At 33.5% G+C, this 72,089-nt stretch overlaps 1 long non-coding RNA gene across 1 annotated transcript; it reads left to right on the forward strand.

Annotated features, from left to right (window-relative positions):
* The first annotated feature begins 32,801 nt into the window (after window positions 1-32,801).
* On the forward strand, window positions 32,802-39,724 carry LOC144557277 (uncharacterized). Its single transcript, XR_013512587.1, has 3 exons — window positions 32,802-32,917; window positions 33,307-33,428; window positions 39,376-39,724. It is a non-coding gene; the product is annotated as an uncharacterized LOC144557277 (long non-coding RNA).
* The last annotated feature ends 32,365 nt before the right edge of the window (window positions 39,725-72,089 follow it).

A 72,089-nucleotide genomic window follows, 5' to 3' on the forward strand; every position in this document is an offset into this window, starting at 1 on the left:
AAAACAAAATAAGAGGGAAATGTTTACCTAAAAACAAAACAAGCGAGAAAGGGCGGATTATGCTAACTCAAGTGGAAATGTTTTCCAGTTGTACATGTTCCACCATCTCCTATAGGCACGAGCTTAAATCTGGGGTAATCCCCAAATTTCATTAACATAAACCCTAATCCCCAAATTTAATTCAACGAAACTTGAAATTACGAAAAGAGAACGAGAATTTGAAATTCTCCAAAGTCACCGTTGATTTGACATCCCAGAAGTAGGGTTAGGGAACCCGGCCGTCGACGAAGAGGTCACCGGTGCCGCATGATGATGCGGCGGTGCTGACAATCCCATGGCAGCTTACATCGGCAGAGTCCTCAAGCACTGAGGGGTGGCAGAGAGAGGTCACCGGTGCCGCGTGATGAAGCAGCGGTGCTGACAATCCCATGGCAGCTTGCATCAACGAAGTGCTGAGGTTGAGAGTCAAAGGGTGAGTAACTGGGTGCGTCTGTGAGAGGAAGACTAGTTAAACCCTAGACAAAAATTCTAATGGACTTGGATAAAACGAGGAGAGCGGCGGGATAATGAAATTTTGGGAGGGAAGTGAAAATGGAATAGCGGGATTAGACATTTGCTAACGGGTAACCCGTGACCCTTTTCGGGTTACCCGTTACGGGTAACGGGTAGGACGGGTAAAGGGGTAGGTCGGGTACGGGTAAAACCCGTAACGGGTAGACGGGTAATTGGGCCAAAACCTATATCCGGTCCGTTTATTACCCGTACCCGTTGCGGGTTGACGGGTACGGGTACCGCGGGTACGGGTCCGGATATCCGGGTACGGATCCGGTCAGCCCGTTTTTTTTTTTTTTTTTTTTTTTTTTCTGTTTTTGCCCTTTTTTCTGTTTTTTTCAAAAAAATTCAAATTTTTTTGAAGTGAAACGGGTCGGGTATGGGTAACGGTTACGGGTATGCGGGTAGATGGGTACGGGTAACGGGTACGGGTATGCGGGTAGATGGGTACGGGTAGGCGGGTACGGGTTGGCGGGTAGACGGGTACGGGTACAACGGGTTATTTTTTAAATCATGTTATCCGGTCCGTTTATTACCCGTACCCGTCTATCCGTCTACCCGTTTGTACCCGGGCAACGGGTAACGGGTACGGGCCGGGCAAAACGGGTTCTACCCGTTCCGGGTTTAGCAAATGCCTAAGCGGGATAGTGAAATTTCGGGGAGGGAAGTGAAAAAAAGAGAGGACAAATCCTCAGATGGATTTAAGAAAAGAAGCGAATTCATATGCTCTGAGGTAACATAATATTTGCGTTTAGATCGGAACCGTCTGATCATTATTATGCACAAATATTAATGAAGCATGTGCATCATCTAAGGTTGGATTTAAACAGAAATATTATATTACTTTATAGAATAGTGACTTCTTACCCACATGCCACAGCTATTCAGTGAAATGTATCTGACGCTAGGGAAGGAAAAAATTTCGGATCCGGATAGATCAGTTTTATCTTCGTGCAGCACAGTAAACATAAAAGCAGTTTTCAATTGATATATTTGGTGTGTTGTTTATATTCTAAACTGCTCTGTTCCTATGAAAGAAAGAATCTCCTCTAACTTTTTGGAAACATTAGACAGCCAATACAAATTTGAGTACATTTTGTATTTTAATTTTAGTTTAATTGATTTGTGAATTGAAATTGCTTCAAAATAAAAAATTTGCAAGATATTAAATAATTATTTTTATAATTCTAATTTTGAAAATTATATGTAATTAGTATGTTACTGTTGTGATTAATATAATATATATTATGGGCTCTTATACATGGTGTAATGTTCAATTATTATTTTTTTTGTTAAATGGTAGTATATGAAATTGATATTAATAAAATTTATGTGACAATATAATTAATGCTTGAATATTGACAATGCATCAGTAAATGATTTTTAATATTGAAATTTTATAACATCATGCATGATGCATCAATGACTTGTGCCATATAAGAATGTACATAGGACTTGAACCCTTGCTGTGTGGGTTAGTGAAGGAACAGAGACGAATGTCGTCCGTTAATCGATCGGAACCGTTCAAATGAAAGAGTGCTACATTTATTTCACTGTAGTAAAGTTTGATATAATTCAAGAATCATTTACCTATCCATCCAAGCGACATAATATAAGAACATCGTACGACTATAAATAGTTTACTTTGGATCGAAGCTTACAATTATTGGGGCTTCAAAAATTTTATGTTCCTAAGGTTCCATGTTTTTTCTTGATCATTTTAAAAATTATTAGGCATTATTTCATTGCAGATCGACCGTTGACTGCTCATGAAAAAATGAACGGTCCGCATTTTTTTAACAATTTGAAAAGGTTAATAATTATAAAATTGTACAAAATTGTCAATTATAGATTTAATTTGGCCATACAAGCAATAAAAAAAATAGTTTTTAATTTTTTTAAATTTTTGTTCATTATAATTTATGTACATGCATTATCAAACAGAAAGGGCTATAAATGTTAGCCGTTCGATCGGTGATGTAGCATCCTGATCTTCACTGGAGTCATCCGTTTCACCAGTTGTGGGTAAGGAGTCGTATTCTCTGAGGTAATATGATATTTCTGATTAATTATGGGGTAAGATGATGCACTGGATTGATGTCTCAAGATGTGTCTTTACAATCGAACTGCCGTAAATGAGATAGACTGATCATGTTACCTCAGATTATTATTTCAATTGAGTTTATAAGTCAGTAAATGCGATACAGAGAGGAATTCACAATGTATAAGGTATCTCAAGCGGTGCCTTCTTTTAATATTGCACAAATCTTTACAATGACTGGATCTAAACCGTTATTTGAGGGATTGTACCAATCAATAAGCCCAAATAATACCGACCCCCGAAGCTAGAACGAATCTCAAAGCAGCTGAGAGCACATATCAAATCGTAGAGTAGAGAGAATGTATTGCACACATTGGAGAGGATACGATTCATACATAGATCCAGAGTTATGACTTATGAAGGATGCCAGGACTTAGCATTTTCTCCACTCTCCCAAATATCCGATCAGTTCTCCCTTCCAAATCATCTAACCAAATCTGTGCGTTTCTCACAAAACCTCAATACTTTGTCGATCGGGTTTATTCTAGCGTCGCCCCTCACTCTTTTCTCTACCAAAACCAAAATGATAAACCCTAACGCCAATGGCTTTTCACAGGAGCGGAATAAAGTCTCGGGCTTGGTCGTCTCTCCATCGATCGACAGTAAACTAGTAAGTTACGTTGCACTGAATGTATTTCTGTTTATCTTTGTTAATTTTGAGAGGAACTTGTTCAATGGTGTGTTTAGTCTGTAGCAAAGGGTTGCAAATTGGGGAAAACTTGTTCACTTTTTATTATGATGCCTAATTTGGTAGTAGAATTCTCTTTTCTAGGTTCTGTTATTGTAGCAAATCTCTCCAAATGCCTAATTTGCCTATGGCTGTAGCAAATGTCACTAGACTCACTCTAGAATGAACTTAATTTGCCTAATATAGCCTATTTTGCCTAATTTGCCTAATTTGGCAGTAGCAAGAGCATCCGTTTCAATGAAAAGGCATGATAGCCCAACTGTGCTTCTTTTTTTTTGCCTAATCTGAACAAAATGGTTATTAATCCAAGCTTGATCAAAACCTTGTTATATGCTAATTGCATATCTGGTTCAGTAATCAGAAACTTCTATTTTACGGATCTATTGGAAATTGCTCCTCTTTGGGCTGATTGTACTTAATTAAAATATAGCTATTTTTTATTTTTTGTTAACTGAATTATTCGTTAAGCATTATCTTTTTAATCTACAGACACATGCACTCAACTTTTGAAAGGCATCAATTCATACCGAGCATCTCTCAACCTCACAACCCTAACCGGAAATTCAAATGCTTGTTGCTTGGCTGAGCAATTAGTAAAGCAATTCAAGGGTCAGCCTTGTACCAACTCAACTGGTGATGAAACTGTACCGGGTACTGAACAAGAATTCCCAAATTATCCTTCCTACCTTTCTCACTGTCACCTCAATGTCATTGTGATATGCACAGGTCATGCCGGCCTGTGTTCAAGGCTGGTATCTGATGTTGTGCTTACCAATTATACCAAGTCACAGTACAATCAGTACTTGAATGATACCCAATTTGTTGGGGCCGGTATTGCCGATGAAATCCTTCTTGTTTCTTAAAAAAAAAAAAAGGTGACTCAATTTTTATATCATGAGGATTATGTCTGGCACATGACCTGGAGATATTATTTTGTTATTTGGATCTCTCTAGTTGGACATGGTTATCTTTTTTCTCAATCAGACATATAGTTGCATGTACTTGATTTAGTGATTTCATCATGTGTTTGTGTTTATCTCTATGACCAGAGTATAATTGTTGTATAATGGTGGTAAGTTGAAATTGCATCTTAGTTGAAATATTTAAAAGTTTACTATTACTTCTTAAGGACCTAAAAAACATGAGTATTATTAATATAATTTCACTTCTTGTTCATTGATGAAGTAACATGATCTCCATTTCTGGCATCTTCTTAGGTTCCTTTTTTATGCGCACATAAAGGAAAGGAGCGCAATTCCAGTTGTTATGTTGAGAATTTGATTGGGATGGGTCATTACGGCGGCATCTGTAAGTGATTCACGGTGCATTCTTGAGACAGATGAAGGTTCAATGTACCATCTAAAAGAAAAGAGCCTGATGTGAATTAAAATTTGATAATCTAAATAGCATCTTTATACTCTTTTTTCGGACCAAGGGAATTTGAAATGGAATAGTTTAGTTATGCCTCAGCATTGCTTATTATGTACTTCAAAAAAAACCTTTATAGTGCAGTTCAAATACATTATATACACTAATTAAAGCATTTGTAAGATGTAATAAGAAAAATGAACATTTTATTGTTCATGCCTATTGATCTGTCATGTGTGTATATCTTAATTGAAACTTGATCAATATATGTATGCAGGTAAAAAAATCCTTCCATAAAAATTTAGGATCCTAATTTCACTTAAAATTTTCAAGAATTAGTGTTTCTTCAAGTTACTTTCCGAATCTGTCTTATAGAAGGTCTGATAGAGTGTCTTATATGGTGTTTATTGAATAATTTGTGGTATGATTCTCCTACATAAGTTCTTTTGTATTCATTAATAAAAAAAATTCAGTTTTAATAAATTCTTAATTTCAATTTTTCAGCTGGTAGACAAGGATCAAACTGAGCAATAGTGCTATTTTGGGCGGCAATAAATGAAAGAGATCGGGTCGACATTGCATTAAAAGATATGGCCATAGTGATGAAGCAACAGAATCGAGCTGAAGAAGTAATCGATGCCATCAAGTCTCTCAGAAATCGCTGCTCTCATCAGGCCCAAGATTCCCTTGACAACATCGTCTTGGATCTCTACAAGGTAATTCCTTCCCTGACATTTTTCTGAATTCTTACTGATCTCTACCGATTATTAGACAAAATTCCCTTGGATTATTATAATGTGCTTTTATTGATGGCAAGATTTCACAAAAAATAATGAATTAGAACTGGTATGATCTGGTTACAATCTGGAATTTGTGGTTTGTATTTCGATATAACAGCAACACATAATAGCAAATACTTTTGACTAAAAGTTTGGTATGTACCAGTTCGTACTTGTACACATAATTATTATTTACTACATAAATTTAATGTATGCATTTGTATGATTGATCTTGTGTATTTTTTTTTTGTTTTTATTCGATTATGAAGATGTCCATATTATCATCTAAGATAACATGCCTCACTTGATTTCAACATACGATCAAAAACTCGCAATTAATAGTTGAGGTTTGGGGCTTCAGTGGGACATGGTTGTGCGATCGCATTTCCTGAAGTATGATATGGGCAGCCGGGACATGGGGTTATGGTGCTAAAAGAATAAGTGGACGTTATTGGGGGATACTACCACTGGGAGGGGGCTCATACATGAAATGGTTACGACAATGTACTTAGACCTTATGAAAGGAGCAACAGAGGGCACTTGCTTCAGTGGATATTGTCATTCTGTATTTTTATCAGTGTTGTTCTCTTTGTAAATAATTTCAGTTTGTTTTTGTTGTACTAGTATTAGTTTTAAGTTTAGGTTAAGATAAAATGTATAAGCTTGTAAATAATTCCATGACCTCATTTTATTCAAAAAAGAGAGCTGACATTTTTTTTTTTTATTGCCTCTTGGTCTAGTAATTGGAGATGGAAGCGTACAAGGAAATTGACAAATTGTCAGATTACGAAGAAAAATTGTAGGTAGATTTTTTTACACTTTTTTTGTTTTGAGAAAAATTGTAGGTGGATTTTTTACACTGATTAAATTTTTACTGATCATAGATTTATGAAATTGTGTGTTGAATAATGAGATACTTTGATTTTGTAAATATGACACTTGGATAATATGATATTATTATTGTGTTATTTAGTAATATTTTTATATATTTTAGTATGATTAATTGGAATTGTGGGTGTTTATTGTACTATTCTTATTGTTGTGATTTATTATTTTCATCATTCAAAGGGGCATCTCAAATAAACAAAAATGTTTCTATCTTCAGGAACTAAACTTTTCCAATAGTAGACTCATGAAAATATTATGTCTAACTATAAAATAATATAAACTGAATCAATAAAACATTTTCAAGGGTGTGCTCCAGCATTTCCATGGACCTCAGCATAAACTAATATAAACTGAATCAACGAAATATTTTCAAGCGTATTGTGCTCCAGCATTTCCATGAGCCTCACTATAAAATAATATAAACAGACTTACCAAAACATTTTCAAGGGTAGTCTCTTGGAAATAATATGGGCTCTCAATAAAATATAGTATTCGTTCTGTTTAGTGGGTCATGGGTCGTGCAAAAGTATTTCCAAGGGTGGATAACAAGCATTTTCAAGGGTTGGCATCAGGAATTTCCATGCGCTACTATTTCCAAGGGTCTACCCTTGAAAATAGTTAAATGTGTCAGCAAACTCGATTTTATTTCCAAGAGCCCTTCTTACCCTTGAAAATACAGATGCTACCCTTGAAAAAAGCGGAAATTATAGTAGTGAAAGATAGTTACCATTAGGTTAGCCGAGTTATGATAAGGAGAATAAAAATATTAAATTAGTGGTGGAGATCTTAATTAACCGTAGACATCATTAGTTGGACATCCAATACAGAAATAATAAAATTAATTAGAAGAATTTATTTTTTTAAAGTATCTGGATCGGTTCTGTCTAAACAACTGATCCAGATAACTATCTGTATCGGTTCTCTGTTAAAATCCGATCCAAATAGTTATCTGGATCGGTTATTATATAAAGAACTGATCCAGATGATATTATCTAAATTAACTTATAATTTATTTTTTTAAGTATATGGATCGGTTCTCTGTTAAAAACCGATTCAGATATTATTTTTCAAATTTTCTTTTCATGTTATAAAAGTAAATTACATATAAAAACAGAAAGCAAAATGTAACCTTGATTTATTTAGAATTGTTGCATGTCATGGTAGTTATTATAGTGGTTGCTATGGCCAATCATACACAGATACATGTCAGTGTTGCTATTAGTGTCAATAGTTATTAATTGTTGATGACTGTTAATTGGTTGATACTAGTTGCACTTAATTACATGTCCGCCAATTCTGGTACATGTTGAGAAATTAAGAAATATAATTCTGAGGAAAATGAATTTTATTGAATGTTATTTTTTAAATTTATTCTGTATATTTATACAAACTAATTAAGGCTCAAGGAGCCGTTATTGTAACGTTGGTTTTGTTTCTGAAATACATACAAGGACATATTCTCTTCTCCTTCTTTTTTTAATTATAGTCCTTAATCTATGACGATGATTAATCTCAGATTGTAAATTAATATCCAGCAAATATTCTTCTATTTCCGTATATTTTATTTTATTAATTTCTATGAATAAAAAAATCTCCTTGTTTATATCCATTTTCATTCTTGGTAAAAATTTATTTTGTAAAAATTTCTTGTTTATATCCATATTCTTTCTCGTAAAAATTTATTTTCTTTCTTGTTTATATCCATATTCTTGTTTATATCCATTTATTTTGTAAAAATTTTCTTTCTTGGTAAAAATTCTCCTTGTTTATATCAATAAGGTGTGTTACCATAAAATGGTGCAATTGTATCCCTCCTCATTTATTATTATTATTATAATTAATCATGTTAATACAAATATAAACCTGTGGGAAAAATTAAGACACTTAGATTATGACTGGAAACACAAGATGCATGTGAAATAGAAAATATAATTTGTAACGTGAAAAAAAAATAATGATAAGTAGACGGTTTTAATTATTGGGTTCGCTTTCACTTCGAGAGAAGTTAAAGCTGATCGGTGGTTAGTAGGTCCAAATAGAATAAGGAATTCAAGCCTTAATTATTTTATCAAATGCGGATTATAATCATGTCAGTTTAACTTTAAAATTAGGCCTCTAAATGTAAACCACCTAATATTGTTACTTAAGAGTAATTAGTCCTCTAATGATCCCACTGTCAGTGACTACATTTTTTTTCAGATCCTAATTCTAAAAAAAAAAAACTTTTAGGATCGGTTATTAATAAATAACCGACCCTAAAAGGTTTTTTTGTTTTTAGAATTAGGATCGGTTATTAAAAAATAATCGATCCTAAAAGTTTTTTTTTTCATAACCTAATTCTAAAAAAAAATATACTTTTAGGATCGGTTATTAATAAATAACCGACCCTAAAAGTTTTTTTTTTTTTTAGAAATAGGATATGAAAAAAAAAACTTTTAGGATCGGTTATTTATTAATAACCGATCCTAAATTTTTTTTTTTTTGAGAATTAGGATCGATTGTTTAGAGAGAACCGATCCTAATACTATTAGGATTGGTTCTAAGCTAATAACCGATCCTAATATATGATAATTAGGATTGGTTCTTAGCTTAGAACCGATCCTGATACTATCAGGATCGGTTTTTAGAGAGAACCGATCCTAATACTTATGTAGCGTTAGAGATACTGATCCAAAATATTTGAGTCTATTTGAGTCTCAACTCATCCCTCTCTCTCTCTCTCCCTCCCTCTCCTCCATGTCTCTCTCTTTCTCTATCTCCGTCTCTCCCTCTCCTCCATGTTTCTCTCTCTCTGTCTTCGTCTCTCCCTCTCAAAGCTGCTCGCCCTCTCGCCTCACCCTCTCCGCTTAGTATGCTTTACTATTAATTTTAGGTTTATTAACAAAGTAGATTTGCATGTGATTTAAGAGCTTTGATGTTAATTTTGTTTTCCATTTGCAAATTTTATTTTGAACGTTACCTTGTTGGTATTTTTTCAGGCTTGCAAATTGAAGTTAGGGGTCAATGGTGCTCTATTAGATACTATTTTGCAATTCGTGAGAGGGAGGGTCATGCTAAGGCTTATTTTCGGCAATGACAGATTCTGAAATTTATTTTTTATTTGTGTTTTTGGTGCCAAAATTCTGAAATTTATTTGATATTAGTGTTTTTGGTGCCAAAATTTATTTATTTTTATCTAAAGCTTTAGTTTAGGTAAACTTTGCATGAACATGAATTTTTTTGTAATAAATTAAGATGTGTATGATATTTTATTTAGGATGTGTATATGATATTTGATTATTGCTTCTTACTGTGCAAAAAAAAAAATTTAGGATGCTGGCCAGAAAAATATATATGGAAGCTGGTCAAATAAATAAAAATATTTTTTTAGCTTCAATTAAATATCAGGATCGGTTATTTTAAACAAGCGATCCAGATTATTACTATTAGGACCGGTTGTTTAAAATAATTGATCCTAATTCTAAAAAAAAAAAAATGAAAAAGAAACTAAAATAACCGATCCTAATTTTTTTTTTGAATTAGGATCGGATATTAAACAACTGATCCTAATAATTGCTATCTGGATCGGTTGTTATGTATAACCGATCTTGATAGTGTAACATCTGGATCGGATTTGGTTTTTTTAATTAAAACCGATACTAATAAAGTAGAATCTGGATCGGGTTTAATTAAAAATGATCCTACTTGTTTTTTTAATGGGTATTAAAAAATGGGGGAAAAAACTATTAGGATCGGTTCTCAGATATAACCGATCCAGATAAGTGCTTATTAAGATCGGTTGGTTAAAAAATAAAAAACCGATCCTGATAGTATCAGTATCGCCTTCATCAGGATTGATTATATTCCGATACTAATATGCGTATATAACCGATCCTGATTCTATATTTTCCACTAGTGTTGGTCATTTTGATATTGCTTATTAAGGAGCTGCATGTTTATCTGTGTGCTTTTTGGTAGTGCTGCTTTAATTGATTATATAGTTCATGCTAGCTATATTTCCGTTTCTCCAATTTTAGTTATTTCGAACTGTTTTGAATTATATCACGTCCTTTTCGTATTTGTTACAAGAGATGGGCTACGGTGAGTTGCGAAGTAAGGCATTTTACTTCACACTCATATTTTGTGATTTAAAAGTTCAAAACGTTGATCCGAACCGTTCATCTTGTTCTCCATAGTGAAATGTGCTTGGAGACCAAATTTTACATTTTTTAGAATTTTTTTACTATTTATTAAGCAATTTTGAAAGTCGCTGATCTGATGGTCCAGAAAATTTTACTGTTTTTTATTGTTCACAGCAAAACAACAATTTTCAAAAATGCTTAATAAATACGGCGTGAAGTAGAAACGTGTTTTACTTCGCAATTCACCGTAGCCCATCTCTTGTTATAAATAGTATTATCACAATTTTTCTTTTCATTTGATTCACTACAGCAGAAAGTTCTTGCGCCGGTCGTAGACTACAACACCGATCGCTGATAGCTGATTACGGTCGCTGATCGCCCGGTCGCAGAAAGCACTGTCGCAGATGCTGTTCTGCTGACGTAAACGGTCGCTGAATGACGTCAGCCGGTCGCTGATACTTTTTCTGTGACCATATTTTGTTGGTCACTGTTTGTTTTTGCTGACGTCAAGAAATAGTTTCAGCGACCAACGTAACGGTCGCAGAAACTCAAAAACTGGTTGCACAAAGTGTTCTGTCAATTTTTTAGGATTGTTTTGTTATTTAAATTTGCATCATTTAATAATTTGTACGACACGTACCAGCATACAACATAAATATACCAACAAATTTAAACATAAACATCGATATATACAATACATAAATACAAAACATCAATACATACACATAATACAAGACATCGATACATAAAAAATAGATATAAACATAAATATCGAAAAACTGATAATATATCGATCAAACATAAACATCGAAATGTCAAGTAATATATCGATCTAAATATCGCATAACATAAACAGATAATCTAATCAAGTACCATAAACAAATAATCTAAATGTCAAGACAACATCTGAACAAGATATAAATAACTAAACTAAACGGTACCATCGTCACCGTCATCCTCGTCATCCTGAGGAGCGGGAATCGAGGCCAACTGCGAGCCTGAACCTCCCTATGAAGTTGTAAAAGGGTATTTTAGATAATTATGATTTAGGGTTTACATTTCACAATTAAAACATACTGAAATATTGAATTTCGTATCGGAGCTCTGAACCGAGCCTCCAACCAAGCCTCCACTTGAGCCTCAATGCCAGCCTCCATCTTATCAAGTATCCGGGAAGATATCCTCTCAATATCTTCTTCTGTGAGATGCGTCAATGGCGGCATATAAGAATATGACTGTGACGAGTGCGACCAAGCACTGCCAGACCCACCAGAGTGAAACATACCTCTCATCTTGCCTGAAACATTAAAAGTAAGACAATTAGTATTATCTGACAAAACTAAAAATAAATTTCAAATTTCAAGCGCTATTTTGTCAGAGCACCGAGACCGTAGTTATCACCGTGGGCATTCCGATCATGAACGCCTGTAGTGAACCAGAGATCGACGTCGTATCTGGGCCATGTCTCTTTATCCTCTCCATACTTGTCATTCATAGCTTTCTCATATTTTAGCTGCAAATTTTGTAAAATATAACAATAATGTTACGTACAACATGAACCATAATATTTTATACAACGATTCGAAAGTACTATTACCTGTGCATTTTTAGCCTTAGTACTAACGTATTCCCCAGTCTTCTTGTTTGTATGGGTAGGCTGAAACTGCTCATCGCTCCATCTGGGTTCGCGCCCTTGTGTTTGCTCCTGTTAAGAATTTGAAAGACAATTTCATTTTAAAAAATATTATCAAGGTTAGTTCAATTATATTCAATAAGAATGAAAATATATTAATTTAATGAAAAACAACTTACGAAGCGTTGTTTGTGAACAAGCATGTTCACAGAGCCCGTTGAAGCCCCTGCACCTTCGGCATTAGCCCTATTTTCTGCATTTCGTTTGCTCCGACTGGTAAAATCATCGCTGCACCAATGATCGACGAGTTCGGGCCAGTACGCTGGCTTGATCCATTCGCAGTAGGGGCGAGGAGCAGCCCCACGCTCCTTCCACTCAAGCATTGAATCTCCGTACTGCTTGTTTGCTGCCCCCTTGCATATATTAAGCATATATTTCAGCAGTACATCAGCTATTTTTCTAAATGTAGTCCATGCCTCACACTCCACTACATCCGATGCAAACTGATAGTGCTTCTGCAATGCATAGTGGACAATTAATATCGTACTTCCTATATAATATCCTTATTATTAGAGCTTTTGTTTCAGAAAATTTTACTTACCAAAAACTCTGTCTAGATAATATCTTTATTATCCTGGGGGAAATCCGTGTATCTGTAGTATGGGCCAGGATAATTATTTCGTACTTCCTGCGAAATAATTTTGGCGACATCCTTCATCTTCTCCGGGTGCCCTGCATCAAAAGTCCTGCAAATAGAAATAATTATTACAATCACTACAATTAAAGCATAATTACAACATACAAAAAAATTGAATATTACTTGAAACCTGCCAACCGAAGCACTGGTCGCAAACTCGGATCTGAAGACGGCGCTTTGTATGCATTTCGACCACGAACATTTCTATACTATGTTACTTTCACAGATTTAATTCATGACAAACAATCATCTATTTCTATACTCTAAGAATTTGAAAAGTCAGCAGATGTCAAGATATTTATGATCACTGCAATACAATCTCACCAAGAATTTATGCTCACTTTAATTGAAAACTGTAATTAATACAAAGCCAGATCTGTAGTTTTTTTATAAATGCCAATGCCAATAAATTTGTGAAGTAGCAGATCATGTAACTAAAACTCAAAATAGTTAATTCAGTTCAGTTATAATAAAATAATAATCTAACAAACTGAAAACTCAGTTTGAACTATTCCACCTTCTAGACTTAACGGTATAATTAGTTCAGTTATAATAAACCCTTGAATCTAAGAAACTGAAAACTCAATTTGAGCAATTCGACCATCTAAACCCTTGAACATGTCCGATTTTAATCTTCCTGCCAAACAAAAGGAATAAACTGCCAAACATGTCAGATTTTAATCTTCCTGCCAAACCTCCTAAATAGTTACAGGCAAGTCATCCTTGGCTACCAAAGATCAGACTCTTATTACATATCTAATAATGTAAGTTGGTTTGCTTCTATCATGTACTGGCATGCACCTATATATAACCAGAGAGAGTGCAGATAGGAGAAATCTAATTTGCTTGTAAAGTAGAAATGAACGAATTCAAATCTGCATCATGGCAACCTTTTCAAAAAGTTAATTGCTTCTTTCCATTTTTCATTTTTGGCTGTCCAATAGGAATATATTCTGATATGTAACCCTAGGTTAGGTTCTGGTCGAATTGAACACCTAATACTGCCAAATCTGATATTAAGAAGCAACAAGTCAGAGGCATGGAATGGTACCACTTCAATGCTATCAATTTTTTTGAAGTTGATTAAGACTTTAGTAATCCTAATTTATGCCCCCAAATGCAATTTGAGCAATTCGACCATCTAAATCATGCCGTGATAATGAAGTAAACATAAAATTTTGAGCAATCAATTTACCTAATCAGAGCCTTCGATCCTTCCCTATGCTGGTTCACCGGCCGCCTCGTTTGTCTTTGCACAGCCTTCAATTCTTCCCTCTAACAACAAATTGAAAAAAACACAAATTGAAAAGACAACTTAACCACGAGAAAAGCGGAGAGTAGAGAATAGCTAGCTCGATTGAGAGAAAATCTAACCTGAACAGCGAGAGGATATCGCGAGAGGAAGCGACTGAGTTCGGATGAGGGAGAGTCGTCGGAGGAGACAGAACCGATCAGCACCGGAGGCAGAATTGATTTTCGAGAAGAGAGGTTTGGAGTTTTGGCGATCGATTTCAAAGGAGTTTTGGTGCTCGATTGAGAGAAAAGCGGAGAGCAGAGAAGGTTTTGGCGGAGAAGAAGGGTTTGGGCGGAGCTTGGTTTTGGCGATTTGGCGGAGAAGATCGCGCTGGCGCCTTTTTTTTCAGCGAAAAAATACTTTCAGCGACCGGCGTCATAACCGGTCGCTGATACCGGTCGCAGAAAATCCTGGTCGCTTTAAGTTTTCTGTTTTTCTTTTTTTTGGGGGAAAAATCAATTATCTGCGACCGGTGTTATCACCGGTCGCTGATACCGGTCGCAGAAAATCCTGGTCGCTTTAAGTTTTTTGTTTTTCTTTTTTTTGGGGGAAAAATCAATTATCTGCGACCGGTGTTATCACCGGTCGCTGATACCGGTCGCAGAAAAACCGTTATGCTGTAGTGATTGAAAAGTTGTGACAGGTTTCAATTAAAAATCAGATGCAATATTTAGAATATCACTAATTGGTTGAGTTGGTACCAGTGCAGGTATCAATTTAGATTCAAATTGCATTCGAAACTTTTCAAGTACTTTGAATCGCTTAACCAATTGAGTCATGATTACGGTTGACTTGTTAATTGTAAGTTAACGACACTTAGTTAACTGGATGCATGCTCGGTGCCTTGTTCAAACTTTGTTAACACAATTTACTCTAATGAAATATATTTAATTAAAATTGTAATACAATTAGATTCATCAAATATATTATAATTATGTTATATGACAACAATAATATGAGGGTAATATAGTCTTTCTCTTATTACATATATATTTTATTCAAATACATGCTACTTTCTTAATCTTTTCTATTTGCCGAACATGAACTCCTTAGCGCTCCTTAACCTCTTAATCCACCATGCCGAAGGGGGCCTTACAGTAAGAAAGAAAAATATATAGGAGAGTTAGACAATATTATGCATCAACTGTGAGAGTATACTTAATTTTGATTAAATTTACAACACTAAGATTCCCGAGGTCAATAAAAGCAGGCATAATATTATAACTAAGAAAGTGGAGCATATCATTTGTAGTATGTACATATATATAACGTACGTACCTTGACAACCATTAAGGAGATAGGGGTTTCCGTGGTACCCTGGTGCGCAATTGCATATATAACCTTGACCAGTGGCGCGGTCAACACATTGGCTGTTAGTGCTAACACATGCATAATGGGTTCTATTTTGTTTTGCTATTTTGCAGGTTTCGTTCCCTGCAACCCAATCAAGAACAACCGAAAATTTCTTGGCATCCTTAGCCGAAAATGTATGGGCATCCTTGTTGAAGGAGTCAGGTTTGGTGAGATATGTGGTGCTAAATTTGAAGTCTTTTTCTATTAGCATCGCATACCCACAAGGGCTAAAGCTTGCGGTATTAGAACTGTTGAAGCTAAAATCAAATGTAATATCATAAGACTTCATTCCAAACGGAATGGCAGTCTGGCAGCAACCGGTACCAGAGCATGAGCCATTCACCAGTCCCTCCTCTCTCAAGCTCACAGATGTACAGCCTGTTGTGTACGAGATAGATTGACTCCCTGTTGTGTTCCAGATAGATTGACTCGAAAGTTTGACATATGCAGATGTCTCACTACCTAATACCATGAACATGTTTTCGGTATTTGATAACATAACAAATGGCGTATTGGTCAAATCGACAGTCAACGTAGCCCCACGAATAAAGCTTGAGTTAACATAGCACAGCCAAGAAACAACGACCTCAATCCGAGCTTGGCCTTGGGACACAGATATGCTGTTTAATACTAATAACTCGGAATCCACATCTGCGTTTGCAGTAGATATTGCCTTGTAGCTACCATCTTTCGTCTTATTACACAGGAGGTTGAACTCTTCAGATCTAGAACAATTTTTACCAATCCCAAATGGATAGGTAACCTGTTATATGAAAAATTTTCATGTTAAATAATTAAGATGTTGTATGTAATTAAATAACAGTTAGCTTTTTTAATTCTATGTATGATTGCAATTTTAACCCCATTTTTTTTTTTTTGTAATTTACAAGTTATGAATCAGGAGTATAACCATTTCTTTAGTAATATATATGGAATGTACCTCGGTGTCTCCACAATGTGTCGGACATCCGGCAGGGGGTTGAAATATTGGTTGCGCCACAGAGAATGACAGTAGTAGCATGAAGAAGAAAATGATAGCCATATATATATATATATATATTAATGTATCTTAAAACAACTAAAAGTCTTTAAAAAATTCAACTGGTTGTTTTGAAGTTTAAAGAACAGAAACAAATTAATGGAGTCTAGTAGAAGAAGAGTGAGTGATTAACTTAATTTATAGGCATAGAATAAAATAACTAAATTTGTAATTGCTTAATTTGCTCTATTAATTCAAAATTTGTTGTGAGTTTGAACAAATATTTATAGTGTTATCATGTTGTTCTCTTTTTTTTTTTCTAAATTCAGTTTTCCTGCTTTGTCACCTTTAATCTTTATATGCGCTCCTCCATTGATATTAATGAATTGCCAGACCAATATATAATTATAAAAAAACAAGTTAATTTAAATTTGACCATATAATTATCTATTAAAAATAAAATTACTTAAATAACCCTGCAAATTCGAGTCCATTAATAAATTAAAAAATGGCCGTTTCAAGATATTATTCAAATTCTTATGTCCAAAAAAAAAAGCAGTTTGGTCTGAAATTTTTATTTCATATAAAAAATATAAAATTTTCAAATCTACATAAGATTTCAATAAAATTTCAAATCTGCCAATTTCAGTAAATAATTTACCGGAAATAAGCCCTATGTACGGTAAATTATTCAATAAATTTAAAATTCTATTTCTGGTAGAAATAGAATTTTCTGATTTTTTGTTTTAATTAAATAGAAGATGTTATAATTTTATTTTTATATTAAAATATTAGAAATATTTTCATATTTCTTTAATAATAGATAAAATACTATATAATTGATTTATTTGGAAGAACACGACAAATAACCCATATCAACATTTTTTTCAGGCCGCAAAAGAAAATTAAAATATTTCTTTGGAAAAATTTCTAGTGTACCCATGTAAATTTTAAAAATAGCCAAGTTCCCGTGAAAACATCTTAATATCCAATATCCCCCTAAAAACTTAATATCCTTTCTTTAATCCCCTTTAATTCACTAAATTTGTAATTTAGACAAATATACCCCTTCATTTTAAATGAAGATCTCCTTGTGAATGAGCAAAATTGAATTAAAATATTTTGGATTTCAGTTATTGATCTCAATTCAAAAGTCACTTCCGAATAAATAAGAGAATTATTGTGATCCTTCTAATACATTCAAATTCTAAAATAAAATTTATTTGACATTTCGACTCTGCCTTCCCCTCATGAGTATTATTAACATGAGTACGGATTTCTGTCTTTTGAAGCTAAATTGGTAAATTTTTATTTAGTTTATTATTATATCCGGTAAATCAACAACACATGATTAAAATTTTCTGAACATAATTGACAGTACATATCGTATCTATTAGTGTTCTAAAATATTTTTGTTTCATTGTCTGACTGTCTGATCAAAGCGTCAAAAGAAAAGAGTCTATATGATATTAACAACAATACATATAATTTATGAGGGTTCAAATATCTCAATTTTTGTGCCTTCACCATGTCTTTATTTTTAAAACGCTAATAACTCAAAATTTAAATTATAAACGTCAAAATAAAACTATTAGATGTGATCTATGTTATTTTCTTTATGTACTTACAAAAAAATATTACATTCTGGTTTTGTTTATATGTGAATCAATAAAATGAAAATTCAATGTCCAAAAATTGTCCACATTAGTACATTTATACAAGCTGTTGATGACACCCAAAATAAAGTTGATCATATCCAACAGTTTATTTTGACTTTTAAATTTTAAATTTTGAGTTATTAAAGTTTTAAAAAAAATAGAGACATGATGAGGGCATAAAAAATGAAGGCGTTTGAATCCTCCTCATAATTTATATATATTTAGTTGGATACATTTGTAACATTATGAAAATATGGAATCTTGAAAATAATAATAAAAAAAATGTCTAACAGAATTTACAAATTCAAGATTTTAAACTATCAAACATCTCATTTTCATATAATTTGTGAACAAATATGTCTCTTGTCTCCGTTGGTTGGATATGGATTGTGCGGATCCGTGAGAATAAGTTTGAAGGGTTTTGAAATAAAATACAACTATCCAATTCATAACGAATGTCGGGATGTTAGAATCAATTTAGTCCCACAAATTTTGCGGTAAGAATAATAGAGAGTATATAAGGCGTTAGCAGTGTTCTAAATAGCGTACTATAGCGCGTGTTTGGTCGACTCTAAATGCGCTATTTGAGCTATAGACGCTATAGCGGTAATAGGGGTCCACTATAGCGCATAGCGTGTAGCGCAAATAGCGTGCGCTATGCAACATTTGTTGTTTTTTTTTTCTTTTCAATTTATATGGACTTTAAATAAAGGATCAAATTGAATTTTAACCGTGATTTTTTTTTTTTGCAATTAACGTACTAAGCTTTGTATTAAACTATTAATTATTAAACGAGAGATCCATCAAACGAAATCAAATAAGGAAGCTACAAGGAGCTACAAATAGGAAAGTTTTCAAGAAACAACCATCCCAACAAGCAACCTAGTTAATTTTAAGTTTTAACATTTAATTGAAATTTTATATCACTTTGATTTCGACTTCTGTTCCTATTTCTTAATCAATTATGGTACGAAGAACAGTCTGTCAGAGAGAGATGAAAAGTTATAAGAGACTCCCCTAATTTATTTTCTGTTCTACGAACTGGGAGGAGGTAGGTAAAATTAGAACCTTTATTTTTTTAATTTGTGTAGTTTGTCTTTACTTTCAAATATGAGGTTAATTTTACTTTTTATTAAATTAGCGAGTAGTTTTGTTTTAGTGCAATTTATGTTACTGGTTTTTTTTTTTCTTTCTTGAAGTAACAAAATGATACTTACTATAATGTAGTTGAAATATTTTGAATAAATTAATATAGTTAATTATGCCATGATGTCTATAATATAGTATAAATATATAATATATTTTTTTATAAAAATCAAATAATGCTATGTAACTTAGCTTTTGCTATAGCCACGCTATTCACTATAGCTTCTTTTGTAGACTTCCCGCTATGATGCGATAAACGCTATTTAGAACCTTGGACCTTAGAGGCTTAAATAATTGAATATCGCTGAGTGTGGAGAGAGAATTGATGCGCCACAACTTAGCTAGATAAATGGATTCGAAAGCGGAAGTTAATTTTTTTGGTTTGAAACCGGGGGATATATCTAGAAATCCAGATCTGTATTTTGGCAATTATCCACACCGAATTACACGGATTCGGATCCGTTTACAGCCCTAGGTAGAGTCCACTGAAAAATAATTTACAAATGAAATAAAAGGAATAGATGTGGATGAGGCAATATTGTCGTTCGTGTGGTCGGTTAATTTCTTTTCTTCATTATATATATATGATCAATTATATTTAATTATCAACGTAAATTTTCAATTTCCAATCACTAGTGGAAAAACTGGAATCAGGATCGGCCTATTTGGATCGGTTATATGGGACAACCGATCCTAATAAGTATCTGGATCGGTTTATTTAACAAAACCGATCCTAAAAACTATTTAGATCGGTTTTTCATAATAACTGATCCTAATTTATTACTATTAGGATCGGTTTTTTGTGGGAACTGATCCTGATAGTTTAATCATTTGGATCGGTTTTTATTAAAAACAGATCCTGATAGTATCAGGATCGGTTCTAACTAAAAACTGATCCTAATAGTTCCAACTATTAGGATCGGTTTTTGGTTAGAACCGATCCTGATAGTAATACATATTTTTTAATAAATTAGAAAGGTAATTATTTTTTTATTCCTTGAATAAACATATTAGTTATACAAATGGAATGTAAATATATTCAAAGAATCAACCTTTTTCAGAGCTACAGTCATCCAAAATTCAAATAATCAACATTTTTCAGTCTGACTATTCATTTGGTTCTTCATCTGACTCCGAAGATCCTTCATCCATCTCTTCCCCTTTCTTTGATGATCCTTCAACTAACTTTTTACACAACTTTTTTTTTATTAAAGTATGTATCTTCATATTTCTCTCGGTAAATCCTACTGGCACCAAAAGGGAAGAACCACCCACTTGTCCCCTCTTCCAGTCCTTAATGGAAATGACTGGCGAATTCCTTTGCATTGTGATTGTATTATCACGACCGTACACCTCTTGGTTCATATGTTTATTCTATGGAATTAAAAAAAATTATATCTTTCTAGTTTCTTAAAAAAAATATCTATTATTTTTTTCATAAAGAACAATTGCTGAATTTTTATTAGGATCGGTTTTGTTGATAATAACCGATCCAGATACTATCTGGATCGGTTATAATGAATAAAACTGATCCAGAAGGTATCTGGATCGGTTATAATGAATAAAACCGATCCAGAAGGTATCTGGATCGGTTATAGTGCCTAAAACCGATCCAGAAGATATCTGGATCGGTTATAATGCATAAAACCGATCCAGATGTTAATGTTATAAATTTTACAAATTATCCAGAACCTATCAGGATCAGTTCTTAAATAAAACCGATCCTAATAGTCAACTATTAGGATCAGTTTTTATAAGAACCGATCCTGATAGTATCAGGATCGGTTTTATTTCTAACAACTGATCCTAATAGTGCATATAAGGCTGAATTCAGTTCGATTTTTGTCAGAAACTCGTCTCTCTTCCTAGGTCTCGCCTCTCTTAATTAACGCAACAGCTATTTCGCCCTGCTAATACTCAGCTATCTCAGCTCTTTTTCTCAGGTACATTTTGGTCATCTCTTTTCTCAAATTTGATACTAATGGAGCACTAAACCCTAAACCCTAAACCCTAAATCTGGCCTATACAAGTGGGTTATGATCCTCGCTCAAAATCTAAACCTTATAAATTTTGATTTAGCTCTTTTATTGGTTCCACAAGCTTTTAAGTTTGAATACCTCTTATCATTTCAAGTTTTCCTTTAAATGCGGATATTTGGATGCACATGCTATATGTCTAATTTATGAGGAAATATATTAGCTATATATGACCTATATATTCTTTATATGTTGAGATTTTCTTTACAAGTTTGAATACCTCTTCTTATTTCAAGATTTGCATGCACACGCTTTTGAGTTTGCTATATATATGCTATATGAGCATTTTTTTTATTTCAACTTGTAGGATATATGCTATATGTACATCTCTTAATTAGGTTTGGATTTTCCGGATTAATTTTGTAGATTGGCTATTGTTGAGAGATTTGGTGCAGCGATCTTCATCTCACTCGGTACGACATCTAAAAAAGTTGTAAGTACAACATGCAAATAACTCATGTTTAATTAGTTTTGTGCATGCATGAATGTGTATTTTGATAGCTAGAGTACGTACGTAGATGTATTTATATTAGATATTTAGCTAGGGTATTGTATTATGAGCCACAACCGCATGATTAATGCCTTTAGGTCATGATACCCGTTCAAAATTAATCCATTAGGGATTAATTTTGAATAGTCCCCATTTTGGGACTGCTCTTTGAATAATTTGTCTCATTTAGGATGTGGTCACATGTTAGTCGTGTTTTAGCATTTAAGAAAATTTCGGCAGCATTTCCCCTTAGTTCCCCGAGTACTCGGGGAACTAAGGGGAAATGCTGCCGAAATTTTCTTAAATGCTAAAACACGACTAACATGTGGTCACTACTGAGACAAAGTATTCAAAGAGTGGGATAGGATGGTAACCCGGCCCTATGTAAGCCCTATTGTGAACAGAATTGAGTACCCCAACCTTGTTCTTAATTAATTATGTTTTATTATAATTGCAGATGGACCGCAGTTGGATGTACGAAGCATCACGTCTATCTGATGAATATATGACAGGTGTCGAGGAATTTATCAGAGTTGCTATGGAAGATATGGCGAGCAAAGGGAGTGCACTCATGTCGTGTCCTTGTCGTGATTGTAACAATGGTCAAAAATTTTCCAACCCGACCCAAGTGAAGAACCATTTAATCCGTCGTGGATTCAAGCAAGGATATAAGTGTTGGTTATGGCACGGTGAGAGTTTGTCAACCGGCATAGGTACTGGTACTGAGCATCAGGATTACCATACCGGTGATAATGACGGGAATAATCTCCGGGGATTGGAAACCGACATAGGAGGATGTTCTAGGATGTTCAAAAAAGGCCAGTTGGCGGTGGTACGATACGAGGATGTTCTAGGAAAATCTCTGCCAAATACGGAACATCCTGGGAGGGTGAGAGGAGTGGGAGGTCTCATTCCACACTCACAAACATTCGGGAAGGGCCGGATAAGGAGGACACGTACCTCGAAGACATCAGAAGAAGAAATTAACGCAAGAGTGGATCAAAGAGTGGAGGAGAGAGTAAGAGGAATAGAGGAGAGATTACGGCAAGAAATAACCGAACAAATGAAATCTGAACTTGCAATTTTGGTTCGGCAGACGATGGGCCAACAAGAAAAGACGTTTACCCCAACGGTCCTTCAGAGCAGCTGCCAGTCAGTCAAACCATATACCGATCTTTCCGAGTTTACTGAGGTAATGCAAATTCAGATTTAAATCAGTTGGCATATGCCTTAGTTTCATATATATTCGGATTTTATTCGAGTAAATACATATACTTGTACAGGAGGCAGAACTCAGCTGCAAACTCATGGCGAAAGTAGGTGAGAATACTATTGTGGTGGCCATGGGGACAATTCATGTTCCAGTTGCACCCGGTGGAACAATTCACAACAGGCCGATGCCGCCCGACCATGCAAGAGTAACGGTGGATGGTGTTAAAGATGTGGACTTCCTAGAGCTCCCCTTACCTGTACCAAATGGTGAGCAGTTAACCCTTGGATCGGTCCTCGGCAGTTTCACTGCATGGCCGATGCCCATGATATTGACAGGTTCAGATGAGGTATGTTATTGCTAAGTTTACTTCTTAATTTGTATCTATATGACAGAGTCATGGTTCATTATGGATTTTATTTCAATTTATTACGAAATTTTGCAGGAACCACGCGAAGAGGTACATCTTCCTTTAGGTGGGAAAGCAACGAGTCACTGCAAGGCGTTTGATGGTATCAACTTTGACAAGCTGGGACGAACATTCAAGCATCTGCGTGATCGATTTGCGGAGCTAGATGGCAGTCCATTCAAAATCGATCCGCCACTTGATCTTTTTTGTTCAGCAGACTCCATATCTGTTTATGCAGATGATTATGCGGCCTTGCTTGCACCACGGGAGTGGCTCACTGGACCAATCATTCAGATGTGGATGCTGTGAGTTAATATTCGTAATAATTATAGAATTTAGTACCTTCAATTCAAATAAAACAAATTTGAGAACACCTGTATGCCTTCTTTTTTTTAGGTATTGGCACAAATACATCAAGGAGGAATTTCCCGATGTGCAGGTTGGTTTCATGGACCCCCAGCGGACGAATGCCACCATGCTAAGTGATGATCGAGGAGGTGTACTTCAATACATAGGGCAAGCACTCAACGGAAATCGGGACAAGAGATTGATATTTATACCCTATCACCACATGTTAGTGTTATATATATATTCTAATTTTATTATATTTATGTCAAAATATAAAAATTATATAATATGACATTCTACAAACCTAACATGCAGCAATCATTGGGTATTGACCGTGCTTATGCCAAGAGAAAGTGCATTGTACGTGTACGATTCCGATAAGAAAAGTAAAAAAATGCTAATGATCACTGCTGCGGTCGAGGAGTAAGTGACATCCTAAATTTTACGTTTGTTTAGAATGCATTACATTTTTTTATTATTTTATCATTTATCATTTTAAATATCTCTCGTAAGTACTGATTGTTCAATGTGTTCATATTTCAACAGTGTCTTCAACAGGGTAATGGAGACTTCTTTGACGATTCATAACGATTGCAAGGTAATAGTTTCTATTGAGATATATGATTATAAGACAAAAATTGTGATTATATAACCTTAAAGCCATTTGTATGCTCATTAACATACATTTCAATTTTTTCAAACTTATTATGTAGTGCCCACAACAACCAGACGGCTGGGAATGTGCATATTATGTCATGTTGCTCATGCAAGACATAATAAACGAACACATATATACTTTTCCGAACTTAAAGGTATGCATTTATATATTTTCAAAAAGTAATTAAGCATTGTTGCTTCAAATATAATAAAATACACAATTAATTGTGCATGCTCTTCTATCTTTTAAAAAATGTAGGATATTCCCGCCAAACATACTGTACAACGCTTGAGCAACTTACGAAAAATGTGGGTTCAAATTTTCCTGAAAGAGGTACAGTAGACATGAAGTACAACAATTTAGGATGTGTAAACTTAATCTGTAGGATGTGTATGTCTATGATATTTAATTTAGGATTTGTACGTGATTTGTATGTGTAAACATAATTTATGATACGTAAACTTAATTTGTAGGATGTGTTTGATATCTATTTGTGATTTGTATGCATATATATATTTATCAATCTGTGATTTGTATCGGTAGCATTTTAATTGGGCCAGCATATATATATAAATGGAAGCTGGCCAAATAATTAAAATTCTATTTTTTACATTCAACCAAACATCTGGATCGGTTATTAATTAAAAAACCGATCTAGATGTGTTTTTTTAATAAAAAAAAATACAAAAAAACTATCAGGATCGGTTATTAATTAAAAAACCGATCTTGATAGTACGTATCTGGATCGGTTATTAATTAAAAAACCGATCTAGATGTGTTTTTTTAAATAAAAAAATATACAAAAAAACTATCAGGATCGGTTTTACATAAAAACCGATCTTGATAGTAGGTATCTGGATCGGTTATTATTAAAAAACCGATCTAGATGTGTTTTTTTTAATAAAAAAAAATACAAAAAAACTATCAGGATCGGTTTTACATAAAAACCGATCTTGATAGTACGTATCTGGATCGGTTATTAATTAAAAAACCGATCTAGATGTGTTTTTTTAATAAAAAAAAAATACAAAAAAACTATCAGGATCGGTTTTACATAAAAACCGATCTTGATAGTACCTATCTGGATCGGTTATTATTAAAAAACCGATCTAGATGTGTTTTTTTAATAAAAAAAATACAAAAAAACTATCAGGATCGGTTGTACATAAAAACCGATCCTGATAGTACGTATCTGGATCGGTTATTACGCAAAAACCGATCTAGATAACAACTATTAAGATCGGTTTTATTAAAAACCGATCCTAATAGTTTCTATTTGGATCGGTTGTTTAAAAAATATAAAACCGATCCTGATAGTATCAGTATCGCCTTCATCAGGATCGGTTGGATTCCGATACTGATATGTGTTTATAACCGATCCTGATTCCATATTTTCCACTAGTGAATTGAATTTAAGGTTTCGAGTGTATTGAAATTTTTAATTAAGTATCATGTGCTAAGATATGAATTTCCATCTATATTTATATATTATAATTAATAAATTTTAATTGCTCGTAATTAATGGTTTATAACTAATTAAAAAAATGTTTAAGATATAACACAATTTTGTTTGTTAGTCTAGATCATCATGTGATAGCCGCATCTGGAAAGATAGTTACTATTAGGTTAACCGAGTTATGATAAGGAGAATAAAAATATTAGATTAGTGGTGGATAGGGGTGTCAATGGGTACAATACGGAGAGGGTGGAACCATTTTCATACTCATACCCACTAAGAATTGACCTTACCCATATCCTACCCATACCCGTTAAGAATTTTCCTTACCCTACCCTACACATACTCGTTAAGATTAGCGGGTAACGAAACGGTAGTGGGCGAATAACGAATAATACAAATTAATATAATAGTTTTATTATTTTTACAAATAAACCATAAAAACTTATCATGTCATACATATGCAATTAATCATAATTACTAATATAAAATTAAAAATATAAATATGTAATTAATTCTAAGTAATAGTTTTTTATTAAGTAAAAAAAAATATCTCTTCTAACAAATTCAATTCCTTAACTAAATAATCAATTAACATTTAAATAAAAAGTAAAATATTTAGCATAGTATTCTTCTTATGATAGAATTTATTTGATATAATTACCCGTTACTCAACGGGTACGAAATAACCTTTACCTGTATCCATACCCGTTTATCTAATGAAAAAAAAATCCTTACCCATACCCATATTTAATAAGTTAACAAAAAAAAAATCTTTCCCATATCCGTCTTATCGAATACGATACGGGTAGGGGTAAATGGATGTCATTGACACCCCTAGTGGTGGAGACCTTAATTAACCGGAGATATCATTAGTTGGACCAATAAAAGTCTTAGTGGTGGAGACCTTAATTAACCGCAGACGAATATCGCCTCACCATAAGAACAACCAATAGAACTGGAGAGTAGGCCGGGCGAATAATAAAAATTAAGTGATGTCCGAAAACGGCTAGGTTTGTTTCCAGCCTTCATTATATAATCAACATTTTCCCAAAATAACCTATACACATCTCATATTAGCTTTCAACCTTTTATAATGTTCATTATGTAACCAAAATTTCAACAAAAATATCAAAATAGCCATCCTAGTCATATAAGTAAGAAAAACCACAAAATTGCCAATACAGTACTAATCAAAATTTCGGGCACCTCCAAGTCACTCGTAATTGAGCATTCAGCAATCTCTTGTGTAGGACAATGGATCAATCAATTACTTTTTTTTCTTTATATATAAACCAATTAAATTGATCAATTACTTGAGTTATTGAAATTACAATTAGTTAAACTTGTAAATTTTGCCACCTAATTAAAAAGAGAGAGATTAAGTAACTCAAAATGTAATAGCAATTTTCAAGAAAATTACCTATAACAAGCTTGCCCCATAATTGAATTTTCGGCTCATTCTTGTAACAACCTCCAGGGACTATACTATTTCCATGTGTGCCTGGGGGACATTCACATTTGAATGATCCCGGAGTGTTTTTACAAATACCATAGCAATTTGAACTAATCTGGCACTCATCTGTATATATATATATATATATATATATATAGTGTCTGTTCGACTGGGTAGGATTTAGCTTCCTTAATGCTCCTTAGACTCTTAATCTGCATTAATCCGTCCGAACAGCTGCTCTTTTGGCAGGATTAAGCTTACTTACCACACAACCTTAATCTAGGGAACCCCTTCCTTAGGAATCCTGCCTCCTTAGATCTTGTTGAATATGCTAAACTTTGTCTCTAGTGATATCATGTTTTTGTTTTATATAATATGCATTACATTTTGTCTCAATGAGTTGTGAAGATGAGACTTTGTTAAGGTTATGGTACTTGGTACCACTCGTACCGATATTTTGTTGGTCATTTGATATTGCTTATTAAGGAGCTGCATGTTTATCTGTGTGCTTTTTGGTAGTGCTGCTTTAATTGATTATATAGTTCATGCTAGCTATATTTTTGTTTCTCCAATTTTAGTTATTTCGAACTGTTTTGAATTATATCAGGTACTTTTCATATTTGTTATAAATAGTATTATCACAATTTTTCTTTTTCACATTTTTCTTTTCATTTGATTGAAAAGTTGTGACAGGTTTCAATTAAAAATGAGATACAAAATTTAGAATATCACTAATTGGTTGAGTTGGTACCAGTGCAGGTATCGATTTAGATTCAAATTGCATTCAAAACTTTTCAAGTACTTTGAATCGCTTAACCAATTGAGTCATGATTACAGTTGACTTGTTAAGTGTAAGTTAACGACATTTAATTAACTGGATGCTCGGTGCCTTGTTCAAACTTTGTTAACACAGTTTATTCTAATGAAATATATTTAATTAAAATTGTAATACAATTAGATTCATCAATTATATTATAATTATGTTATATGACAACAATAATATGAGGGTAATATAGTCTTTCTCTTATTACATATATATTTTATTCAAAATGCTACTTTCTTAATATTTTTTATTTGTCGAACATGAACTCCTTAGCGCTCCTTAACCTCTTAATCCACCATGCCGAAGGGGGCCTTACAATAAGAAAGAAAAATATATAGGAGAGTTAGACAATATTATGCATCAATGTAATTTTCAACAATAAACAAGACCTTTTCTTTAAACTGAAAGAAGAGCAATTTTTTTTTCCTCTAAGATTGCCGAGATCAATAAAAGCAGGCATAATTATAATTAAGAAAGTTGAGCATATCATTTGTAGTATGTACATATATATATATATATATATAACGTACCTTGGCAACCATTAAGGAGATAGGGGTTTCCGTGGTACCCTGGTGCGCAATTGCATATATAACCTTGACCAGTGGCGTGGTTAACACATTGGCTGTTAGTGCTAACACATGCATAATGGGTTCTATTTTGTTTTGCTATTTTGCAGGTCTCGTTCCCTGCAACCCAATCAAGAACAACCGAAAATTTCTTGGCATCCTTAGCCGAAAATGTATGGGCATCCTTGTTAAAGGAGTCACGTTTGGTGAGATATGTGGTGCTAAATTTGAACTTTTTTTCTATTATCATCGCATACCCACAAGGGCTAAAGCTTGCGGTATTAGAACTGTTGAAGCTGTCATCAAATTTAATAAGATAAGACTTCATTCCAAATGGAATGGTAGTCTGGCAGCAACCGGTACCAGAGCATGAGCCATTCACCAGTCCCTCCTCTCTCAAGCTCACAGATGTACACCCTGTTGTGTATGAGATAGATTGACTCCCTGTTGTGTTCCACATAGATTGACTCGAAAGTTTGACATATGCAGATGTCTCACTACCTAACACCATGAACATATTTTCGGTATTTGATAACATAACAAATGGCGTATTGGTCAAATCAACAGTCAACGTAGCCCCACGAAGTTTTTTGGTCGACTTAACATAACACAGCCAAGAAACAACAACCTCAATCCGAGCTTGGCCTTGGGACACGGATATGCTGTGTAATACTAATGACTCGGTTACCACACCTACGCTTGCATTAGATATTGCCTTGTAGCTACCGTCGCTCGTCTTATTACACAGGAGGTTGAACTCTTCAGATCTGGAACAATTTTTACCTATCCCAAATGGATAGGTAACCTGTAATTTTATGCAACTTTTTAATGTTAAATAATTAAGATGTTGTATGTAATTAAATAACAGTTAGCTTTTTTAATTCTATGTATGATTGCAATTTTAAACACCATTTTTTTTTCTAATTTACAAGTTATGAATCATGAGTAGGCCCTTTTCTTTAGTAATATATATGGAACGTACCTCGGTGTCTCCACAATGTGTCGGACATCCGACAGGGGGTTGAAATATTGGTTGAGCCACAGAGAACGACAGTAGTAGCATGAAGAAGAAAATGATAGCCATATATATATATTAATGTATCTTAGAACAACTAAAAGGCTTTAAGAAATTCAAGTGGTTATTTTGAAATTTGAAAAACAGAAACAAATTGGAGTTTGGTTGAAGAAGAGTGAGTGATTTAATTTATAGGGATAGAAGAAAATAACTAACTTGGATCTTCATTGTAATTGCTTGTTGTTCTCTTTTTTCTAAATAAAGTTTTCATGCTTTGTCACCTTTAATCTTTATATGCGTGCCTCCATAGATATTAATGAATTGCCAGACCAATATATAATTATAAAACAACAAGTTAAGTTAAATTTGACCATTTAATTATCTACTAAAAATAAAATTACTTACATAACCCTGCAAATTCTAGTCCATTAATAGATTAAAAAATGACCATTTCCAGATATTCTTCAAATTCTTATCTCCAAGGAAAAAAAAGGCAGTTTGGTCCAAATTTTTTTTTTCTTGAGAAAGTGGGAAAACCCACTGATTTCATTAGAAACCAGAGTGTTCAAATGCTTTCAAGCTCCAAACATCTAGAGCCAAAAAACATATACAAAATATCTAGATATAACCAGGAAGCAAAGGAACAAGACATTACATCAAATTTCCAACTAAAGCAACTAAAACAACAAAAAACTTCACATTACAAAGCAACAACCACATGAAGGCATCTAAGCTATATAACTTGGGCTGTACCAAGCATACGGGTTATATCTCCTTGTATTAGCGGGGTGGTTTCCCCATCCTCTTCCTCAACCCCTACCACTGACAAGGTCAGCTCGCCCTCTGACATGAGAGGGTGCAATTCCTGAGTAAGCAAGTTATTAGTATTTAAAGGCAAAATTAGAGATAAGTGAAAAGTATAACCATTATTGAGAGTGTTGCACCAAAAGCTAGTAAGAGAGATGATTTTTGAACCTACTGATTTCAGTGAAGGAATACATGTGTTTTGAAAACATAATTTATTTCTTTCCAAAATTTGTATTTATATAAAAAATATAAAATTTTCGGAAGACCAACAATCCAACACTGACGGTTCCTAAAAAAAAATAAACAGTCAGTACAATGTATCAACACTAACGGTTCTAAAATAAAACAGTCAGTAAAAATATCAACATTGACGGTTCTAGAATAAAAAAGTCAGTGAATAAAAAATTACAAAGAAATTGACAATAAAATCAACATAAAAGAAAGTTTGAAATCGGACCGTTCATTTTCACGTGGGAAATCAACGGTTGATTTGTAGTGAAATCATTGCAAATCTATTTTAAAATGATCAAGGGAGAACATTGAACGTAACCAACCTAAAAATTCGAAAGTTTAATTTTGTATAAGCTTCGATCCAACACGAAGTGTTTATGGCCATACGATGCTTCAATTTTTGGTCAACTAGATAGATGGGTAAATAAAAATAAATTTTGATCAAACTTGGATGCACGACAATAAATACAGTACTCTTTAATTTAAATGGTTCCGATCGACCCACGGATAACATATTCTCGTGCGTCTTCATTAACTCACAAAACAAGAGTTTATGTTTTATGTTCATGTATAGAAGATATGAGTCATATATGCAACATGCATGTAATGCTATATAATTTAATGTGTCAAAATAATTTAATTAAGCAATAAATAACATTAATTATTGCATAAATATTACTAATATAATTTTCATTACAAAATATTTTCTAAAATTAAAGTCAAATGTTGATGTTAATTGCCTAATCACGTATTATTACTAATCATACTTATTAAACCAACACTGACTGTTCAATTGAAAAAACAGTCGGTGTACAGTATACTATCAATACTGACCCTTTTATTAAAAAAAACAGTCACTGTTGCTACACTGACCCTTTTATTAAATAACAGTCAGTGTTGTTATTCAACACTGACGCTTGAAAAACAGTCAGTGTTGGTTATCAACACAGATTGTTTTTAAAAAACTAGTAAGTATTGGTTATTAACACAGATTGTTTTTAAAAAACTAGTCAATGTTGGTTGTCAACACTGACTGTTTTTAGAGCGTTAGTGTTGATACCAACACTAACGCTTTAAAAATCGTCAGTGTTGGTGTTCAACACTGACACTTTAAAAACTGTCAGTGTTGACAACCAACATTGACTGTTTTTTTTTAAACCGTCAGTGTTGATAACAAACACTGACTGTTTTTCAAGCGTCAATGTTGAACAACAACACTGACTGTTATTTAATAAAAGGGTCAGTGTAGGTATAGCAACACTGATGCTTCGGTTAAAATAGTCGGTGGTTAAGGGTCGGTGAAGGGGTTTTTTGTACTGGTGATCATAATTTATTCAAGCTTTATGTTAATCAATAAAGAGCATAATTATAACTGACAACAATTTTTTGTATTAGGGAGAATATACCTTGTGATGCACATCCTTATAGATGTCGCAGCAGGGATTACCTTTGGGCTTCTAATACTTGCATCTTGGATTTCCAAATTTGATCAAAACCTTGTTATATGTTAATTACTAATGGATTGCGAGAAACAAATTATGTTTCCAGGATGCAAGCATTCCTCTCTGAAGGTACGTGGGTTGTAAGATCATTTCTTTACTACTACTTTTTGGTGTAAAACTCTCAATAGTGGTTCTTTACTTAATTTGTCTCTTATCTTGGCTTTAGATACTAATGAATTGATAAACTGGAGAGGGGTTTGCAAGAAGCATTTCTTTACTGTTTTTGGTTTTCTTTTTCTTGGTCCGATCCAACCGTTGCTTACTGGTTGTGGCTGGTATGAGTTTTTTTTTCAGTTTTTTGCTTGCTTGTCTGATTTCTGATAAAGACTTCTTTATTGGTATTGCCCTGTTATTCTGGTACAAGGGATTTTATATCGGGGATTGATGATTGTTTGCTGGTTTTGCTGGTATTTTCTGGTATTTTCTGGCCCCTTTGTTTTTGCTGATAAGAACCAGTCGCTGATTCTCGTTTTCTTTGTTTGTATTGATCTGATAGATCAGGTTGTGGGCTTTGGGTGGCTGGTACAGTTCCTCCTCTGGACGGAACCCTACTACAATAGGAATAAGTGTGTCCTTGTTTTGCTAGCAAAGAGGCAAAGGATTCAACAATGGGGCGTGTCTGTACGAAGACCGTGAAGAAATCATCACGCTAGGTAAGTTATCACTTCTCCCTTCTTACCTTATTTCAATGGATTGAGTGAAGGATTGACTTGATGATTAAATAAAGTTCAATAAAGAATTGTTGCCTTGCTAAATTTATGACTTGTGATTTCAGCTCTTCAGTTTCTGATTGGGTTGTTTATTTGAAATGGGAAAATTTGATAATGATTTAGTTTAGAATAAATGTTTGACTTTTCATGTGGAGGAATCAGATCCAGAATATGAGAAACTCTATAAAAATGGACATACGGATCCATAGTACTGACTGATGTGGGCTATGCATAGTACCGTAGCCTCACTATTATTTCTTAACTTTCTATTTTGGTATTCTTTGCATACGTTGAGTGAGTTCTTTTGAAATTTGTTGTCATAATTGGGTCAGTCATTAGCAGACTTTGGTAAGGCGAGAACTCTGGTGCGAATTTGAAAAGGGGGAATTTGAAATGGACTGAGAGAGATGAAGCTATTAGATGCATGTGAAGGGGAATCTCAAGGAATCTTCTGGTATGTTCATGTTCATTTTACTATCCTTTTATTTACCTAAACTAAAATATTATACATGCCATCCTAATCAGCTGTGGGTTTTGCTTGAAATCTTTTCAGTTTTTTTTTTTATTATTGACTGTGAATTTATACACTTCTGTTGCTACTTTTTTGTCTTGCTATAATTTCAGGTTTCTTTTACCTCCATCTTATAGTAATAAATAACATAGCATCTACCAAGCTTTAAAAAAAAATGATATAACAGCATATTTCTTTGGATCCTTTCTTGGATAAACACCATTATTGGTAACGAAGGGTATTGCTGTTGGGTTGATGGGTCTTTCCAGGATCCGAATAGGGGTGGGGGGAGGATATATAATTTTTAAGGGTGATAATATGATACAATATGAAGTCATTTATGGTGAGCCTTTCTCTCCTTTCACATGGAATCTATTGCTATGTTTTGTGCGCTGCAAGGTACTGCAGTTTCAAGGGGAATTGAGGTGTGCATGCACTTTTCTATCAGACTCCATGTTGCTTAGGGTACGTATGATGAATTCTAAGCAAGCTCCAACAATTGTTGAATGACAGGCACACAAAAATTATGCAATTTTGGTTGATCATGTCTTGAAATAGAGCTTTCTTATGCGCTTTGTACACCAAGGGAAAATAATGTATTGGCCCATAATTTAGTGAATCTTGGCAGGTTATCATGTTTTAATTATAATTATGAGTCTTTACTTTTCCTTTGTTAAAAAATATGTGACATAATGTAATCTTTTTTATTTAATATCATAGCTTACGGGTATTTTAAGCAAAAGAATTAAAAATAAAACTTGTAGAATTGACTAAAGAAATATTCAAATAATTGTTTATATATTCATTTCATCCAAGTACAATGATGTAATACTGTCAATCTCCACCGTGCAGCAAGTATTACACGATTTTTTGTCTGTACTTTGTTGAGAAAAATAAATGCCATAGTATTACTAGGTACTTCTGAATACAGAAAAATGATTATTCCTCTTTACCGACTTTTGCAAGCTGATGAAGTTGACATAGATTGATTCGAAAGATATTGAACTCAAAACAGCTAGGTGTGGTTGACCTGTAGGTTATCTCGAAAGGTGGCTATTCAAAGCGCATATTTTACAACTAGTAATCGTGCCCTTGCACAGTAACGGGAGCAAATTATGTAGTAGAAATCATTAAGCTCCTTAATAAGGAGGAGAGATAATTTAAATCAAATTTGTAGTGAAAAATAGTTAAATACTATATTTATCTACAAGATAACACATGTGAACTCTATAGTGGTAAGAATTTTGGCACCAACAGAACCCAACTGGGTTCGAATCCCGCCTTCAGCAGAAAAAGAAAAGAAAAAGGGTGCGCGGTGCACAAGCTCGGTCCGCAGGTGACGTGCGTGGTTCAGAGTCGTGTTCCACGGGTGCGGCGCGCGGTCTACGGGCACTGGGATCATATGCGGCGCGACCAGTGCATACTTAAGTGTTGAAGCTCATAATTTGGAAAATTCATCTATGTGCGATCTGGAAATTCAACGGCTGAGCATCATTCTGAAAAAAAATAAATAAATCAGGACCCTTGCAGGATCTAGACATTAAGCTCCTTAATAAGGAGGAGAGATAATGAGTGTTTTGCTGGATTTTTTTTACCTAAATACCCATTATGCCATTCAAAACTCTTTTTATGATTAAATTATGGTGTTATCTCAATTCTATTATTAAGCACGTTGGGTGTCCGATCCGCCAACGGCTACGATTGAGAGATGAAACTTCGGATTTGATCTCGGCTCTCCAATTATATAATTTGTCTTCTTTTGATTAAATGCATCTCTTTTATGTATAGAAGTTTAAATTTAGTTAAAAACATATCCACCACATGTGCTGCCACACGATACGTTACAATTAAAATTGAATAAATTCTGAAATTTAGCGATATATTTATTTGTTTCCTTATTCCTTTATTTCTATATTTCTCATCTTCAATTGAGAAGAGTCCACCTTCCATTTTCTTACTTATTGTTTCCTTTTTTCTTCGTTTCTATACAGATCACAATGGAAATCATTTTTTTTTTGAATTTCCTTACTTCTCTTTCTTTGTTTCTATACATATTGGTGTGGGCAATTTAGAATATATTTTCAATATAGAATATATCAATGTGTGTGTATTCTAAATTGGAAACAAAGAAGAATATAAATTGGAACGTGTGTGTGAATATATATTTTTGTTATAATATGTGTGTGTATATATATATATATATATAGAGGAGGGTTCAAATGCCTCCATGTTTTTGTGCCTCCATCATGCCTCCATCTCTCTCCATCATTTTCAAAGTTCAAACAGTCGATTTGAACCGCTCAACCTAACCTCCATACTAAAATATGTTTGGAGACCAAATTTTATATTTTTAGGAATTTTTTTACTATTTTTTTAGATAGGTACAAAATCAGTAAATCTGAACCATCTAAAAACAGTATTTTTGTACCTATCTAAAAAAATAGTAAAAAAATTCCGAAAAATATAAAATTTGGTCTCCAAGTATATTTTAGTATGGAGGTTAGGTTGAGCGGTTCGGATCGACTGTTTGAACTTTGAAAATGATGGAGGCACAAAAACATGGAGGCATTTGAACCCTCCTCATATATATATATCCTATACATACAGATAACATTTTTTATTTATATTTTTTGATATCATATTATATGTTGATATTGAATTGTTGTATAATATTTGATATTAGATTCAAATCGAGCTATTATTTGATATCATTGGTATTTTGTCACACCCCGCGGCCACGGGTTGTAACAGTCTCCCGCCGTAAGCATACAACGCCGTGTATACTTACAAGGCTATTCAAATCTTACTCAACAATTCAACATATAATAATATAAAATAAGTTTATAGATACACAAATCAGAGTACACAGTCTGGTCAGAATATAATACAACATAAGTATCTCATCCGGATACCAACCATAAGGCCTACCCTAAATCTATACAACAAAACATATCTAGGGTTATCAAGTGGTAAGCTACTAAGGCCTACTACTCTCGTGCCTCTCCGGAATCAGTCGCACCAGTACCTGTAAAATAACCGGGAGGGTGGGGGTGAGAATAAATTCTCAGTGCGAATTTTGCCACAGTTTAGACTATTGGACTTGCAATCAAACTCTATATTCAACAATGAAACCCAAACAATAACAGTTCAAACAGATATATATAATCATAAATAACAGAATGCCAATGCTCGACAACAGTTTAATCAACCTGAAACACAGTTTACGGAATTTCCAAGATGAATTTCAAACACAACATATATATTTTGGCTTAACTCAATTCAATAGGGTTTGTAGCAATTACAGATGTTCTTTCGAGCTGAACCATTATCAAACCCACATCTGTAGGGTTACAGACGCTTACAGATGGCCAACCGCTGGACCCTTTATCTGACACCCATCTGCAATCGCTTGGCTTAACAGTTTATTACGGTCTGGTTCAAATCATATAAAGAAAATCCTCTTTGGAATCATTCCAATAGTCGTAATATTCAATTGACCTTCAAAATGCATTAACCCGTAGGAGAATGCTACCGAGTCACAGACGTTACACATGTCACCCACGAGTTCCATTCACATCACATAACATAATCACCTTCCCTCGTCCCAACCGGTACTGGGAATATCGAGGGCCGTTCCCCTAAGGCCATTAGGATCCTGGGAATCCAAGTCAGCATACAGCCCGACTTGGCAAATTCATTGGATCCAAGTGCTTAACTTCGTAAATCCATTCACATACATATCAAAACAAATCGTGGTGACTTTCAATCAAATCAGATCATGATAGATCGACACAACCTACAACCATACCAGCATGCAAATCACTCAAGTCATATCAATTCGAGTTTAATTTGATTGGGCTATGCAAATGCTTTACACAATTCAATGATGCAATCAATGATATTCAACATGACAAACGAATAACAGTTTAATTCCTGAAAATAAAGTATCAAACAAGTCCAAGAATCCCGCACCTTAGTATGACGAGCGTACCGCTTAATTTAAGGATCGGGCGTCTCGAATTGTCTCGCGATATCTTGCTCGACCGAGCCTACACCTATATTATACGTTTACTTGGTTTAATTCGGGTTCAGTGGTCTATACGTTTACTTAGGGTTTGTACAGTCTCAAATCAATTCTTTTCGGTTCCTTCTTTCTTATTAAAAATCTCACATAGCGGTGCACAAATGCATCTAGGCCCTCTAGCCATATACCATTTCACTTTGGTAACAATCAATCACCGTTTCACTACTTTGGTTCTCGGATCAATTCAATTTACCGATTGGTTAAACCCTAATTTGGTCAAAACCTCAAATTAACCGTTAAACGTTCTAAAAATTCAAGATCAAAAGGTAACCTTACCGATTATAAGTCTAATCAGTTGGATTAAACTAGTCAATTCATGATTATACTCAATTTGGGTTTTGGCACGAAACCCTAGAAATCAGAATTCACAAATCGGAGGAAATCGGGAAAAAGATTGACAAATAAACAAGCAAGGAGTGTAGAGGAACTAGTCCTCGAGCAATTCGAACACAAATCTCGAGTTTAAAATGAAAACCAGAGAAATCGAGAAATCGTAGATTTTAGAGAGAAACAAAAAGAGAAAAGAATACCGAATAGGAGAGTTAGAAGAGATCCACGGGCGTTTACTCGGTTCCGGTTTCGATTTCTCGCAACAATCGGGGGTTTGAGAGGAACGAGAAACTCTCTCGCTCTTTTTCTTCTCTCTTGGCAGAAATTTCACTTAAAATGGTAAAGGAATGAAGTGGGAGAGAGAGAGAGAGAGAGCAGGAATTATGTAAATAAGCCCTTGGAATCACCCAGTGCGGATCACTCACCCGCACTGGATCTGAGTGCGGACGCACTCGGCAGTTTGTAGGTCCTTCCAGCACTTTTCAGTGCAAAAATCGGTGTCGGTGCGGGTCCTCCACCCGCAGTGCGGGTCACTTCACCCGCACTCAGCACTTAGTCAGTTTTCAGCATGAATTTTAACACAGAAATCACCCGCAGTGCGGGTGACTTCACCCGCAGTCAGGACTTAGTAGATTTTTGGAATGAATTTTAACACAGAAATCACCCGCAGTGCGGGTGGCTTCACCCGCAGTGCGGGTCACTTCACCCGCACTCAGAACTTAGTAGATTTTTGGCAGAATTTCAGAAAAAGTCCGAGCGTAATGCGGACGCACTGACCCGCAGTGCGGGTGGCCTCACCCGCACTCAGTACTTAGCCAATTTCAGTTCAACACAGAAAATCATGAGTGCGGCCGCACTCACAGAAATTTCAAAGGCAATTTAAGGGAAACAGAAGTCAGTGCGGGTCAGTCACCCGCAGTCACCTATTAGTGCGGACGCAGTGAGCCTGTAAAGTCTCAAATTCTCGAAATTTCGACGCGATTTCGATTCACACTTAACTTACTTAATTAGAGGAACCTAAATTAAGGTTTTAACTTCCATTTTGTTAGCACAATTAACTTGATTCTTGCTTTTAATTCATTTGAATTTAATTGTAAAAATTTCGTAACGTAACATATTTAAAAATAAAGAATCATCACATCATCAAATTGTTATCAGAGATCACGATTAAAGTTAATTAAAACATAATCATATAAATTTTCTATTAACATGTGTTTTAATTTTTAGATAATTATTATTTTCATTAATATATTTGTTTCTTATAATATGTCTCCGTTGCAACGCACGGGTATGATACTAGTTAATAGTTAATAAAAGATGGTTTTCATAACTCTCACATAATTAATAGTTAACCAAAATGGTAAGAAATGAAAATACTCAAAAAATATATAATTCATAGGGAAACTCAAAAATAAATTAATTGTCGGCTTTTACTCTAATCTCATATCGTTTCGTTAACTCAAATTTTGATTTTAGATATGGATCATCCAACTTAAATCCGCACAGATATTAGAGGATCCCGTGATTACTGGCATGGCGGAATTAAAGCTAATTGAACGGTCCAAATCTAAACTCAAATTTTATGTTACATCTGAGGATGGAGACTCGTGGAATTGGAGGTTTGAAGAAAGGAGCTTATCATAGAAGCCATGTACATAAAGATAAAAGTGATGTATGCAATGAATTTTTTTTATTCTAATTTAATGAAGAATGCAAATAAAGTTTTGTTTTTTTATTTTAAATATCTCAGTATTATTTGGGAGTAAGTTTTTGTTTGGTTTCAAATTTGTTATTTTATGTTTTAAACTTTATAATAAAAAAAGTAAAGAAGAATATATTATGTATAATTTGTTGGGCCAGTGTCAATTTGTTGTATATGTAGTAATTTTTGAAAGCAAATAAAAACGGCATGTGAAATCATTTATTTTGGACATCTTAAAAAGTTATCTTTTATAAATATAATTAATTTTCAAACAATGTATACGTCAACATTAGAAAGGGATAAATTAGATATTAAAAGATAAAAGTTTCTCTTAGCTTTCAAAATAGTGGCACCCTATCTATAAGGTGTTGAGAACGAGAATATCATATACACCTTACTCAAATTGGCTTTACCAAATCGTGAGATTATGAGAGGTTTATATACATGTCGTTGTTTAAGGATAGCTTTTAAATAAATTTTAGTGAATCTCTTATATTTACAATCAAACATGTGTATCCTAAAATAGATATATAAGTTTACTGTCATTTGAATGCAAACAAAAAAAAACTTATGAATGTTTACAAGATTTCTCGTGATTTATTTATGTAATCATATTTAATATTTATTTATGTAATTCCTTTATTAAACTTAATTGTGATTTTGTGTCATGATTAATCACAAGAAAAGAAGTGACAAAAAATAAAACACATGTGAGATAATTAACAAATCACCTATAATAGTAGAAATTTTATAGTAAGATAATTAAATTTAACAAAGTATTTATTACATTATAAATTTCACATTTAAAGAAAGTGATCAAAATAAATTTTTAGGCCAAGTTAATTCTATTTTCATTTGGTACCAATTTAACACTGTTTTTGTCTACCAATTTAATTTTCGTACCAGTTAATTCTATTTTCATTTGGGCCAAGTTGCTTCAATTTTTCATGGTACCAGCATCATTGTGCCATGTTACCACTGGGCAACGACATCAACATCAGTCCTTCATGAAGGCTATTTGATTTTTGTAACTTTGTAAATTTGTAAATATTATTTTTTATTTAATATAAATGTTACTGGCAACTTGTTGTTAACCTTAAAAAAACAAGTCACCACTGTGTCAAATTTCTTCAATTCTTTTTTCAAAGTATCAATCACTGTATATCAAAAAAAATTAAGAGTAATTTAGTTTTTATGCTTATTCTTAAAGTAAAACATATTTTTTATTCACTCATGCTTATTTTTAATCTACTGGTGTTGTTGCCAAACACCAACTCCTTAGTGAAGATTAAATTGTTAAATCTCAACCTCTTAAGCCATGGTGCCGAATATGGCCGTAAAGATTAAAAGAAGTATTATTGTATATACTAGATAGAACTGGCGTCAGTTTATATTGATTTGATCAGTAACATGTTGTCACACCCCGAGACAACCCGCCACGTATTTACACGTAAGGCGTGTGCACATCACATACATTATCAATAATAAATACTCATGCAATATTTAATAATCAAACGAGTCTTATAACATCACAAATAGTTTGAGTAGATTACACACATTCAACATGAGATCAAGACAAACATGACAAACAAACCGATAATTGTCATGTCAGTCAATGTATCCACTTTTAACGAGAAAATTAAAATTTAATTAAAAAGAAAATGAAAAGATACTTGAGCCATCTGCTCGTTGATCTCCAGATCCACGTTCCTCCTATTTGTGCTCCATGTCAGCCTCATCATTTCCTGGAACCCACGTAAAAGTGGAAACGGGTGAGAGATCGAACAGTCTCTCAGTACGGGATTTAGTTCCAGTCCCGGAATTTATCAAATTAACTTATTAATACAAACTAGATATTAAAATTGTATCCTCACATGTAATCTTACTAATGCATATTTAAAACACACACACACACACAGGCACAAATACATTTCTTTAGTTATCTTTCATGTTTTTAATTGCCTCACCAGGGGGACTCAAACCCCACTAGATCTTAGCCGTGCCACTAGCCGGGGACTCGAACCACCGCTAGATCTTCTTTGCCTCACCAAGGGGACTCGAACCACCCCAGATATTGGCGTCTCACTAGGGGGACTCGAACCACCACTAGTTCAACTGTCTCACTCAACGGGGACTCGAACCACCGCAAGATATTGACCCGTGACGGAAAGTTCAACTAACGCCACGTTAACGAGGGGTCCAGTCGAACACCAGACCCAATGTATACATTCCAACATGCGTTCAACGCATATTGGCTCCTTTCCTTTAATTTATCCATTACATTTCATATTCGTTTCATTAATCACACACGAGTCATACTCAACACATCACGTCCTATAAATCCGTTGATCAAACGAATAATCAAATCCTAGTATTCTAAACAAAGCAAAAAGGATCGTTCGATTCAACATGCATAATTCTATAAATAAATAAATGCAAACAAAACGATAAGTAACAATTTGACAATGTCCAGAAAACCCGTACCTGTTATTGTGGTGTAGTTTGCTACCGCTTCTTTATCACTCTTTACTTTTGAACTCAGACCTAAACCATGCAACACGAACCATATATTTTTATTACCATCTAATCTGACTTATATAAACGAATTTAATAACATAATCAAATTCCAAACTGACTATCTGACTATTATCAAACTAATTATATATATATATATGTAGTATAAATTACTCAAATTCAAACCGAATGAAAACAGAAGAGACACAATATGTCTATCTAACTGAGACATGTATATTTATATATAAGTAGTATAAAATAATCCAATTCCAATCCGAATGCAACAGAGGAAACAAACAACACACAAGTCAAAGAAATATTAATTTATTAAAAATTGAAGATTGTTGGTTTGCACTGATTGGGCCTCCCATAGTATATATTAAAGTTTATTTTGAACGAATAGAAAATGTCAATAAGACATATTTGTATTTAAACCCAAATATAAATACAATATTATTTTACTCTAAGATCACGCATAAATTAATTTGTTTTGACCATAATGTTTGTATGATGGTATACATACAATTTATTTCTCAAGGAAACTAAAAAAAAGTTTATATTGATCATAAGTTTTAGACTATAGTTCTTTTGTAAATAAATAGAAATAGTTCTAGGGTTATCGGTGAGTAAATCTCTATCAATTAAAATAGTAGATGTAAATCAAAATGATTGTTTGTAATAAAATTAGTTCTAGGGTTATCGGCGAATAATATCTAGGGTTATCGGCGAAAAATTACAATCCAATAAAATAACTTTATAAAGTTTGATGCAATTCGGTTTGTTTAGGAAATTCTGAACCATCGGAACTTTTGACCACCTTTGACTATCAATATAATATACTAATTATCATTCCATCTAATAAAATAATAAGGTTTTATTAAGTAAAATTGAAAGGAACTTTGACAATAAAACAACTCAATTTATCTACCGATCAGACTTATGAAGCATCCAACAGTTTACTTAAATTAAGTAAATAAAATATAAGAATTGATCTTCATCAAAATAAATTAAGTTTCTGAAAATTTATTGGTGAATCTAAAAATTTATACAAACGTTAATTCAATTTATAATATTACCAAAGAACTAGTCGATAATCAATTAAACTGTTATTAGAAAGTTACTTTAACTAATTGAACAAGTTTATAAAATTTGAAAAATCTAATGATAAAACAACAAAACAATTATATGTAATTTTCAGAAATCTTATCAATTAAATTAAAATCATAAATTATTTAATCTACTTACTAACAATAAATTAAACATAAAATTTGGGTACCTTAATATTTGAACAGCTTGGCTTGAGTTTTTTTCTTGGGAGTTGTGAGTAAAAGAGGAATATAAAAGAAAACCTAGAGATCTCTTTTTTCTTGTTTATAACTTATGTGAAGAACTAGGCGACGATAGAGATACTGACTAGGGAAATTAATTATCACAATTGCCTTCCAATCTGATCGGTTACAAGTCAAATTAAAGGTGCCGAATAAAAATGAAAATAACTTGCGAATTCAAGGTGTGCCGTTCTAATTGTATCATGCTGCGCCGTTCTAATTGTAACTTAAGAATTCAAGGCGTCAAGTGCCAATTAATTATTTTTGGAAAGTTATTTATGAGGAGGTATCATACTAGTTTGAAACCCACACTTCAAATTCTTGGGCTGCCGGTTCCTTATGTTAACATATAAAATATTTATCCACTGCCAAGATACGAATGTTTCTGCAACTAATCTTTACATTTCTGTACAAGTCTACTCACTTTAATTTATTAACGTACAACTAGTCTAGCTATCTTTTATATTATAAAATTCCTTATTTCAATAATACCAAATTGATTATATTATGTATATAATAAAAATTTCTATGGCAATATATTAGTATGCGTATACAAATATAACTAACAATCGCAATTATATAGGAAAAAAATGATATCTAAATTATTTTCATCGTACCTTTATGTAGTATTTCCATTACGTGGTGTTACACATGTGAATATTATTATCTGTCCAATATCAAATTTTTATATAGTGCATAATGTGATGAATAGTCATATTCCGCAATGGTCAACATACATGTGTGATATGTATTTACAATTAATTATTTCCACAAACAATATATTATTAAGATCCAAGGTTATAGTTTGCTCTTATTATTAACGAACACATAATGAAAAAAATAATTAAAAAATAATTACATTAACAAAAAGTGAACAAAATAATATTTCAATCCCTGTTGCAACGCACGGGCACTTATTCAAATACATGCTACTTTCTTAATCTTTTTTATTTGCCAAACATGAACTCCTTAGCTCTCCTTAACCTCTTAATCCACCATGCCGAAGGGGGCCTTATAGTAAGAAAGAAAAATATATAGGAGAGTTAGACAATATTATGCATCAACTGTGATAGTATACTTAATGTTCATTAAATTTACAACAATAAACAAGACTTTTTCTGAGATTGCCGAGGTCAATAAAAGCAGGCATAATTATAACTAAGAAAGTTGAGCATATCATTTGTAGTATGTACATATACATATATAACGTACGTACCTTGGCAACCATTAAGGAGATAGGGGTTTCCGTGGTACCCTGGTGCGCAATTGCATATATAACCTTGACCAGTGGGGCGGTCAACACATTGGCTGTTAGTGCTAACACATGCATAATGGGTTCTATTTTGTTTTGCTATTTTGCAGGTCTCGTTCCCTACAACCCAATCAAGAACAACCGAAAATTTCTTGGCATCCTTAGCCGAAAATCTCTTGGCATCCTTGTTAAGGGAGTCAGGTTTGGTGAGATATGTGGTGCTAAATTTGAAGTTTTTTGTTTCTATTAGCATCGCATACCCACAAGGGCTGAAGCTTGCGGTACGAGAACTGTTGTAGCGTTTATCAAATGTAATATCATAATACTTCATTCCAAACGGAATGGCAGTCTGGCAGCAACCGATACCAGAGCATGAGCCATTCACTAGTCCTTGCTCACTCAAGCTCACAGATAGACACCCTATTGTGTATGAGATAGATTGACTGCCTTTAAGTTTGGCATATGCAGATGTCTCACTACCTAATACCATGAAACTATTTTCGGTATTTGATAACCAAAATGGCGTATTGGTCAAATCAATAGTAGACTCACCCCCACGAATTAACCTTGAGTTAATATAACATAGCCAAGAAACAACGACCTCAATCCGAGCTTGGCCTTGGGACACGGATATGCTTTGTAATACGGCTAACTCTGAGCGTGAAGCAGGCAAAGATATTGCCTTGTAGCTACCGTCGATCGTCTTATTACACACGAGGTTGAACTCTTCAGATCTGGAACAATTTTTACCTATCCCAAATGGATAGGTAACCTGTAATTATATGCAACTTTTTAATGTTAAATAATTAATATGTTGAATGTAAATAACAGTTAACTTTTTTTAATTCTATCTATGATTGCAATTTTAAACACTTTTTTTTTATATAATTTACAAGTTATGAATCATGAGTATGCCCTTTTCTTTAGTAATATATATGGAACGTACCTCGGTGTCTCCACAATGTGTCGGACATCCGGCAGGGGGTTGAAATATTGGTTGAGCCACAGAGAACGACAGTAGTAGCATGAAGAAGAAAATGATAGCCATATATATTAATGTATCTTAAAACAACTAAAAGGCTTTAAGAAATGCAAGTGGTTGTGTTGAAGTTTGAAAAACAGAAACAAATTGATGGAGTTTGGTTGAAGAAGAGTGAGTGATTTACTTAATTTATAGGCATAGAAGAAAATAACTAAATTTGTAATTGGTTACTTTGCTCTATTAATTTCAAAATTGTTGTGACTTTAAACAAATATTTATAGTGTTATCTTATTGTTCTCTCTTTTTTTTTCTAAATAAAGTTTTCCTGCTGCTTTGTGACCTTTAATCTGTATATGCGCGCGTCCATAGATATTAATGAATTGCCAGACCAATATATAATTATAAAACAACAAGTTCAGTTAAATTTGACCATTTAATTATCTACTAAAAATAAAATTACTTAAATAACCCAGCAAATTCTAGTCCACTAATAAATTAGAAAATGGCCATTTCCAGATATTATTCAAATTCTTATCTCCAAGAAAAAAAGGCAGTTTGGTCCGAAATTTTAATTTCATATAAAAAATATAAAATTTTCAAATCTACACACGTTTTCAATAAAATTTCAAATCTGCTAATTCCGGTAAATAATTTACCGGAAATAAGCCCTATGTACGGTAAATTATTCAACAAATTTAAAATCCTATTTTTGGTAAATAATTTATCAGAATAATTTTTTTTTTTTTTATTTTAATTAAATAGAAGATATTATAATTTTTTTTATATTAAAATATTAGAAATATTTTCATGTTTCTTTAATAATAGATAAAGTACTATATAATTGAATTTATTAGAATGACCGCGATAAATAATCCATATCAACATTTTTTCAGGCCGAATTTTTTTGTAGCTGTAAGAAAAATTAAAATATTTCTTTGAAAAAATTTCTAGTGTAACCATATAAACTTTTAAACTAGTCAATTTCCCCATGAAAACATCTTAATATCCAATATCCCCATAAAAACTTCATATCCTTTCTTTTATCCCCTTTAATTCACTAAATTTGTAATTTAGACAAATATACCCCTTTATTTTAAATGAAGATCTCCCTGTGAATGAGCAAAATTGAATAAAAGAGAAGAAAAAAGAAAAGAGAGACTTTATCTCTATGTTTAAAGTCTAAATTCCTCCTTCGTCTACTCAAGTTGTGTATGGTTAATTTGATTAAATAGGAAATTAAATCATAAAATAGGACATCAATAGAGATTCACACCTTTCATGGTGATGTGCAATCATAGACAAGTAACTAAACATATTGCATGAAGACTTCGCCAATCACATCAGTTAACACAAAATGGAAATATATCACATTACATAATTCCATCCAACAACCAAATAAACCAAAGATTGATAACATTTCATGAATCGAAATAACATAATAAAAGCAAAATAAAACATTGTTCTTCAATTAGCATTCAACATGCAGACACAGGAAGCCACGCAGAACACGCTTATTCATGATTGAAATCTGAATTCATGAAAAAGAAACCCCAAAAAGAAAAAAGAAAAATCAAACTTAAATCATAAAACAAAACATATAAACCTTAGTTATGTGCATCCAAAATCAAACTTAGATGTGGAGATAGATGAAGAAGATGAAGCATCGTTTTGCTTTTCTCTTCTCTTTTATTCAATTTTCCTCATTTAAAGGGAGATCTCCATTTGAAATAAAGGCTATATTTGTCTAAATAACAAATTTAATGAACAAAAGGGGATAAAAGAAAGGATGTTAGATTTCTATGGGGATATTAGATATTAAGGTGTTTTCATGGAAAAATCGGCTATTTTAAAAGTTTACATGGGTACACTAGAAATTTTCCCTATTTCTTTGTGTGTTACTGAAAAAAATTAAAATATTTTGGATTTCAGTTATTGAGCTCAATTCAAAAGTTACTTCTGAATAAATAAGAAAATTATTGTGCATGCTCCTTCTAATACATTCAAATTCTAAAATAAAATTGATTTGACATTTAACTCTGCCTTCCACTCATGATTATTATGGACATGAGTACGGATTTCTATTTTTTGAAGCTAAATTGGTAAATTTTTATTTAGTTTATTATTATATCTGGTAAATCAACAACACATGATTAAAATTTTCTGAACATAATTGCTAGTCCATATCGTATCTATTAACATTCTAAATTTTTTTTTTCCGTTGTCTGACTGTCTGATCAAAGCGTCAAAAGAAAAGAGTCTATATCATATTAACAACAATACATATAATTTATGAGGAGGGTTCAAATACCTCAATTTTTGTGCGTCCACCATGCCTTTATTGTTAAAACGCTAATAACTCAAAATTTAAATCATAAACGTCAAAATAAAAGCATTAGATGTGATCTATGCTTTTTCCTTTATGTGTTTATAAAAATTTATTACATTTTGGTTTTGTTTATATGTGAATCAATAAGATGAAAATTCAACATCCATAAATTGTCCATATTAGTACGTTTATACAAGCTCTTGATGACACTCAAAATAAAGTTGAAATGTCATAATTTTTTACACATGAATATATAAAATGATGTAGATCATATTCAACGGTTTTATTTTGACTTTTAAGTTTTAAATTTTGAGTTATTAATGTTTTTAAAAAATAGTGACATGATGAGGGTATAAAAATGGAGGCATTTGAATTCTCCTCATAGTTAATATATATTTAGTTGGATACATCTGCAACATTAAGAATATATGAAATCTTGAAAATAAAAATAATAAAAAAAACATGCCTAACATAATTTACAAATTCAAAATTTTAAACTATCAAACATCTCATTTTCATATAATTTGTGAACAAATATGTCTCTCCTCCGTTGGTTGGATATGGATTGTGCGGATCCGTGAGAAGAAGTTTTGACGTTTTTGAAATAAAATACAACTATTCGATTCATAATGAATGTCCGGATGTCAGAATGAATCACTACAACAGAAATATCCTTCTGCAACCGGCCAAATGGGTCGCAGATGGGTAAAGCGTCGGTCACAGAAGGTGGGCGCTGGTCAGATGACCAAAATGGTTCGCACATGACCCGGCCATAGTTGCTCCGTCACTAATGACTGCCCCGCCAATGACACCGATCGTTGAAGGTTAAGGCGCCGATCGTAGATGACCCCTTCAGCGACCGATTATATCTGTCCCTGGTGCGATATGCTGACGTGGCTAGGGACCTATCAAAGACTGACTAGGCGGTCGCAGAAGGTTCCCAGATCGGTCGCAGAAGCTTTTTTTTTGTTATTTTTTGTTGTATTTTTTCCAATTGGTACGAAATGTACCAAACAAATATAATATTAAACCCATTATGTTCATATATTTTTCTCCAACCTCAATTGGAACGAAACGTAATATTCACAAGCATTTAACATCAAATATCATACGATTCATAAGCAAATTAATTGATACGTAACAAGCATTTAACATCAAATATCAAACAACTCACAAGCAATGTAATTGGTACGTACCAAAAATTTAACATCAAATATCAAATAATTCACAAACAATTTAATTGATACGTACCAAACAATTTACAAAACAACATAAACATGAAATATCTAAAGTACTTGTTACACCAAAAAGGTATAGTCCAAAGCTTCAGTACAATCAAGATATACCTTTTATCCCTAAATACACTTTTGGTTCAGATTGCAAGTATACAATCCTACCACATAGTATATTATCGGGTATCGATCCACAGAGAGTATGGTTAAAAGTTAGGTTTTGTACTTTGTCAATTAATTTTAGAAAATAAAAGAAAGTAAAGTGCAATAAAAGTAAATTGGGGGGGTTGTTCTAACAATTCCTAAGTTTTGGGTTCAATACCCGAGAGAGAAATTTTTTAAAACAATTAAAGTAAATAAAGAAAAGAAAGATTGGTTTCCTTTGAAGTAAAGGAGATCTAGGTGCAGTCGGTCTACAAGTCCTTGTTAATTCTATTTATTCGGTATTTGTTTAAGTTCATGTATGATTTGATGAGGTTTCTAACCTAATGTATCATTAAGAGTCACTTTCGTGAATTAATGACGTGTCTAAGTAATTCGGACTTCTGATGTGTTGTTTGCAATACAAGCAATAAATCCTAATTTATGCTCAATTCGGTTACAAGTGTACAACCTTGTCGAGTAGTACTTAGGGATCGTCTCCACAGGGACAAGTTGGAATATCAAATCTAACCTAACAATTTAATTTAGTAAAAGAAAGTAAAAAGGTTTTTGTTTGTTCAAAGGTTGGTTTGGTTTCGATTAAAATGAATTAAACTAAAGTCTTTAAAGCAAAATCTGATTTTTAACAAGTATGAGAAATTAGGGTTTCTTAGGGTTCCTATCCACTAATGTTACGATTAATTGGTTTGTAAATTTTGTTCTTATATTTATGAAGGCACAGTTGGATGTTGTAGGTACAAAGTGATATCTCTATATTAATACCATCTTTAAATTAGAATAAACGTCACATCTCGGTACTTGACTACTCTAATCCAAAGTCATTAAGTTCTTACTGTCCCAATTGATCTAGAAAACTATCTTTCACCTCTCGGTACTTGGCACAATTTTCTAAACTATTAGGTAAAGCCCGTGTAAGACAAGCATCACCTCTCGGTACTTAGCCTATCAAATACCCTATTCGTTATGGTCTAGACCTAATATTCAATATTTCAATTGCAAATACCAAATCCTAAGATTTCATGCGATTTCGATTAAGTCTTCACAATCAATTAAAATAAAGAATAGATCATAACAAAGAACAAGAACATATAGAATAAAACCAACTAAATCATAACAAAAGTTTCAAGTACAGCCCTAATCAACCCTAGAAAAGCCCTTAGCCAGTTATGGCTAAGACACAAATGAAATTAAAAGAGTAAAAGAGTTCCAAAGGAAAGAAAATAATAAAACCGGTTGATCAATGGTGTTCTCTCCTCCCTTCTTCTCTCTTCCTTGCTTTTCCTTGCTTTTCCTTGTTCAAAACCAGAAATTCTCTCTCTAAAAAACGTCCTTAATCTATTCTACAGGTCTCCTTTTATACCCCCTAGCAAAACCTAGAAATAAATCCCTAAAAATAGCAAATTCAGGCTCTGAACCGCCTTATTGCGGGCTGCAATACATTCATTGTGGGCCGCAATGAGTGGAGGCAGTTAACTGGTTGCGCAGAAGAAACTGGAGAGGTCATTGCGGGCCGCAATGGATATGGCTACGAGCCGCAATAATCGTGCTGAAATGAAGAGGCTCTAGCTTGTTGTGTTGCGGGCCGCAATAACTCTCTTTCGGGCCGCAATGCGTTCTGCAGTTGCTCCAATCTTCGTGCTAACTCACCCGTTTTGCTTCGTTAAGCTCCAAACACTTGATTACCTATAAAATAAACATAACTAGGGCAGTAACTTGAACTTTTGGACATTTCTAACCTAATCAAACCTAATTTCAACAAAACTTGGCTTAATTTACATAACAAACCCTAGGTTTCAATAGATACAATTTCGGCTTATCAACTTCACGATTAGGTCCTTCACCCTAACTACCTAGACCCATTGAGCTCTTGTTAGTCTCTCCTCTCCTCAAGTATTGGTACTTCACAATTAAGTCCATCATACCAATACCCGATTCGATTTAAGATGTCCTAATTAGGGTTTGGCTTCACGGTTAGGTCCTTCACCAAGTTCCTAACCTTAATTTCTATAGTTCCGGCTTAGATTACAAATTGATTAGATCCTAATCCAAACCTAGGATATTTGCATTCATAATTTGGTACTATCCTATTGATCCTAGTCAATTTTGGTTCTTTCGAATCCAAAACGGGATAACTACAATTCAAGTACTAATTATATAAATAACACAAATGATAAATTACAGAAATTAACATCAAATCCCATAAAAACAATCATAACAAAAATAAATAACCGAATAAGATACAATTAAACACTACAGCAGAATGGATTTTCTGCGACTATATCTGCGACCGGCGCCAGTATCAGTCGCAGAAAATCTATTTTAAAAAAAAAACTATAACAAAAATCAGATGCGACCAGGACTTTCTGCGACCGTATCAACGACCGGCGCCAACACCGGTAGCTGAAAGTTTTTTTTTTTTTAGTGTCGCTGAAAAAAAAGCGACTTCTGAAAAAAAAAATCGCGCCAGTACCCCTCCGCCAAAATCAAAACAGCTCCGATCAAAACCCTTCCCCAAAATCAAAACCCTCCCGCTCTAAACCAAATCTCCGCTCAACCAAACCCTTACTGCCTCCGCGCCTCTTCTCCTCTCCTCTCCTCTCTCCTCAGTCTTCTCTGGATTTATCTGCCTACCTCTCCGTCTCTCTGTCCTCATCCCTTCTTCTGCGAAAACACTCCACAGCAGACTGCACCGTTGCCTCAACCTCCTTGCTGCTGCCTTATGCGCGAAGCTTGAGACGAGGCCGAGAGCAAAGGAGGAGACGGTTCCAACCACTGACCTTCGCCACGACATGAGTCGGAAGCACGAATCGAATCTGAAATTTCGTTCGGTAATGTTCTAAATTACTTAGTTGCTTCTTTTAAATGTGAAATTTCTAAGAATTTGTGTTAATTGCTTGTGGTTGATTAACACGATTCAAATCTGATTTTAATTGAGAAATTTCATGTTTTTCAGTTCAGTACCAGTATTTTCTGATTCTGGTACCGTTAGGGGCTGTTTTGTAAGTTTCCAACAGGGCGCCGTCTTATTGTGCTGTTCCTTTATACTATCAATTTGTGGCGAGTTCACTTTATGGAATGGTCAATCTTTCAATTTTGAGATGATTCTTCAGGTAATGTTAATAGAGTGGCGAGTTCACTTAATGGAATGGTCAATCTTTTAATTTTGTGCATTGCTATAGCTCTCGTCTGTTCCTTTAACTTGTATTCTTGTCTTAATTTTCAGAAAAAAAAGAAAACAAACAAACAAACCAGATCATAGACTATTGTTTGGGAGCCCTTATCAACAGTCGGGGTAATTGCATGACCTATTTTTCAGGCAAGGTAAGAATGTCATGTACTATCGAATTAATTTTATTTATTGATGGAGTGTAAGTAGGCATCAGCTATGGCTGTGTCTTGTCACTTGCATCTTCAATTTTACGATGTTTCAATGTTTTTTCTGACTGGTCCGCCAGTAGAGAAAAATCGAGGGACCAAATTAAGAACATAAAACACAGCTAAATAAAGGGCTCAAAAACAAATGCACTAGAACTTGATTTCATATTTTTAGCATTTTTCTTCTATTTATTAGGCATTTTCAAAGTTGGCTTTTTTGAAATGCAAAATCAGCATTTTATGTTTTTATTTCCACTTCTGTCCCTGTATCAAACAATTTGTTGGTTAATTGTTGGTGAGATTAATATTTGCTATTGAAAATTGGTTATGTGCAGAGGGATTTAACAGCACCATATGTTGATGATAGAGAAGCGACTGTTGCTGCCTTTTTTTGCATTTGGAGACTTTCTCGGGTAATTTCAAGCACCTCCCTTTTTCTTGATTGATTGTCGCTCGAGATGTGATAAATTGTGAGTTCTTGTGATGAATTGGGGTATTGATCGATTGAGTACGGGTTGTTGATTTTCCTGGCTTTATTAAATTCATTGATATGTGATGTTTTGTTAAATGGGGATGTTTGATATTGTGCAAAATAACAATAGGCTAGCTTAATTTGGGAAAATTAGAATTGAGAATTTTGAGGAATATGTGTTTTTTTTTATTTCATGACTTAAGAATTTTGAGGATATTGTAATTGATACTATGGCAAAATTAGAATTTTTTGTGTTGATATTATTACTGTTGTATCTCAAATCAAAACTGTAATTTTGTATGATATTTGACATTACAATTGAATCGATCTATTGTGTATGTTTTGAGAAAAGTAAAATTAAAAAAATCCAAAAAACTGATAGAAAAGTAAATATAAAAAAAAATGACAGAATAGTATCAGTGACCGGATTTAACTATCAGCGACTGTCGATTCACGGTCGCCGATACATTTTTCCTGACGTCAGCAAAAAACAACATCGACAAAACAATTTGGTCGGAGAAAAAGTATCAGGGACCGGATGACGTCATCAGAAGAGCATCTGCGACAATGCTTTCAGCGACCGGCGTATCAGCGACCGGAATCGACTTTCTGCGACAGGATGACTATCAGCGACCGGTGACGTGACTATCAGCGACCGAAAAACCGGTCTCTGAAAGTCTTTCCTGCTGTAGTGAAATAAGTTCATGCATTGACCTAAACCCCTAGAGAGAGATCTACTCCCTCATGGAGAGATCCATTACAAAGTTTGGCAAAAATAAGAAGAAATGAAATAAAGAAATGATTACACAATTTATTGGATCAAAATTCTCAATCTTGCCGACTTTTTGCTCGAATCTCCTTCTTCTCCTTCCTAGAAAAGCTTTCCTGAGCTGCAGAATTTTACGCTAAGTGTGTATTTTTCCTAGAAAATGGACATGCACCAAGAGTGAGAGAGAGAGAGAGGTGAGAGTTTTTTTGAATGGGAATGAACTCCCTCTTTTATAGCCAAGGGCTATGCCCAATTAAGAGGCTAGGAAGTGGAGTTAGTGGGCGCTATATTTGGATTGTTTCACAAGATTGCATTGTCCAAGTTTAGCTGTAAAAACGTGTCCTTGTTGCGCCAAAAATAGAAACTGTGTTGAAAACGTGTAATTTTGGCTTTCTGCGAGTTTAGTGCGTCCGAATGACTCCAAATTTCATTTTTCTAGTTTCTCATGTTGTAGATCTTCTTACTAGCTTTCCAAAAAGTAGTCGTATGTCCAAAACGGAGTTACGAGTCAAAAGTTATGGCTATTTTAATGTGCATCCACAACGGAGTTACGGTTTTTCATGTGCATCCAGATTTCGGCCGGATCGAAATCCGTGCATCCGCACGGATGAATAGCTTATTATACCTTTTTAATATTGGTGTGCGTTCAGAAATTCATCTAAGTACTTAGTGCGGTCGTATCGCAAACTGTGCGTCCGCACTGGGCATTTTTCTTTGTTTTTCATCGTTTTTCTTCATTTTCTTCAAATTAAAACCAAACAAACGCAGTAACTTGATCCTAGGTGTATTATATTCACTTTATATTCAAAATACAAGATATTTGGTATTTTTTCGTGATAAAAATCAGATCGAATATGTGTATAATTTAGGCCTATCAGTAATACATAAACATCAAATATGAAATATCTCAAGTACGACATAAAATATCTAAAGTACTACATAAATATCAAATATGAAATATCTCAAGTACGACATAAAATATCTAAAGTACTACATAATATCTAAAGTACGACATAATATCATAAAACATCAAATATCTACTAGTCATCTCCGAGATCATCCCCGCTGTCATCATGAGTATCGGGGTGCAAGGTAGAACTTCCCTGTAAGAATATAACTAAAATTTTTATGGTTCAATGTTAAGAGTTTATTGTTTAGGATTTAGGGTTTAGATTTTTTAGAAGTTTATTGTTCCGTTAGTCGATTTTCCATACGTAATGTCCTTATTGGTTGTGGATGCCCTTATTGGATTCAAACAGACCCAAAAATTAGATTTCGTACCTTATGAGATGAAGAACCCGCCATGGTACACCTCATCTCCTCCATAAATTGGTTGAGCTGTGGCTGAAGAATGCCTAACACCTAACCTAAAATCGCATTTATGTCTTCTTGCCTGAGAGGATTGGCCCCGAAGAATACGATTGCGATTGTGATTCGGCTCACGATTGCGAAAAAGACGCCCGAGACCCTCCTGGACGATACATCGATCTCGTCTTGCCTTAAACATTAAAAATAAGATAATTAGTGTTACATTACAAATTTAAATATAAATTTATAAAATTTAAGTATGTGTATTTTACCTAGAGCACCGAGACCATAGTTGTCGCCGTGAGCATTATTGTCTGTGTTGGCATACCAGATATCTTCGTCAAAAGAGGGCCAAAGAGCTTCATCAGGCCCATACTTTGTGCTCATATCCTATTTGTATTTTTCCTGCAAAATTTATAAAATATAACAAATAAAAAACGTACAAAAAGAATGAATATTATTAAAAGATTGTTATGTTATATTACCCGTACCCTTTTCGCCCTCTCGGAACAAAGTTGCCCCGTCTTCTTGTTAGTTTGTGTCGGCGTAAACAGCTCGTCAGACCACCTGGGCTCGCGATTGTTTTCATCCATCTATTATTAATAAACATTTCAACACAAATAAAATTATCAAAGTTAGTTCGAGTAAACTGAAATTGAAATTAATTGTTTTGATGAAATAAAACATCTTACGAATTTTTTTTTTGTGAACCAGCATGTTCACTAAGCCTGTCGATGCAAAGGTAGCCTCTTTAGATGATGTCCTATTTTTATGATTTTGCTCGCTCCGGATAGCAAAGTCTTCAGTACACTAATGGTCGCACAATTTGAGCCAGTTATCTCCCGTTATCCAATCATATGTGCTTGGCACCCCTCAGTCTTTCCACTCTAAAATATTATCACTGTACTTATCTTTCGCATCATCTTTGCACTTGTTAAGCATGTTTGGAGAAGTTTGTTGGCTATGCTGCTGAATGTCTTCCAGGCCTGAGCCATGCCTTCCTCCAGGGGAAACTGAAAGTGCTTCTGCATGAATTATTAAAAAGTTGTTGGTTAGCTTAAAAAGAGAAACTGTAGATTGCCAATTTCAAAAAAAGAGATTTTACTCACCAAAAACTCTGCCTGGATCCCGAGTTTAGTTTGATCAGGAAAGTCATCATATTTTGTGCACACTGCTTTGTTAGGTCTGTTAGTTGTCTCAGGAAAGTACAAACGTGCGCATTGTGAGATTATTTTGTTGATATTTTTGACCACGTTCGTCTTTTCTCCAATAAAAGCTCTACAAACAATAATTTTGAATGGGTATAAACCTAAAATGCATCCTATAAGTTTCGGTTTAGTTGGATTATAACATAATACTATATTAATAATATAATTAAGAAAGAAAACTTGCCTGATTACAAACAGTTACTCCCTTTAAGATCGAGCGTTCTCCTCTCTTTCTTTCTTCCCAAGATTAACCTAACTTCTACAACTCCTAAAACCAATTAACCAATCAATTAATCAAACCAATCAATTACTATTGAAACAAGCAAGCAGATTCATTACTAAATTATAGTCAAGCATGAGATTGCAACTAGAGAAAAATGTAAAGAGTATGCATTCAAAATTCTCAATCTCATGCTTATTCACTTGCTAGTAAAAAAAAATGCAATACAGTAAAAGGGGTAAACTTATAATTGTTTAAATCTGATCTTTCCATAATAGATCATTAATTGTTGGGACCATGAAATAATGATTTTCCATAATGATTCATCAGTAGTAAGTGAACTTCTACATCGATCCATTCCATTTGAGAAAATAAAAATTAAGGTTTACTAGGAGAAACTTCGAGTACCTCTAACCAAAAGAAGAATTTGCACAAGAGGTTCATACTATAAAATAAGTACCATTAGACTATAGATATCTATTCTATGGGCTTTCAGCAAACAAAAAAAAAGGAAAAAAATATTATATCTTTTGTCAAAAGTAGGGTTCTATGGTGCGTACAGAATCATTGTCTTAGAACGGTACAATGAACCAGTCCTGATTAAAATATCAATCTATGGATCAGAATGCGTGCATTACAAAAGTAATAAACTACAAGCAATCACCATCACCATAACATTGTCCCAGAAACTTCATCAGAACAATTTCTAGAATCAAGTTATCACTCAATGTCTAAGTTCTAAACATTTCTTCGCATTTGTTGTTCTACAAAACTTTGAATTCTTTTTTTTTTTTTTTTAAAGTTGCTATATCGGTTATTAACTGTAAGATTTGGGCCTTGTGCAGTCTAATTTGAATGTGTATCCTTCATTCCTTGTTTGGTTATGACCCAGAACGGACACTTACCAGTCGAAAAGAACAAAACAAAATAATGCAAAATCATAACGACGCTAACAAATGCATTATATTACCATCCAGTACTTATTAAAGAAGAAATTAAAAAGAAATTTGTTTGATCCGACTTGCAAGAAAGAATTAAATAGTCAGCATCTAATAGGAAAACTATCTTGAAGACAGGTAATCACAAATTCTAAGCTAAAATTATTAATAAAAAAACGAACATATATAATATAGCTTCAAAATTGCCAGCCAAGATAGAACCCTAAATCCATGTCCAATTTGAGCTCTAAATAGATACAATAATTCACCCCCATAGTACAAAAGTTCAGTTTTCCCCATTTAAAAAAATAGAAAAACAAAAAATTCTACCTATTCCATGTCCAATTTTGTTTATTTGACAGAATAATTTGCACAAGAGGTTCATACTATAAAAAAAGTACTTATTTGCAGAAGAACTTCTACATCCATTCCATTTGAGACAAGTACCATTAGACTATCATACTATAAAAAAGTAAAGAAAAACAAATTATAAATACAAAGACAAAAATGTTGTATAAAAGATATACACTGACGTGTTCTTAGTGGTTAGCACCTCTTCCATCTGTTTTCCTTTTAACCATTCAATAGCTGAATATTTTTTAAAAAAGAAGAAGATATATTAGCCTTTTATTGTTTGATTGAATAGAGCACATAAAATATGTCACAAAAACATAAAACCTTCTCTACCCTAATTGTACCATCTTTCAGTCTTGTACAGTTAACAATTGGTACAGCAATACAAAATCCAGACGCTACAAATTGTAACATAAATTTAGCAAAATTAAGCTTCAGTTTCTTCAAATATTCTATAGATTAGTTTGATTTCACAGATACCAACTCTCAGTTGAATATGTCAGCCAAAAAGAAGAAAAAAAAGAAGCATCTCGGTACTGGTACAAGCATCTCGGTACCGGACAGGGTACACAGAACCCCTAAATCACAGAAATTACTTTGAGATTTAGTAGCAAAATCATCTTCGATATTAATCAAATTACCAGGGTCGGCTGGATCTATAGCTGTACACCTTGCATACAAGACAAACACTGACAATGCCTGAAAAGTGAATTTAATTGCATTATGAGATAAAATCAACATGAATTTTGCACAATACAAACAAAATTTGTGCTGTTACCAAAACACCTAGCATTTTAAGTAAGATCAAGAGTAACTAACCAAGAAACTGTAGACACCTACAGCAATATTCTGGTAAATATCGTTTCCAAGAAATGGTGAGAAAAATATGTAGAATGCGATGCACAGTATGAAGTATACTGCTATGGCAATGACCTGGTATACAGAAAGAAAATAAATTATTTAACAGTTACGAATAGCATACAAAAGAACTATTTTTAGAAGCGGAAAGAATTGTGCACTCCAGAGTAACATTTCCGGAATAATAAAATTGATGCTCAATTTTCATACAATTTGGTAGAAACTATAAACTTAGTTATTATGTACCCAATCGGTGGAGAGGAGGAGATCAAGAATGGAGAGGAGGTGGTCGGTGGTCGAACGGAGAGGAGGAGGTCGGTGGAGAACGGAGAGAACGGAGAGGAGGTGGTCGGTGATTGGTGGTCGAGGACAGGAGATGTGTCGATTTCGCGGGACAGGAGATGACCTAACGCGGGAGAGGAGAAGTATCGCGCCAGTCCAGAAAGGTGTGGGCCAAATCCGTCCCTGTTTTTTTTTTTTTTTGGGTTTTTTTTGGGGTCTTCTGTGTCCGACCGGCGAACAGACCGGTCCCAGATGAATGATTTTGCTGTAGTGAATTTAGTTCCACAAATTTTTCGGTAAGAATAATAGAGACTATGTAAGGCCTTAGCAGTATTCTAAATAGCGCGCTATAGTGTGTTTGGCCGTAAACGCTAAGCTATGGCATCAAAACGCGTTATTTGAGCTACAGACGCTGTAGCGATAATAGCGGTCCACTATAGCGCAAATAGCGCGCGCTATGCAACATGAGATGTTTTTTTTTTCTTTTCAATTTATATACGCTTTAAATAAATGATCAAATTGGATTTTAACTGTGATTTTTTTTTTGCAATTGACGTGCTAAGCTTTATATTAAACTATTAATTATTAAATGAGAGATCCATCAAACGAAATCAAATAAGGAAGCCACAACGAGCTAGAAATAGGAAACTTTTCAATGAACAACCATCCCAACAAGCAACCTAGGTAATTTTAATATCACTTTGATTTTGTCTTTTGTTCCTATTTCTTAATCAATTATGGTACGAAGAACAGTCTATCAGATAGAGATGAAAAGTTACAAGAGACCCCCCATAATTTATTTTCTATTCTGCGAACTAGGAGGAAGTAGGTAAAATTAGAACCTTTATTTTTTTAATCTGGGTAGTTTGTCTTTACTTTAAAATATGAGGTTAATTTTACTTTTTATTAAATTAGCGACTAGTTCTGTTTTAGTACAATTTATGTTACTATTTTTTTTTCTTTGTTGAAGTAACAAAATGATACTAACTATAAGGTAGTTGGAATATTTTGAATAGATTAATATAGTCAATTATGTAATGATGTCTATAATATAGTACAAATATATAATATATTTTTAATAAAAATGAACAAACGCTATGTAGCATAGCTTTTTTTGTAGATTTTCTGCTATGATACGATAAACGCAATTTAGAACCTTGAGCCTTAGCACCATGTTTGGTTGTGGCCTAAATGGTGGAATAATGAGTTTAGGCCTCATTATTCCACCAAACGTGCCTTAAATGAGCCGGCCTAAGATGGCATAAGCCGATCTTTAGGCCGGCCTAAATTAAGGCACCTCACATGGTGGTTTAATTTTTATTCCACCTCGTGGCCTAACATGAATGATTATAATAATATTTTATTTGTATATAATAAATATATTATTGTTAATAATTATTATTAGTATATAGTTATATAATTAATATCTTATATTATTAATATATTAAATAATTACTATAATAATATTATATAATTAATATCCTTTTATTAATAATTATTATTAATAAATAATTATATAATTATTATGTTATATTGTTAATATATTAAATAATTATTATAATAATATTATAATATTTTATAGTTATTATTAATATATTAATATTATATAATTAGTATCTTATTATTAATAATAATTATTAATATATAATTAATACCCTATATTGTGAATATATTAAATAATTATTATAATAATATAATATTATATAATTAATATTATATAATTAATATTTTCTTATTCATAATTATTATTAATAGGTAATTATATAATTAATATGTTATACTGTTAATATATTAAATAATTATTATAATAATATTATAATATATTATAGTTGTTATTAATATATTAATATCATATAATTAGTATCCTATTATTAATAATTATTAATAATTAATAATTAATATTCTTAATATAGTAAATTATTATTATAATAATATTATAATAAATTATAGTTGTTATTGATATATTAATATTATATAATTAGTATCTTATTATTAATATATAATTATATAATTAATATTTTATATTGTTAATATATTAAATTATTATTTTAATAAGATTATATAATTTGTAATTATTATTAATTTATAATTATACAATTAATTTTTTATTATTTATAATAATTATTAATATATAATTAATATTTATATTGTTAATATATTAAATAAAATTTATAATAATATATAATATATTACAATTATTATTAATATATTAATATTATATAATTAGTATCTTATTATAAATAATTAACCAATTTAGGCTTTTAAAACTTTAGTCCTCCACCAACTCTAACCAAACAAGGAATAGTTTAAGCTATGCTTTAACTTTAGGCCTCAACCAAACATGAATAATTTTGACTGGCCTAAGTTGGAATAACCAATTTAGGCCTCCTTAGCTTTAGGCCACAACCAAACATGAGGTAGAGGACTAAATAATTGAATAGCACTGAGTGTGGAGAGAGAATTGATGCGCCACAACTTAGATAAATGGATTCGAAAGCGGAAGTTAATTTTTTTGGTTTCAAACTGGGGGATATATCCAGAAATCCGGATCCGTATTTTGTCAATTATCCACTCCAAATTACACGGATTCGGATTCGGATCCGGTTACAGCCCTAGGTAGGGTCCACTGGAAAATAATTTAGAAATAAAATAAAATGAATCGATGTGGATGAGGCAATATCCGATTTTTTTAAAAATACCCATTAAAAAAATTAATTTAATAAAAATAACCAGATCTGAATTGAAATTTTAAAACTACCCAAACCGCAGATATTTTTCGCGGCCCAGAATTTTTATTCCGGGCAGCGGAAAAAATTCGCGCCCGAAAGAAAAAAAAATTTTAATTTTTTATTCCGAGCGCGGATATTTTCCGCGGCCCGGATTTTAAATTTTTTTTTCTTTTTAGAGTTTGGAGAAAGAAAATATTGTTTTTTGTGCCCAACTTTGCACCTCTGGTTAACATATCAAAACATCTTCAAAAATCATGAAATTTTACCGACATATATTCTTGACTTCATAGAATAAGACTGTAAAGTTTCATACAAAATCTCACAACAGATTGTGAGATATCAGTTCTCAAAAATTGCCCGAACTGCTGAAGGAGTGCTTTTGAGCCCAACTTTGCACCTCTGATTAACATACGAAAACACCTTCAAAAATCATGAAAATTTACCAACATGCATTCTTGACTTCATAAAACAAGACAGTGAAGTTTCATACAAAATCTCAAAACAGATCGTGAGATATCGACTCTCAAAAATTGTCCGAACTGCTGAACAAGTGCTTTTGAGCCCAACTTTGCACCTCTGGTTAACATATCAAAAACCTTCAAAAATCATGACAATTTACCGACATGTATTCTTGACTTCATAGAATATGACTATGAATTTTCATACAAAATTTCAAAACAGATCGTGAGATATCAGCTCTCAAAAATTGCCCGAACTGCTGAACGACTGCTTCATTAATGGTTAAAGCCATTATTTGCATTATTTGAGATTCGAATCTAAAAAGTTCATGAATTAATTTCGAACAAACTATATATACCCAGTTTGAGTTTGAGTTTGAGTTTGAATAAGATTCAAAACGAATTGGTTTGATTTGTTTCATAACAAACTAATTTCAAATTGAATTAATTACGAACTTTTTTTGAATCAAACTCAAATCAAATCATGAACTACGAACTTTTTGTGCCGCCTTACATGAGAGCAAAGAGAACGGAACGTGAGAGATTTCTTTATTTAGAATATGACTGAATGACGATAGAAAGGTAACTAAATTGGAGAGTTTCTATATTTTATAAGGATAAATATGATACTTCAAATTTGGTGAGAAGTATGTAATATTAATGATTTAGAAGGATAAATATTAGACTTTTTTGAATTTTAGAAGGATAAATATATCATATGTAATATTAAACGGAATTTATAATTTTAAAAGTTAGAAGGATTAATGTGAGATATTTTTGTTTTAGAGAGGGAAAATGTAATTTAAATGTTTTATAAATATATGTATGAAATTTATAAAAATTAAAATTTATTGATCATTTGTTTCATGTGAAATGTCATGCCTTGCATTAGGCATCATAGTTTATGGATTATCATACATATTTTCCTGATACTATAAAAGTTTGTTATGAAATATTTCTTAGATCAATAGCTTTTTTCTCGTATATTAAATTAATTCATGATTTTTGAAGGTGTTTTGGTATGTTAATCAGAGGTGCAAAGTTGGGCTCAGAAGCACTCCTTCAGCAGTTCGGGCAATTTTTGAGAACTGATATCTCACGATCTGTTTTGATATTTTGTATGAAACTTCACAGCCTTGTTTTATGAAGTCAACAATGCATGTTGGTAAATTTTCATGATTTTTTAAGGTGTTTTGGTATGTTAATCAGAGGTGCAAAGTTGGGCTCAGAAGCACTCGTTCAGCAGTTCGGGCAATTTTTGAGAGCCGATATCTCACGATCTGTTTTGAGATTTTATATAAAACTTCACAGTCTTATTCTATGAAGTCAATATTACATGTTGCTAAATTTTCAAGATTTTTGAAGGTTTTTTGATATGTTAACCAGAGGTGCAAAGTTGGGCTCAGAAGCACTCCTTCGGCAGTTCGGGCAATTTTTGAGAGCCGATATCTCATGATCTGTTTTGAGATTTTGTATGAAACTTTACAGTCTTATTCTATGAAGTCAAGAATACATGTCGGTAAATTTTCATGATTTTTGAAGGTGTTTTGATATGTCAACCAGAGGTGCAAATTTGGGCAAAAAAAAACAATATTTTCTTTCTCCAAACTCTTAAAAAAAATTAAAAAAAAAAAATAATAATATTTAAAAATCCGGGCAGCGGAAAATATCCGCGCTCGGAATAAAAAATAAAAAAATAATAAAAAAAAATTTCGGGGCGCAAATTTTTTCTTCGGCCCGGAATAAAAATTCTGGGCCGCGGAAAATATCCGCGATTTGGGTAGTTTTAAAATTTCAGTTCAGATCTGGTTATTTTTATTAAATTAATTTTTTTAATGAGTATTTTTTAAAAAATCGGGGCAATATTGTCGTTCGTGTGGTCAATTATATTTAATTATCAACGTAAATTTTCAATTTCCAATCAAATTTAAGGTTTCGGGTGTATTGAAATTTTTAATTAAGTATCATGTGCTAAGATATGAATTTCCATATTTATTTATATATTAGAATAAATTTTAATTGATCGTAATTAATGGTTATAACTAATTAAAAAAAATGTTTAAGATATAACACAATTTCGTTTGTTAGTCTAGATTATCATGTGATAGCCGCATATGGAAAGATAGTTACCATTAGGTTAACCAAGTTATGATAAGGAGAATAAAAATATTAGATTAATGGTGGAGACCTTAATTAATTAGAGATATCATTAGTTGGACCAATAAAAGTCTTGACATTCGCAGACAAATATCGTATTGTCTTGCCTCACCATAAGAACAACTAATAGAACTAGAGAGTAGGGCGAATAATATAGTCAAGTGATGTCCGAAATCTTTGAGTTAATCACAAAACTCCTTGCACCAATTAAAATGAGCCTTAGATGGATCTCTTTATAGGTAGGGTGGCTGTGTCGGTGCTAAAGCGGCTCGCACTAAATTGGATTAGAAACCTTGGCTTCAAATAACATCTGAAAACCAACATCGAATATGACCATATAAAAATAGATTGAGTAGCCATAGTAAGCCAAACCCCTTGGAATTCACATTTTTATTTATTTTATTTGCCTTTAATTTTCGTCAAATCAAAAGATCAAACTGACAACTCTTAATTTCCAGATTTTTATCTAGCCTTTTGAAAAGTTGAGTTTTAATTGTTTAAAACTCTAAACAGTAATTCTATGCGGATTGACACCCAATATTACTACTCGAGATAATTATGCGCTTGTAATCTGACTCGTATAATAGAAGACTGGATAATAATCAACATTGCTAACATAATTTCACCCATCAATCAACTGTCTGACCTGGCCCATCCAATTAAGCGTAGTAAGAAAATTCTCAGAAGAATTAAGAAGATTACTTTATATAAAATTTTATTCAAAACCGTCCATTTTGATCTGTGGACCTCATGCCAACAAAAGCATGCATGTTTGTGCCATAATTATATTCACTAAAAAATTTGTCTGAATTCAGCATTTACGCCTTTGTCATAGGTGCCAGACTGTTTGTTGCATCAACTTAATTTATTATTCTATTACAGCTTGGTTCATTTGAGATAAAACTTGGATGCGTATTTCTCTCACATTTTATATTATCGTATTTCAGGTCGATCTTACCTAAATTATTTTATATTTTGTTCAGGTCACCAGAGATGAAAGAAACGGCTAGGTTTGTTTCCAGCCTTCATTATATAACCAACATTTTCCCAAAATAACCTATACATAATTACATATCTCATGTTAGCTTTTAACCTTTTATAATGTTCATTATGTAACCAAAGTTTCAACAAAAATATCAAAATATATAGCCATCCTAGCCATATAACACTACAGCAAAATGGATTTTTTGCGACCGGTATCAGCGACCGGCGCTAATACCGGTCGCAGAAAATCCATTTTTTTTCAAAAAAAAAAAATATAACAAAAATCGGATTTGACCAGAATTTTCTGCGACCGTATCAGCGACCGGCGCCATTAACGGTCGCTGAAATTTTTTTTTTTTTTGTAATGTCGCTGAAAAAAAAACACGGCTTCTGAAAAATAAAACGCGCGCCAGTATCAAAACCCTTCTCCTCCACCAAAATCAAAACAGCCCCGATCAAAACCCTTCCCCAAAATCAAAACCGACGCCACCGCTCTCCTCCCGCGCGCCCCACCCCTCTCCCCCGCACCACCCCTCTCTTCCCGTGCCACCCCTCTCCTCCCGCACTCTCTTCCCGCGCCACCCGTCTCCTACGACGGCCAACCATCGTTTGATAAAGACGATCCGACAGTTGGGACGGGGCTGGTCGGAGCACCGGCTTACGGCGATGTGATGAAACTTCAGATTAAGGTCGATGAACAGTCTGGAAAGATCGTCGATGCGTGTTTCAAGACATTCGGTTGTGGATCGGCCATCGCTTCTTGTTCTGTCGGTACACCTTCTTGTTCTGTCGGTACACGATCTTTGTTTTTTTACTCTTATATTTCTTTCAATTTCACAACTTGATTCTCGGCACAACCTCTAAGAAGTGCTTTTCTCAAGGATCTTAGTACTAGTTTCTTGTATTATTCCTGCAAGTAAAAGAACAGGTGATTACCAGTATCAGTCTGTAATTGTGTTTGGTTAATTGTTTTTTTATGTCAATTTTAGTGAATAGGAGGAATATTGAGTAAATTAAGTAAGGGGCAAATCCAAATTAAGGCATTCACCATTTCAACTGAGAGTTGGTATCTGTGAAATTGAACTAACCTATATGATATTTGCTGAGACTGAAGCTTAATTGTGCTAAATTGATGTTGCAATTGGTTGCTTTTTTTTTTCATCTATCTATGAATGATGTAAAAGGTAGTTGTCTGGATTCTGTATTGCAGTACCAATTGTTAACTGTACAAGACTGAAAGATGGCACAATTAGGGTAGAGAAGTTTTTATGTTTTTGTGAGATATTTTATGTGCTCTATTCAATCAAACAATAAAAGGCTAATATTTCTGCGTCTCTCCCGCCTCTCGCTGTCTCCTCGTCAGCGCTAACGGATCCGGTTTGTTCTCCCCTCTTCTCCTCTCTCCCAATCTGAATTCCATAACACCTGATCCATGATCAGCACTTAAGCATTACATTGCAACTCTTTCAGTTTGGCTAAAAGGCTGGAATTTGTCGTCCCCTTTCTCAAAAAGGTAATTCTCTTCCATTTGTTTTGTGAACACAATTTAATGTCTACCCTTTACTCAAAAAGAAAAAAGAAAATGTCTACCAGTAGCAATGTCTACCCTTTTCTTTCAATTAAGTATTTGTTCTAATCAATGTTAAAAGTTGTTACTACTTGAGAAAAAATGTGACTGAAATTGTAATTGCATCTATCAGTCTTAAACATATATAATATCTAGCCTATACTGGTACAGATTTTACTGGAAAGAAGAACAGGAACCAACAGTTTATTTAATTATTTCAATTAATTTTCTAGAGCTTGTTACTTTACTTTATTTTAAACTAAATTAAAATAGAGGTATACTATTGTACAGAAGAAGACAAAGTTAGGATCAAAGCATCCAAGAAATGAAACACTGGAGAAAATAAAGGTTGCGGCTCAGGGAGTCAGTCTCTCTTTCAAGAAGACCAACACTTCCACAGTACAGTTCTACATTTATATAAATACCAGATTACATGCTATGCACTTTGGTTATACTTCAGTATATTTTTCTTCATTGTTTCAGGTCAAACTTCATGATAACCCGAAATTGAGATGAAGCAGATCAAATCTAACTCTCTCAGCAGAGGTGAAGAAAATTACTTGGAAAAGGCAAAGGTACAAACCAATTTGTTTTTTTCTTTATTAAAATTTTGATCAATTTGGATTTTTTGGCTATTTTTAATGAATTTTTGAAGTTCAGCCTTTGAAATGAGAAAAAACAGCAAAAATAACAGCACTGTTATTCCTAGTTTACCCCTGTGCTTAGGCTACTGTTTGGTATAGCTAGGAAGCCCCAAAATTTATGAAACTTTACCAGCATATAGAACACCATGTCCTGAGAATTTTCATATAAAGAACATGAAATTTGACTTAGTAAAACTCTTGGAATAAATTTCTAAAATTGGCTACGATCCCTTCTCTTGAAGCTGAAATTTCTCGCAATAAGTCCTTGCTTGGTACCTTTTATTAATTGGTGTTACTATCATTTGTATTTGTTAGATTCATGGCTGGTCATCATGCTCAGAGAGAACTCTCGCTGAAATCTATGTTTCACTAAAATATAAGAAACATCTTTAGAATAAGTAAATTTGTAACTAATACAAATGATAGTAACACCAATTAATAAAAGGTACCAAGCAAGGACTTATTGCGAGAAATTTCAGCTTCAAGAGAAGGGATCGTAGCCAATTTTAGAAATTTATTCCAAGAGTTTTACTAAGCCATGGAGTTTGTAACTTTGTAGAAAAATATCAATGTGTGTATATATATGTGATGGTTTTTTATTTATATTATATGATATCATGTTGTATGTCAATATTGAATTGTTGTACGATATTTGATATTAAATTCGAATCTAGCTATTATGTATGTTATGATTATTTGATATTATATTCGAATCGAGCTATTATTTGATATTATTGTTTGATCGATGTGAATGTTTGGTATGTGTGGTACCAATTAAATGAGGAAAAAGTAAATAACAAAAAAAATCCAAAAAGGTATCATCGACCGGATTTTGGGTATCAGCGACCGTTTTTTCGGTCGCAGATACCCTTTGATGACGTCAGTAAAAAACAACAGCGACCAAAAAAATTGGTCGAAGATAAAGTATCAGCGACCGGGTGACGTCATTCAGCGACCGGTGACGTCATCGGGAAAGTATCTACGACAATGCTTTCTGCGACCGGATTTCGCTTTCTGCGACCGGGTAGAGTATCAGCGACCGGATTTCGTTTTCTGTTGTAGTGTAAGTAAGAAAAACAACAAAATTGCCTTAAAAAAAACAACATTTGGTATGTACTGAAGTCGGGCATCTCCAAGTCACTGGTAATTGAGAATTCAGCAATCTCTTGTGTAGGACCGTCCATGTCTTTTATTGCTGTGGGAAGAATGGCAGCAACTTGTCTCATATCAGGTCTCCTCTCCCCTTCCATGAGCAAGCATGTTCTCGCTAGCTCCATCACTCGTTTAATAAGTCCAATGTTCTCTCCATCCATACTCATGAATGATGTGATGTGATCATCCAATATCTCCTCGACTCTGTTGTCCTTCATAGCATACAAAAATTCTGCTGCGGGGTTATAGTACTCCAACCCATCCATGAAGACGGCCTTAAGCCCTTTACAATTATGCCCTCAACAAGAGACCTCCTTAAGCCCTTTACATTTAGTTATTATTTTCTATTCTCCCCCATCAGAAGAGAGCACACTTACCTAGGTACCACAAATAAAAGAACTCGTTCTCTCTGTCGGAGATTGACGGTTGTCCGACCAACAACATCCAAATCCGACGCCTCACGGCTGTTCTCGTCGTGATGCTCTCTCTATTGACATCTCATTTATTCGTAGGCATTTTTTATTTCATTGGCATCTTTCTTGAGAATCATTCAATAGTTTTTTTCAACTGATTTTCTCAAAATGTAAGTTAACCTTGATATGATTTTCTATGTTCTTTGGATTTTCTCAAACAACACTTCAGAAATTTCTACTCGAGAGCTATGTGTAAATAGACGGGTGCAAACCACTATGTATTTTCTTGAGTAATTTTTATTATATATCTCGAGATGCAATTTTTCTCTGAAGAGAGCTATGTGGTGTAATTGATTAGTAATTAAATGCTTGATTGCACCCGTAGAGCACTCAATTTGGTTAATTAAATGCTTAATTGCACAATTAATTAAGCTTATGTTGGATAAAGTCTATGTTGGATATTTGGAAATAATTGTCTATATAAGTGAATGCATGTGTTGGATACTTGGAAGTAATTTTCTGTCTCCGACATATTGTACCGGTCAGAATCAATACCGTACCAGTAAGAGTATGGTACAGTTTTTCTCTAATTTGCAATATATTTAGCATGTACTGAAATAAGCTTGATTGTATATGCAATTGAATTTGTCCAAAACAAGGAAACAACAATTTGAATCTTATACCTTGCATTCATAGCCACTATATAGTACTGGAACCAAGCAAATCACATATCAATTAGCACAGAGAAAGGATAAAATGGGGGATTTAAAAAAGAACCAGTAAAGGACATAAGAACAACTGACAAAATACCAACACTTGGATGAGGAGCGGGCCATAGACGAGGAAGATGATGATGAAGACGTGGAGCAATCTGGAATTATCACTGGTCTCAATGAAACATAGCTTGGAGACTTACTCCGAACGGACATTAGAAATAATTTGTGGGAGAATATGCCAAGCCGTGCAAGAAATCAAAGAGGATGTAGAAATTAGATCTTGTTGAATATGCTAAACTGTCTCTAGTGATATCTTGTTTCTGTTTTAGTATCTAATATGGATTACATTTTGTCTCAATGAGTTGTGAAGATGAGACTTTGTTAAGGTTATGGTACTTGGTACCACTGGTACAGATAATTATTTTGGTCATTTGATATTGCTTATGAACGAGCTGCATGTTTATCTGTGTGCTTTTTTGTGGTGCTGCTTTAATTGATTATATAGTTCATGCTAGCTATATTTCCGTTTCTCCAATTTTAATATTTCGAACTGTTTTGAATCATATCAGCCTATCAGGTCCTTAATTTTCATATTGTTATATATAGTCGGTGCCTTGTTCAAACTTTGTTAACACAATTTACTCTAACGAAATATATTTAATTAAAATTGTAATACGACAACAATAATATGAGGGTAGTCTTTCTCTTATTACATATATATTTTATTCAAATACATGCTACTTTCTTAATCTTTTTTATTTGCCGAACATGAACTCCTTAGCACTCCTTAACCTCTTAATCCACCATGCCGAAGGGGACCTTATAGTAAGAAAGAAAAATATATAGGAGAGTTAGACAATATTATGCATCAACTGTGAGAGTATACTTAATTTTGATTAAATTTACAACAATAAACAAGACCTTTTCTTTTAACTGAAAGAAGAGCAATTTTTTCTCTCTCTAAGATTGCCGAGGTTAATATAAGCATTCATAATTAATTATAACTAAGAAAGTTGAGCATATCATTTGTAGAATGTACATATATATATATATATAAAATACCTTGGCAACCATTAAGGAGATAGGGGTTTCCGTGGTACCCTGGTGCGCAATTGCATATATAACCTTGACCAGTGGCGTGGTCAACACATTTACTGTTAGTGCTAACACATGCATAATGGGTTCTATTTTGTTTTGCTATTTTGCAGGTCTCGTTCCCTACAACCCAATCAAGAACAACTGAAAATTTCTTGGCATCCTTAGCCGAAAATGTATTGGCATCCTTGTTAAAGGAGTCAGGTTTGGTGAGATATGTGGTCCTAAATTTGAAGTTTTTTTCTATTAGCATCGCATACCCACAAGGGCTGAAGCTTGCGGTATTAGAACTGTTGAAGCTAAAATCAAATGTAATATCATAAGACTTCATTCCAAATGGAATGGCAATCTGGCAACAACCGGTACCAGAGCATGAGCCATTCACCAGTCCCTCCTCTCTCAAGCTCACAGATGTACACCCTGTTGTGTACGAGATAGATTGACTCCCTGTTGTGTTCCAGATAGATTGACTCGAAAGTTTGACATATGCAGATGTCTCACTACCTAATACCATGAACATATTTTCGGTATTTGATAACATAACAAATGGCGTATTGGTCAAATCAACAGTCAACTCAGCCCCACGAGTTAAGCTTGAGTTAATATAACACATCCAAGAAACAACGACCTCAATCCGAGCTTGGCCTTGGGACGCGGATATGCTGTGTAATACTAATAACTCGGATACGACACCTGCGTTTGCAGTAGATATTGCCTTGTAGCTACCATCTTTCGTCTTATTACACAGGAGGTTGAACTCTTCAGATCTGGAACAATTTTTACCTATCCCAAATGGATAGGTAACCTGTAATTATATGCAACTTTTTAATGTTAATCATGTAAATAACAGTTAACTTTTTGTAATTCTATGTATGATTGCAATTTTGACACTTTTTTTTTTATATAATTGACAAGCTATGAATCATGAGTATGCCCTTTTCTTTAGTAATATATATGGAACGTACCTCGGTGTCTCCACAATGTGTCGGACAT

The sequence above is a fragment of the Carex rostrata genome, chromosome 7, assembly GCF_964058835.1.
Source record: "Carex rostrata chromosome 7, lpCarRost1.2, whole genome shotgun sequence".
Classification (NCBI taxonomy): domain Eukaryota; kingdom Viridiplantae; phylum Streptophyta; class Magnoliopsida; order Poales; family Cyperaceae; genus Carex; species Carex rostrata.